The sequence below is a fragment of the Ursus americanus genome, chromosome 6 (genome assembly GCF_024610735.1).
Source record: "Ursus americanus isolate L20-20 chromosome 6, mUrsAme1.1.p, whole genome shotgun sequence".
Lineage (NCBI taxonomy): Eukaryota > Metazoa > Chordata > Mammalia > Carnivora > Ursidae > Ursus > Ursus americanus.
The window spans coordinates 85,145,629-85,216,563 of NC_142132.1; positions in this window are offsets into that span (position 1 = coordinate 85,145,629).

Below are 70,935 nucleotides of genomic sequence, written 5' to 3' on the forward strand. Positions count from 1 at the left end.
AAGTTACTGTTTTCCTATTCTTTGGGTAAATACGAGTAGTGTGATTGTTGGATCGTAGGGTAGTTCTATATTTAACTTTTTGAGGAACCTTCATACTGTTTTCCACGGTGGCCACCACAGTTTGCATTCCCACCCACAGTTCGCGAGGATTCCCCTTTATCCACATCCTCCCAACTCCTGCTCTTTGTTGTGCTTTTGATGTTAGCCATTCTGACAGGTTTGAGGTAATACCTCATTGTCCTTTGGATTTACATTTTCCTGATGATGGGTGATGGTGAACATCTTTTCACGGGTCTGTTGGCCATTTCTATTTCTTCTTTGGAGAAATGTCTGTCCATGTCTTCTGCCTATTTTTTAACTGGATTATTTGTTTTTTGGGGGTCGAGTAGTATCAGTTGTATATGTTTTGGACACTATCCCTTTATTGCATATGATCTTTGCAAATATCTTCTCCCTTTGAGTAGGTTGTCTTATTATTTTTACGTTTTCATTGTTCTTCTGCCGTGTGGAAACTTTTCATTTTGCTGTATTCCCAATAGTTTAGTTTTGCTTTCATTTCCTTTGCCTCAGGACACAGTCTAGAAAAACGTTGGTATGGTCCATGTCAAGAAGTTACTGTCTTCCATCCTGTAGGATATTTATGGATTCAGGTCTCATATTGTGGTCTTGAAACTGTTTTGTGTTTGTCTTTATTGTGTAAGAAAGCAGTCTAATTTCATTCTTTTGTGCATAGCTGTCTAGTTTTTCCAACACCATTTGTTGTAGAGACTGTCCTTTTCCCTTTTGATATCGTTGCTTGCTTTGTGGAAGATTCATGGACCACATAATTGTGGGTTTCTGTCTGAACTTGTATCCTGTTCCTTTGGTCGCTGTGTCTATTTTTGTGCCGTACTGTCTTGTTAGGATGACTGCAGCCTTGTAGTATAACATGAAATCTGAAATTGTGAGTCCTCCAGCTTTGTTTTTCTTTTCCACATTGCACTGGCTGTTCGGAATCTTTAGTGGTTCCATACAAATGTTTAGGATTGTTTATTCGAGGTCTTTTGTTCTTTAATTGAAATTCAGTTAGCCAACTTACAGTACATCATTAGTTTCAGATGTAGTCTTCAATAAATTTTCAGTCGTGTGTAACACCCAGTGCTCATTGTATCATGTGACCTCCTTAATGCTATTCACCCAGTTGCCCCCCCCCACTTCTCCTCCAACAATCATCAGATTCTTGCGATTGTTAAGAGTCCATCATGGGTTTTCTCCCTCTCTGATGACTTCCCATTCTATTTTCCCTCCCTTCCCTGTGGTCTTCTTCCTTGTTTCTGATATTCCACATAGGAGTGAAAGCATATGATCATTGTCTTTCTTTCATTGACTTATTCCACTCAGCATAATACCCTCCTGCTCCACCCAGGTCGGTGTGATGGTAAGTATTCATCCTTTCTGATGGCTGAGTAATATTCCATTATATATATATATATATATATATATATATATATATATATATATATATATATATATATATATATATTCCACATCTTCTTTATCCATTCATCTATCCATGGTCATCTACACTCCTTCCACAGTTTGTCTATTATGGATATTGCTGCTATGAACACTGGGGTGCATGTGTCCCATCTTCACTACCTCTGTCTCTTTGGGGAAATACCCAGTAGTACAATTGCTGGGACATAGGGTAGCTTTATTTATAACTTCTTGAGGAAACTCCGTACCGTTTTCAAGAGTGGCTGTACCGGACTGCATTCGTACAGGGGTGTAAGAGTGTTCCCATTTCTCCACATCCTCTCCAACATGTATAGTTTCATGTCTTCTTATTTTTAGATATTCGGCCTCGTGTGATATGGCATCTATTGGGGTTTAGATTTGCATTTCCCTGAAGCCAAGTGATACGAAGCATTTATGCATGTATCTTTTGGTCACCAGTACGTCGTCATCAGTAAAATAACTTCCCATTTTAATCCATCTCAAGACCTAAAGCTGGGTAAGGCACTGAAGCTGGATGATGCCATCGGTTGGAAGTGTGGAGAATTTCAAAAGATCTCCATGGAGAGCAAGTTTAAAGGTCAGTGTGAAGCTACTAATTGGTTCTGGGGAGATCTCTGAAAGTGGGAGTTGCCTGGGATGGGTTGAGCGGGGCCCTCCGATTTTCCTATGAATCCTTGCTGCAGCCCCAAATGGACAGTTTCCTGCTGTGGGGCAGGGTGAGTCCTCTAGTCGTGCAGAGGTGAGCCCAATGCCTGCTGCCTTGGAGGCAGGCAAATGTGGAGGGACCCTCAGCAGAAGACCCAGTGTTAGGTTAGGCCTCAAGAGACAGCAGGTCCGAACTGCCCAGTGCTCAGAGAACTCCTAGGCTGAGTGAGATGAGGGCACAAGGGCGGGTGAGTGTGAGCCTTGGGGTTTCATCTGGAAGGGCCCAGAAAGGTCGGGGTTCATCAGAAGGGGCTCTCAGGGGTGCCCCAATTCCCTTGCCCTGAATGCTGTGTTGTGCCCCAAAATGGTACAGTACTGTGGGCTGCAGGCTGAATCCTACGTTGGGGCTTGGGTGTTCCCAATCCCCTAGAGTGGGGTGCCAGGACCCTGGGGACGGACCCTTCTGTGGCCAACCTAGGGTAAGTGTTAGGGTCCAGAAGCCTGGCAGGGACAATCGCAGGCTGTGCAGCGAGCTCTGTGGAGGGCTGAGAGGAGGCCATGGGGGAGGGTGAGCATGGGCCTCAGGGTTGGGGCATGGGGGCTGCCAAAAGTGGGGATGGGCTCCGGGGGCCTCCCCAAGTTCTCATGCCCTGTAGGCTCCGTAGAGCCCCAAGGGGCACGGTTTCCTGTTGGGTGGCAAGCTGAGTCTGCGGTGGGGCACAGGTATCCCAATTCCCCGGGGCTGTGGTGTAAGGCTCCTGGGGAGGTCCCACACCTGCGGCCGACCTAGGGCTAGGGTTAGGCCCCAGGAGCCCCGCAGGCCCAATCTGCTGGCTGTATGGCGAGCTACACAGGCTGAGGGGAGGGTGTGGGGAGGGTGAGCGTAGGCCTCAGGGTTGGGGTGCAGGAGGCCACCGAAGTTCGCTGGTGGCTCAGGAGGCTCCTCCTGGTTCTCCCGCCCTGAATGCTCTATGGCCTCCCAAGGTGCACGGTTTCCTGCGGGATGGCAGACTGAGTCCTGCTGTGGGGCTCAGGTGTCCCGAATCCCTGCAGCTGCGGCTCCAGGCTCCTGGGGAGGGGCCCCTCCACAGATGAACTAGGGTTAGTGTTGGGGCCCAGGAACCCCGCAGGCCAGATCTGCCCACTATGTGGCGAGCTCCGCCACAGGCTGAGGTCAGGGTGCGGGGTGGGGTTTGCATGGGCTTTAAGGTTGGGTTTAGGGATCACCGACGTTCGCTGGGGGCTCTGGGGGCCTTCCAGGTTCTCCCACGCTGAATGCTCTACAGCCTCCCAAGGGGCACGGTTTCCTGCAGGCTGGCAGGCTTTTTCCTGCAGTGGGGCTCAGGTGTCCCCAGTCCCTGGGGCTGCGGCTCCGGGCCCCAGTGGAGGGGCCCTACCCAGCCGACCTAGGGTCAGGTCTAGGCCCCAGGAACCCGGCAGGCCTGATCTGCCGGCTCTGCGACTTGCTCGGTGGCAAGCTGAAGGGAAGGCGTGGGGCGGGATGAGCGTGGGCCTCAGGGTTGGGGTGTAGGGGGCCGCCGAGGAACGCTGGGGCTCAGGGGGTCCCTACCAGTTCTCCTGCACGGGATGCTCTGTGACGCCCCAAGGGGCATGGTTTCCTGAGGGGTGGCAGGCTGAGTCCCGTGGTTGGGCAAATGTGTACCCAATCCCTGGGGTTAGGTTACGGATTAGGGTATGGGTTAAGGTTAGGGTATGGGTTACAGTTAGGGTATGGGTGAGGGTAAGGGTTAGGGTTAGGGTAAGGAGAAGGTACAGGGTAGGGTTGGGTTTAGGGGTTACAGGTTAGAGGTTATGGGTTAGGGTACAGATTAGGGTTTAGGGTACGGGTTAGGGTTTAGGGTTTGGGTTTAGGGTTAGAGTTAGGGTTGGAGTACGGGTTATGTTTAGGGTACGGGTTAGGGTTAGGGTACGGGTTAGGGTGCGCATTAGGGTACGGTTTAGGGTACGGGTTAGGGTACAGTTTAGGGTAAGTGTTGGTGTACGGACATGGGTATGGTTTAGGGTACAGGTTAGGGTTAGTGTACGGGTTAGGGTTAGGGTACAGTTGTGGTTATGGTACAGGTTAGGTTACGGTTTAGGATTAGGGTGAGGGTACGGGTTAGGGATCGGGTTAGGGATAGGTATAGGGTATGGTTTATGGTTAGGGTATGGGTTAGGGTACGGGTTAGGGTACAGGTTAGGGTTAGGTATGGGTTAGGGTATGGGTTAGGGTACGGGTTAGGGTATGGGTTAGGGTACGGGTTAGGGTATGGGTTAAGGTTAAGGTAAGGGTACTGTTAAGGGGTAGGTTACGGGTTACAGTTTAGGGTTTAGGTTTACGGTTAGGGTACGGGTTAGGGTTAGGATACGGGTAGTTTTGGGTATGGGTCATGGTATGAGTTATGGTATGGGTTAGGGTCAGGGTTTAGGGTCTAGGGTTAAGGTTATAGTACGGGTTAGGGTACTTGTTAGTGTTACGGTTAGGTTTAGGATACGGTTTAAGGTACGGGTTAAGGTACAGTTTAAGGTTACGGTTACGGTACGGGTTAGGGTACGGGTTAGAGTACCTGTTAGGGTTACGGTTAGGGTTAGGGTACAGGTTAGGGTTAGGGTTAGGGTACGGGTTAGAGTTAGGGTTAGAGTACAGGTTAGGGTACGGGTTAGGGTTAGGTTTAGGGATATGTTACGGGTTAGGGGTAGGGTTAGCTGAAGGGGTAGGGTTAGGTGTAGGGTTAGGGGTATGGTAGGGGTTGGGGTACGGTTAGGGTTTAGGGTTATGGTTTGGGGTTTGGGGTTAGTGGTTAAGGTTAGCGTTTAGTGTTCAGGGTTTCAGGATTAGGGTTAGGGGTTAGGGTTTAGGGTTTAGTGTTAATGTAAGTGTTTAGGGTTTAAGGATATGGTTTTAGGGTTAGGTTTAGGGTAGGGTTAGGGTTAGGATTAGGGGTTAAGGTTTAGGGTTTAAGGTTAGGGGTTAGGGTTAGGGTTAGGGTTAGACCCCAGTAAGCCAGCAGGACCGATGCGCCGGCTGTGCGGCGAGCGCAGGAGGGGGCCGATGTGAGGGTGCTGGGGAGCAGGATTATGGTATCCAGCGTTTTGGCGCACGGGGCCTTTGAATGTCGCTAGAGACTCGGAGGGCCCTGCCCGTTCTCCTGCTCTGAATGACCGGCGGCACCCCTAGCGGCCCGGGTGGTGGCGGAGTGGCAGTGTGAGTCTGGCACTGTGGTTTGGGGGTCCCCAATGCCATGCGTTGCAGTGCAAGGCCCCTTGGGTGGGGCCCCTCTGGGGCCGTCCTAGGGTTATTGTTAGCACCCAGGAGTCCATCAGGCATGATCTGCCAGCTGTGCGGTAGCGGAGGGCCAGGCCGAGGTGAGGGCGCCTGCAATCTGGAGCTTGGGCCCAAGCATTTTGACGTGGGTGCCTTGGAAGGTCGCTGGGGTTTGGAGGGCCCTGCCTGTTCTCCCTCCCTGAATGGCCAGCGGTGCCCCTAGCGGCCCGGGGGGTGGCAGGGCGGCATGGTGAGTAAGGCGCTGGGGCTCGGGGGTCCCCAATCCCTGGCGTTGCTGCACCAGGCCCCTTGGGAGGTTGCCCTCGGGGGCCAACCTAGGGTTAGGGTTAGCCCCCAGGAGGCTGGCAGGCCCGATCTGCTGGCTGTGTGAGGAGCGGTGTTGCGGGCCGAGTTGAGGGCGATGGCGAGTGGGAGCTTGGTCCCCAGCACTTTGGCGCCCTGGGCCTTCTAATGTTGCCATGGCTCATAGTGCCCTGCCCATTCTCCTGCCCTGAATAAGCAGCTGCGACCCTAGCGGATCCGTTGGTGGTGGGGTGGCAGGGTGAGTCCCACACTGTGGCTCCAGGATCCCCAATCCCCAGTGTTGTGGCGCCAAGCCCCTTGGAAGGGGATCCTCCTGGGTTGACCTAGGGTTAGAGTTAGCCCCCAGGAGGCCGGCAGGCCCAATCCTCTGGCTGGGCAGCGAGAGGTGGGAAGGCCGAGGTAAAGGCCCTGGCAAGCGGGAGCGTGGGCCCCTGCATTTTGGCACGGTAGGCTTCAAATTTGGCAGGTTTCTCCAGGGCCCTGACTGTTCTACCACCCTGAATCACCGGCAGCGCCCCTAGTGGCCTGGGTGGCGACAGTGTGGCAGGGTGAGTTTGGCTCTAGGCCTCTGAGTCACCAATCCCAAGCGTTGCAGAGCCAGGCCCCTTGGGATGTGCCCCACAGGGTCGAACTAGGGTTTAGGTTAGACCCCAGGAGCCTGGCAGGCACTATCCACTGGCTCCAGCAAGCGGAGGGGCGGGCCGAGGTGAGGGCGCTGGCAAGCAGGAGCGTGGGAGCCAACTTTTTTGAGCGGGGGGCCTTCGAAGGTCGCAGGGGAAATGGAAGGCCCTGCCAGTTCTCCCACCTGAATGACCCGTGGCGCCCCTAGCGGCCAGGGTGGCGGCAGGGCGGCAGGTGAGTCCGGCGCTGGGGCTCGGGGGTCCCCATTCCCCCGCGTTGCTGCACCAGGCCCCTTGGGAGGGTGCCCTCGGGGGCTGACCTAGGGTTAGGGTCAGACCCCAGGACGCCGGAAGGCTCAATCTGCCAGCTGTGCGGCGAAAGAAGTAGTGGGTCGAGGTGAGGTCTCTGTGGAGCGGGAGCGTGGGCCCAAGTGTTTTGGCGCGGGGGCCTTCTAATGTCTTCGTGGACTTGGCGGGCCCTACCCATTCTCCTCCCTGAATGACCGGCGGCGCACCTAGCTGCCCTGGTGGTGGCGGGGCGGGAGGGTGAGTCAGGCGCTTTGGCTCTGGTATCTCCTATCCCCAGCGTTGCCGCGCCCGGCCCCTTGGGAGCGGCCCCTTGGGTGCCAACCTAGGGTTAGGTTTAGCCCCTAGGAGGATGGCAGGCCCTATTCACCAGCTGTGTGGATAGTTGAGTGGCGGACTGAGTTGAGGACGCTGGTGAGCAGGAGCTTGGGCCCAGGCGCTTTGGCGCTGGGGGCCTTTAAAGGTCACCGTGTCTCGGAGGGCCCTGCCCTTTCTCCCTCCCTGAATAATGGCAGCACCCCAAGACCCCGGGTGTCAGCTGGGCGGCAAGGTGAGTCCGGCACTGGGGCTCAGGGGTCCCAATCCCCGGCGTTGCAGCGCCAGGCCCATTGGGGGGGGCCGCTCCGGGTCAATCTAGGGTTGCGGTTGGCCCCCAGAAGGCCAGTGGAACCGATCAGTGGCTGTGCAACAAGCGGAGTGTTGCCCTGAGTTGAGGGCGCTGGCGAGCCTGAGCATGACCCCAAGCATTTTAGCGCAGGGGGCCTTCGAAGGTCAGTGGGGGCTCGGAGGGCCCTGCCGTTTCCCCTACCCTGAATGAATGGCGGCGCCCCTAGCAGCCCGTGTTGGGCGGGGCGGCAGGGTGCATATGGCACTGGGGCTTGGGGTCCCAAATCCCCGGTGTTGCAGCACCAGGCCCCTTAGGAAGGGACTCTCAGGGGCCGACCTAGGGTTAGGGTTAGTGCCCAAGAGGCCGGCAGGCCCGATCCGCCAGCTGTGCAAGGAGTGGAGGTATGCGCTGAGTTGAGGGCAATGGCGAGCGGGAGCATGGTCCCCAGCGTTTTGGCGCGCTGGGCCTTGGAATGTTGCCATGGCTTGGAGGGCCTTGCCCCTTCTCCTGCCCTGAATAAACAGCGGCGCCCAAGCAGCTCCGTTGGCGGTGGGGCTGGAGGGTGAGTCCCGCGCTGTGGCTCGTGGTCCCCATCCCCAGTGTTGCGACGCCAGGCCCCTTGGGAGGGGCCCCTCGGGGGCAAACCTAGGGTTAGGTTTAGCACACAGGAGGCTGGCAGGCCCTATTCGTAACCTGTGTGGAGTGAAGTGGCGGACCGAGGGAGGGCGCTGGTGATTGGGAGCGTGGGCCTGGGCATTTTGGCGTGGGGGGCCTTCGAAGGTCACCGTGTCTTGGAGGGCCCTGCCCATTCTCCTGCCCTAAATGAACGGCAGCACCCAAGCCCCTGGGTGGCGGCTGGGCAGCAGGGTGAGTCAGGTGCTGAGGCTCGGGGTCCCCAATCCCCGGAGTTGCGGCACCAGGCCCCTTGGGAGGGGCCCTTGGGGGTCTATCTAGGGTTACGGTTAGCCCCCAGTAAGCTGGTGGACCCGATTAGCGGCTGTGCAGCACGCAGAGGGTTGGGTCGAGGTGAGGGCGCTGGCGAGACTGAGCATGAGCCCAAGTGTTTTAGTGCGGGGGGTCTTCGAAGGTCGGTGGGGGCTTGGAAGGACCTGCCCGTTCTCCCGCTCTGAATGACCGGTGGGGCCCCTAGAGGCTCCGGGGCCTGAAGGGCAGCAGGTTGAGACCGGCACTTGGGTTGGGGTCCCCATTCCCGGCATTGTGGCGCCAGGCCACTTGGGAAGGGCCCCTCCATGGCCGACCTACAGTTAGGGTTAGCCCCCAGGAGGACAGCAGGCCCGATACACCGCCTGTGCATCGAGCGTAGAGTTGGGCCGAGGTGAGGGTGCTGGTGAACATGAGCCTGGGCCCAAGGGTTTTGGTTCAGGGTGCTTTCGAAGGTCGGTGGGCGTTCCAAGGGCCCTGCCCGTTCTCCCACCCTGAATGAATGGTGGCGCCCCTAGCGGCACGTGTGGGGCGGGGCGGCAGGGTGCATCCAGCGCTGGGGCTTGGGGGTTCCCAATCCCTGGCGTTGTGGCGCCAGGCCCCTTAGGAAAGGACCCTCAGGGGCCATCCTAGGGTTAGGATTAGCTCCCAGGACCGGCAGGCCCGATCCACCAGCTGTGCGAGGAGTGGAGATGCAGGCCCAGTTGAGGCCAATGGCAAGCAGGAGCATGGTCCCCAGCGTTTTGGCGTCCTGGGCCTTCGAATGTTGCCATGGGTCAGAGTGTCGTGCCCGTTCTCCTGCCCTGAATAACCAGCGACGCCCCTAGTGGCTCCATTGGCGGAGGGGAGACAGGATGAATCCCACGCTGCGGCTCAGGGATCCCCAATCCCCAGTGTTGCAGTGCCAGGCCCCTTGGGAGGGGCTCCTCGTGGGCCGACCTAGGGTTAGAATTAGCCCCCATGAAGCCGGCAGGCCCGATCATCTGGCTGGGCAGCGAGAGGTGGGCGGGCCGAGGTAAAGGCGCTGGGGAGTGGGATTGTGGGCCCCTGCATTTTGGTGCAGGAGCCTTCAAATGTCGCTGGTTTCTCCAGGGCCCTGTCAGTTCTCCTGCCCTGAATGACCGGCGGTGCCCCTAGCGGGAAGGGTGGAAGGGTGAGTCTGGCTCTGGGGCTTGGGGTCCCAGATCCCCAGGGTAGTGGCACCAGGACCCTTGAGAGGGGCCCCTGGGGGACGACCTAGGGTTAGGGTTAGCCCCAAGGAGACCATCAGGCCCAATCCGCACGCTGTGCTGCGAGCGGAGGTGTGGGCCGAGGTGAGGGCACTGGGGAGCGGGAGCGTGGGCACCAGCGTTTTGGCGCGGGGAACCTTTGAAGGTCACCGGTGGCTTCGAAGGCCCTGCCCTTCTCTTGCCCTCTATGACCAGCGGCGCCCCTAGCGGCCCGGGTGGGGACAGTGCGGCAGGGTGAGTCTGGCTCTGGGGCTCTGAGTCACCAATCCCCAGCGTTGCAGAGCCAGGCCGCTTGGGATGTCCCCACAGGGCCGACCTAGGGTTTTGGTTAGCTGCCAGGAGCCCGGCAGGCCCTATCCACCGGCTCTGAAGCAAGTGGAGGGGCGGGCCGAGGTGAGGGCGCTGGCGAGCAGGATCCTGGGAGCCAACGTTTTTGCGCGGAGAGACTTCAAAGGTCAGCGTGGGCTCGGAGGACCTTGCCCAATCTCCTGCCCTGATTGACCGGCGGGGCCTCTAGCGGCTCGGGTGGCTGAAGGGCAGCAGGGTGAGTCTGGCACATGGGCTCGGGGTCCCCATCCCCAGCGTTGCGACGCCAGGCCCCTTGGGAAGGTCCCCTCGGAGGCCGACCTATGGTTAGGGTTAGCCTCCAGAAGCCCCGCACGCCCGATACACCACCTGTGCGTCGAGCGGAGAGTTGGGCCAAGGTGAGGGTGCTGGTGAACATGAGCCTGGGCCCAAGCATTTTGGTTCAGTTTGCCTTCGAATGTTGGCAGGGGTTCAGAGGGCCCTCCAGTTCTCCCACCCTGAATGAATGGTGGCGCCCCTAGCGGCACGTGTGGGGCGGGGCGACAGCGTGCATCCGGCGCTGGGGCTTGAGGGGCCGCAATCCCTGGCGTTGCGGCGCCAAGCCCCTTAGGAAATGACCCTCAGGGGCCGTCCTAGGGTTAGGATTAGCTCCCAGGAGGCCGGCAGGCTGGATCCGCCAGCTGTGAGAGGAGTGGAGATGCGGGCCCAGTTGAGGCCAATGGCAAGCGGGAGCATGGTCCCCAGCGTTTTGGCATCCTGGGCCTTCGAATGTTGCCATGGGTCGGAGGGCCGTGCCCGTTCTCCTGCCCTGAATAACCAGCGACGCCCCTAGCGGCTCCGTTGGTGGAGGGGAGGCAGGGTGAATCCCACGCTGCAGCTCGGGGATCCCCAATCCCCGGCGTTGCGGTGCCAGGACGCTTGGGAGCGGCCCCTCTGTTTCCGACTTAGGGTTAGGGTTAGCTCCCAGGAGGCTGGCAGGCCCGATCCGCCGCCTGTGCAGAGAGCGGATGGGCTGTTTGAGGTGAGGGCGCTGGCGAGCAGGAGCATGGGTCAAGCGTTTTGACGTGGGGGGCCTTCAAATGTCGCCTGGTGCTCGGAGGTCCCTGCACATTCTCCCGCCATGAATGACCGGTGGTGCCCCTAGCAGCCCGGGTGGTGGCGGGGCGGCAGGTTGAGTCTGGCGAAGGGCCTCGGGGGTCCCCAATCCCGTCGTGGTGGCGATAGGCACCTTGGGAGGGGCCCTTCGGGGGCCGACCTTGGTTTAGGGTTAGCCCCCAGGAGGCCGAAAGGCACGATCCGCTGGCTGTGAGGCGAGCGGAGGTGCGGGCCGAGGTGAGGGTGCTGGCGATTGGGAGCGTGGGCTCAAGTGTTTTGGCACAGGTGGCCTTTGACAGTCGCCAGGGGGTCGGAGGGCCCTGCCCGTTCTCACGCCCTGAATGACCGGCAGCGCCCCTAGCAGCCCAAGTTGAAGCGGGGCGGCAGGGTGAGTCCGGAGCTGGTGCTCAGGGGTCCCGAATCCCCGGCATGGTGGCGCCAGGCCCCTTGGGAGGGGTCCCTTGGGGACCGACCTAGGGTTAGGGATAGGCCAAAGGAGGCCAGCAGGCCCAATCACCGGGCTGTGCGGTGAACAGAAGGGCAGGCCAGGGGAGGGCGCTGGCGAGCGGGAGTGCGGGCCCAAGCGTTTTGGCAAGGCGGGCCTTAGAATGTCGCCAAGGGCTCAGAAGGCCCTGTCCTTTCTCCTGCCCTGAATGACCAGCAGCGACCCTAGCGGCCCTGGTGGCGGCGGGGCGGCAGGGTGTGTCTGTCACTGGTTTTCAGGGTTCCCCATGCCCCGGTGTGGCGGCTCCAGGCCCCTTGGGAGTGGCCCTGAACGGGCCGACCTAGGGTTAGAGTTAGCCCCCAGGAGGCCAGCAGGTCCGATCTGCCAGCTGTGCCGTGAGCTGTGGGGCAGGCCGAAGTGAGGGGGCTGGAGATCGGGAGCATGGGCCCAAGCGTTTTGGCGCGGGGGGCCTTCGAATGTCCCCGGGGCCTCAGAGGGCCCTGCCTGTTCTACTGCCCTGAATGATCGGAGGCACCACTAGCGGCCCGGTGGGGGCGGGTTGGAAGGGTGAGGCTGGCACTGGGGCTCGGGGTTCCCCAATCCCCGGCATTGCAGCAATAGGCCCCTTGGGAAGGGCCCCTCGGGGGCCGACCTTCGAATAGGGTTAGCCCCCAGTTGGCCGGCAGGCCCTATCCGCCTGCTGTGCAGGGAGCGGAGGGGCGGGCCCAGATGAGGGCGCTGGAGAACTGGAACGTGAGCCCAAGTGTTTTGGCGCGAGGGGCCTTCGAATGTCCCCGGGGCTCGGAGGGCCCTGCCCGTTCTCCCGAGTTGAATTACCGGCGGCACCCCTAGCCGCCCGGGTGGCAGCGGGGCGGCAGGGTAATTCCAGCACTGGGGCTCAAGGGTCCCCAGTCCCCGGCGTGGCGGCGCCAGGTCCCTTAGGAAGGGCCCCTCTGGGGCTGACCTAGGTTTAGGGTTAGCCCCCAGGAGGCCAGCAGGCCCAATCAGCAGGCGGTGCTGGGAGCGGAGGGGCAGGCCAATGTGAATGCGCTGGAGAGCAGAGGCGTGGGCCCAAGCATTTTGTCTCAGGGGGCCTTCGAATATCGCCGGGGGCTCGGAGGGCCATGCACGTTCTCCCGTCCTGAATGACCGGCGACACCCCTATTGGGCTGGGTCTTGGTGGGGCGGCAGGGTGAGCCCGGATCTGGGGCTCGGGGGACCCAAATCCCCAGCGTGGCGGCGCCAGGAACCTTGGGAGGGGCCCCTCGGAGGCTGACCTAGGGTTATGGTTAGCCCAAAGGAGGCCAGCAGGCCGATCCGCCAGCTGTGCGGCGAGCAGAGGGGCGGGCCGAGGTGAGAGGGCTGGTGACCGGAAGCGTGGCCCACGTGTTTTGGCGCGGCAGTCCTTCGAAGGTCCCCGGGGGCTCTGAGGGCCCTGCCCATTCTCCCGCCCAGAATGAGGACAGCGCCCCTAGTGGGCCGGGTCATTGCGGGGCGGCAGGGTGAGTTTGGCGCTGGTGCTCAGGGGTCCCCAATCCCCGGCCCGGCGGCCCCAGGCCCCTTCGGAGGGGCCCGTCGTGAGCCGACCTAGGGATAGGGTTAGACCACAGGAGGCCAGCAGGCCGGATCTGCCGGCTGTGCAGAGAGCAGAGGGGCGGGCTGAGGTGAGCGCACTGGCACGCAGGAGCCTGGCCCAAGCGTTTTGGCGCAGGAGGCCTTCGAAGGTCGCTTGGGGCTTGGAGTCCCTGCCCCTTCTCCCGCCCTGAATGACCCGCGGTGCCCTAGTGGCCCGGGTGGCGGCGGGGTGGCAGGGTAAGTCCAGCGCTGGGGCTCGGGGGTCCCCAATCCCTGCCGTGGCAGCACCAGTCCCCTTGGGAGGGACTCCTCGGGGACAGACCCTGGGTTAGGGTTAGCTCCCAGGAGGCCAGCAGGCCCGATCAGCCGGCTGTGAGGCGAGCTGAGGGGCAGGCCAAGATGAGGGCGCTGGCGAGAGGGAGTTGGGCCCAAGCGTTTTGGGGCTGGGGGCCTTCAAAGTTACCGGGGGCTCGGAGGGCCCAGCAAGTTCTCCTGCACTGAATGACAGGTGGCGCCCTTGCGGCCCGGGTGGCAGCGGGGTCGCAGGGTGAGTCTGGAGCTGGGTCTCGGGGGTCCCCAATCCCGGGCGTTGTGGAGCCAGGCCCGTTGGGAGGGGCAGCTCCGGGCCCGTCCTAGGGTAAGTGTTAGCCCCAAGGAGGCCGGCAGGTCTGATCCAGCAGCTGTGCGGTAAGTGGAGGGTCGGGCCAAGGTGAGGGCGCTGGCGAGCGGGAGCGTGGGCCAAAGGGTTTTGGCGCAGGGGGCCTTCGAAGGTCGCTGGGGCCTTGGAGGGCCCTGCCCGTTCTCCCGCCCTGAATGACCGGCGGAGCCCCTAGCGGCTCGGGTGGCAGTTGAGCCGCAGGGTGAGTCCAGCGCTGGGGCTCGGGGGTCCGAATCCCTGGCGTTGCGGGCCAGGCCCCTTGGGAAGGGCCCCTCGTGGGCCGACCTATGGTTAGGTTTAGCCACCAGAAGGCCGGTGGGCCTGATCCACCAGCTATCCGGTGAGCGGAGGGGCGGGCCAAAGTGAGGGCCCTGGCGTGCGTGAGCCTGGGCTCAAGCGTTTTGGCTCAGGGTCCCTTTGAAGGTCACCGGGGGCTTGAAGGTCCCTGCCCGTTTTCCAGCCTTGAATATCCGGCGGCATCCCTAGTGGCCCAGGTGGCGGCGGTGTGGCAGGGTGAGTCCGGCGCTGAGGCACGGGGGTCCTCAATCCCCTGCGTAGTGGCACCAGGCCCCTTGGGAGGGGCCCTTTGGGGACCGAACTAGGGTTAGGGTTAGCCCCCGGGAGGCTGGCATTCCCTATCCGCCAGCTGTGCATCGAGGGAGGGGCGGGCCGAGGTGAGGGCTCTGGCGAGCGGGAGCGAGGGCCCAAGCGTTTTGGCATGGGGGGACTTCGATGGTAGCCGGGAGCTCAGAGGGCCTTGCCCATTCTGTCACCGTGAATGACCAGCGGCACCCCTACAGGCCTGGGTGGCAGCAGGGCAGTAGGGTGAGTCCGGCGCTGGGGATCGGGGGTTCCCAATCGCCAGCATTGCTGCGCCGGGCCCCTTGGGAAGGGCCCCTAGTGGGCTGAACTAGGGATAGGGATAGTCCCCAGGAGGCCCGCAGGCCCAATCCGCCGGCTGTGCGTCTAGCGGAGGGGTGGGCCGAGGTGAGAGCGCTGGCAGGCGGGAGCATGGGCCCAAGCGTTTTGGCACAAGTGGCCTTCGAAGGTCGCCAGGGGATAAGAGGGCCCTGCCCGTTCTCCCTCCCTGAATGACCGGCGGCGCCGGTTGGTGGCGGGGCAGCAAGGTGAGTCCGGTGCTGGAGCTCAGGGGTCCACAATCCCCGGCGTTGCAGCACCAGGTGCCTTGGGAGGGGCCCCTCATGGGCCAATCTAGGGTTAGGGTTAGCCCCCAGGAGGCCGTCAGGCCCGATCGGCCAGCTTTGCGGTGAGTGGAGGGGCGGGCCGAGGTGAGGGCGCTGACAAGCGGGAGTGTGGGCACAAGCGTTTTGATGTGGGGTGCCTTCGAAGGTCGCCCATGGCTCGGAGGGCCCTGCCTGTTCTCATGCCCTGAATGACCAGCGGTGCAGCTAGTGGCCCGGTTGGCGGTGGGGCGGCACAGTGAGTCCGGCGCTGGGGCTCAGGGGTCAGCAATCCCAGGCATTGTGGCGCCAGGCCTCATCGGACGGGCCCCTCAGGGGCTGACCTTGGGTTAGCTTTAGCCCCCAGGAGGCCGGCAGGCCCTATCCGCCAGCTGTGCGGTGAGTGGAGGGGTGAGCCGAGGTAAGGGCTCTGGCAAGCGGGAGCATGGGCCGAAGCGTTTTGTCGCAGGGAACCTTCAAAGGTCTCCAGGGGCTCAGAGGGCCCTACCTGTTCTCCCGCACTGAATGACCGGTGGCTCCCCTAGCGGCCCGGGTGGTGGCAGAGCGGCAGGGTGACTCTGGCACTGGGGCTCAGTAGTCCCCAATCCCCGGCGTTGCGGTGCCAGGCCCCTTGGGATGGGCCCCTAGGGGGCCTACCTAGGGTTAGGGTTAGCCACCAGGAGGCTGGGAGGCCAGATCCGCCGGCTGTGCAGCGAGCGGAGGGGCAGGCCTAGGTAAGGGCGATGGCGAGTGGGAGCGTGGTCCCAAGCGCTTTGGCACAGGGGGCCTTCGAAAGTCGCTGGTGGCTCGGAGGGCCCTGCCCATTCTCCCGCCCTGAATGACAGGTGGTGCCCCTTGTGGCCCAGTTGGCGTTGGGGGGCATGGTGAGTCTGGCGCTGGGGCTCAGGAGTCCCCAATCCTCGTCATTGCGGCGCCAGGCCCCTTGGGAGGGGCCACGAGGGGGTCGACCTAGGGTTCGGGTTAGCCCCCAGAAGGCCCACAGGCCCAATCCGCCAGCTGTGCGGTGAGCGGAGGGGAGGGCCAAGGTAAGGGCGCTGGTGAGTGGGAGCTTGGGCCCAAGCGTTGTGGTGCGGGGGGCCTTCGAAGGTCGCCGGTGGCTTGGAGGGCCCTGCCCCTTCTCCCTCCCTGAATGACCGGTGGCGCCCCTAGCGGCCCAGGTGGTGGTAGGGAGGGAGGGTGAGTCCAGTGCTGGGGCTCGGGAGTCCCAAATTCCCAGTGTTGCGGCAATAGGAACCTGGGATGGGCCCCTCAGGGGCCCACCAAAGGTTAGGGTAACAGCAAGGAGGCTGGTAGTCCCGATCCACAAGCTGTGCTGCGAGCCGAGGGGCGGACCGAGGTGAGGGCGTAGGTGAGCGGGAGCATGGACCCAAGCATTTTGGCGTGGGGGCTTTCGAATGTCGACAGGAGCTTGGAGGGATCTGCCCCTTCTCCCTCCCTGAATGACGACAGTGCTCCTAGGGGCAGGGGTGGTGGCAGGGCGCCACGGTGAGTCCGGCGTTGGGGCTTGGGTGTCCCCAGTCCTTGGCACTGCGGTGCCAGGCCCCTTCGGACGGGCCCCTCAGGGGCCAACCTAGGGTTATGGGTAGCCTCCACGAGGAGGGCAGGCCTCATCCGCTGGCTCTGCAGCAAGTGGAGGGGCAGGCCAAGGTGAGGGCGCTGAGGAGCGGGAGCATGGGCTCAAGCGTTTTGGATGGGTGGGCCTTCGAAGGTCGCCATGGGCTCAGAGGGACCTGCCCGTTCTCCCACCCTGAATGACCAGCGGCACCCCTAGCGGCCCAGGTGGCGGTGGGGCGGCAGGGTGAGTCCGGCGCTGGGACTCGGGGGTCCCTAATACCCGGCGTTGCAGCACCAGGCCCCTTGGGCGGGCCCCTCAGGGGCCGACCTAGGGTTAGGGTTAGCTCCCAGGAGGCTGGCAGGCTTGCTCCACCCATGTGCGGTGAATGGAGGTGTGGGTCGAGGTCAGGAAGCTGGCGAGTGGGAGTATGGGCCAGAGCATTTTGGCTTTGGCTAGGGGTGCCATCAAAGGTTGCAGGTGGCTTGGAGGGTCCTGCCGTTCTGTTGCCCTGTAGGACTGGCGACGTCCCTAGCGCCCCATGTGGCGGTGGGGCGGCAGGGTGCATTCGGCGCTGGGACTTGGGGGTCCCCAATCCCTGGCATGTGGCGCCAGGCCACTTGGGAGGGGCCCCTTGAGGGTGACCTAGGGATAGGGTTAGCCCCCAGGAAGCCAGCAGGCCCAATCCGCCAGCTCTGCAGCGAGCTTATGGGTGGGCCGAGGTTGGGGCCCTGGGGTGCAGGAGCGTGGGAGCCAGAGTTTTAGCACAGGGGCCTTCGAAGGTCGCAGGGGGATCGGAGGGCCCTGCCCGTTCTCCCGTCCTGAATGAATGTCCACGCCCCTAGCGCCCTGGGTGCTTGCAGGGTGGCAGAGTGAGTCCAGCACTGGGGCTCGGGGGTCCCAAATCCCCGGCATTGCGGTGCCAGGCTCCTTGGGAGGGGCCCCTCGGGGGCCGACCTAGGGTCAGTGTTAGCCCCCAGGAATCCAGCAGGCCCCTTCCCCCAGCTCTGCTGCAGGCGGAGGGGCAGGCCGAGGTGAGGGTGTAGGGAAGAGGGAGTGTGGGCCCAAGCCTTTTGGCGCGGGGGGCCTTCGAAGGTCACCGGGGGCTTGGAGGGCCCTGCCGATCTCTCGCCCTGAAAGACTGGCGGCGCCCCTAGCAGTCTGGGTTGCTGCGGGGCGGCAGGGTGCATCCGGCGCTGGGACTTGGGGGTCCCCAATCCCTGGCATGCGGAGCCAGGCCCCTTGGGAGGGGCCCCTCGGGGGCCGACCTAGGCTTAGGGTTCGTCCCCAGGAGGCCGGCAAGCCCGGCGCTAAGTGGTTCTGGCAATGTAACAAAAATGTCATACACTTATCTGTAAGAAATAACAGTGTACAGGAACCCTCTTAGCGCTAACATCATCCTTTCTGAATATGGAAGCCAGCCCCAAGGTGGTCGTGGAAGTCTGACAAAAGGGCTAAGCACTTTTCTCTGAGTCACCACACTATACAGGGAAAGACCAATGTACATCATCTTTCACAAGTAGGAAGCATTAATGAAAAGGTTCTGGAATTTTGAGGACTCTGACCCATGCTTATAGGTAATAAACCACCGTGTACAGGAAAACAACTTCAACTCTCATCAGCCTCCTCAATCCTGATTCCGATTCAACTTTGGGTGTGTAGGACTAGGGAAATGTCCACATCTTATGGCTAAGAAAGAATGATGTCAGGGTAATGCCCTTCAAGTCACATCAGCCTGCCTGAAGACGGCAGCAGGAATCAAGGTGGTTATGTTACCATGAGGTAAGGAAGATGAGCATATATGTGAGAAACAACAGTGGGCAGGACCTCTCTTCCAACGAACAGTATCTTTGCTTCATGTTGAACCCCTATGGTAAGTGGTTGTGGGCATTTTTGAGGTGAAAATCTTAAGTGTTTTGTAAAACCTCTTGGTCATTCACAGTTGAGACTAAGGTAGTTGGGGACTCCTAGGCAGTGATTTGTCCACTGTCAAAAATATGAAAAGATAAAAGAGACTGATGAAGTCTCCTCAGGCATTGTCCTTTATCCTCATCCTCCGTGAGGATGGCCATCTCTGGACAGCTCAGTGGCAGGGTCTCATTCACAGTGGGGGCATCTGTTCCTCACAGACATCAAGCAGTGAAATGGATTTGGTTCTCTGTGCCAGCCCAGCCACAGCTGAGTGTCACATCACCCTCTCGTGGGCTCATAAGAGTTTCACTGTCACCAGGCAGGTCATTGTATTTGATAAACCACTGTGAGAGTTTGCAATTGCCTTCATCTGCAACCTCCTAGTAGCAAATGCTGGTCTCTGGTACCATGTGAAGTCATGTGAAGGCATGGTGAGAAAGTGTCCTTTTGCTTAAGAAAACATAGCTGGGGCTCCTGGCTGGCTCAGCCAGTTAAGCATGTGCCTTTGGCTCAGGTTATGATCCCAGGGTTCTGGGATCAAGCGCGGGCTCCCTGCTCAGCAGGAAAGGAGGTAGGGAAATAGCTTAGAACCCACAGAGAATGTGAATAAAGGGGAGTGAAATGGAACTTGGTCTGTGTTTTGCTTTAGGGATTGGAAGTTAGTTTTTTCTCAATTGTGATTGTTCTTGAAACAGAAAAGCTGTATTCGTTTCTTTTTACCTTTAATTTTTTTCTAATATTAATTTTTTTATTATGATATGTTAGTCACTATACAGTATTTCCTTAGTTTTTGATGTAGTGTTCCGTGATTCATTATTTGCATATAACACCCAGTGCTCCATGCAATATGTACCTTCCTTAATACCAATCACTGGCCCATCCCAATCCGCCACCCCTCTCCCCTCTGAAGCCCTCAGTTTGTTTCCCAGAGTCCATAGTCTCTCATGGTTCATTCCCCCTTCTGTTTAGGGTCCATTGTCTAAAGGGACAGACAGTGGAAGTTCACCAAATATAAGATCGAAATTTCATTGTTCATTATAGATGCCGCCAAGTAGTTCCCAGACATTTCATTCTACTGTAGTAATTCATTATACCTGTGCAGGTGCACGTGGAAGACAATTGATGCATGCATAGTGGTAATAAAACACGCCCCTCAGTAGTAGAATAATAGAGGATGCATATGTGTAAAATTATTCGACTACAGCTTCCATGCTTTCCCTTTGGTTCCTTATTATCTATGAAATTGGACAATTTTTGTTCTCTAGGCTTAAAACTCATTGTCAGTATTTAGAGTTTTTCAATGCTGATCTTCTCCTGTATAAGTTACCAAAAGCTAAAATATGTATGAACTTTAAAAAACGCTATATTGAAAATGACAGCAGGGAAATTCCATTTTGTAAATATTGTGTCAATGGATCTCTATTTTGACATCAGTGTTCGTTAGAAATGATGACATTTCATGTGAGTATAAATATCAATGTGAAAAAGAAAAGGTAGGAAGAACCTTGAATGTTTAAGTAATTGGTGAAATGACAGGTGTGTGTGTGTGTGTGTGTGTGTGTGTGTGTGTGTGTGTGTGTGTAATTGATTTTCAGTGAATGGTTCAGCTCCTTGTAGGGCCTCCGAGAGAGCCCAGGTGAACCTTTCAATGAGTTGGTATCTGTTTTCAGAACATGGGAATCTCTTAGTCCAATAGTCAATCAGGCAAGCTTTGAGGTCTTGAAGAGTTTTGGTCCGCAGAGATGGTGTTGCAGACCCTTGTGAGCAAACCCTAGGATACCCTCATTAGCAGGTACCAACGTGTGACGATTTCAGACAGCATTTCCCAAAGAAGTACCTCTTGATTCTCTGTCCTTGTCAGTACCCTACACTTCCTTACACTAGTTATGTGATCAGTGTGTTTCAGGATAATCCCCACATGTGATTTTTGCTATTTCCTACTAGTCCTGTTTCTCATCTTCTTCTTTAATGGTAGGGGTTGTGAGGCATCCTGTGTGGTGTAGGAAGGGGTGTGGTAGTTGTCTGCCTTCAGAGGACCGAATGATGCCTAGAAATTGTACTGTAGTTTGAGGTCAATTATCCATCCTCTGAGTGTCAGGAATTCCATCACTTTACTTTGATGCTAGTCTGTTCTTCAAGCTGTCCTCAGAAATAAGGACGTCATCCATCTAGGGAATACTGGTTTGTGTGTATGTTTTCATTTTAGGAAAGGCCTTGCCGTTCCTGAAAATAATACTGTAGAGCACCCTTTCCTGTTCTTATTGGCCATCAGTCAATCTTTTGTGAAGTATTCGTTTATAAATAGACTTTTTATGGTTGATGAGCAGGAATTCTTTATTGACAAGTCTTTATCAGTGTGTGTATTGCAAATCTTTACTTCCCAGCCTGCGGTTCACTTTTTCATTTTCTTATGGTCATAAGATAAGGAGAAATGTCACATTTTTATGAAGTCCCACTGAATTCTTTTAAATGGTTAGTGCACCCTATGTCCTACCCCAAGATTGACAGGTTCTACGTTTTCTTTCAGAAACTGTCCAATGGGAAGCTACAATCCATCTCAAATTTATAAATTGCATTTTTAATTCTAATAGGGTATTTATCGACTGTTTTGGGTTTTCTATGTACACAATCGTATTATCTGTGAATAGTCACAATTATCCCCTCAAATCTTATACTTTTTGTTTGTCTTGCCTTCTAACACTGGTAGATTCTCCAATGCCACGTTGAATAGAGCAGCATTGTTTGAAGATTTTAATATACCTTTCTCAATATCTGACTGAAAAACAGACAAAACATTGGTAACAAATGTGACCTAATTGACATATAGGGAACATTCCATAATAAGTGCAGAATACATTATTTTCAAGTGGTCATAGACTCTTTACCCAAATAGATGATAGGTGGGGCCACGAATCAAGTCTACAAATGTTAAACCCTGAAATTAACTAGATTCTATTCTTAGACCACAGGGGAATTGAGCCACAGTCATAGGGAAAAGAAAACCAGGAAGTCCTTCAATGTTTAAAATTAAATGGAACTTTGCTACATATCCTAATGGTCAGAGAAGGAATCTCAATGGAAATTCTGAACCTTTTCTACATGAGGGCTCACACACAATGGCACTTTCTTTGTGAAGAGCATTATAATAACCTAGACAGGAGTTGAGCCTTAAGTCAGAGTTCTGCCTGACCCAGCCACACCTGGCAGCCTTGGCCTGTGGTCCCCCTCAGCTGCCCTTTCTGGTGGCCCTGAGCTAAGGGGGTCAACATGGACGTATTGAAATTAGAAGCTCCCCACTCTTAGTGATGACGTTGCTATCCTATCGTCCTCACCAGTCCAACAACATGATTTCTGAGTGAAATATGACACAAGAGCGACTTCTTGGCCTTCCTTCAGGTTTGAAAATCATCTGGTGAGTCATCTATTTGAAATATGGATTCAGCATGTGTTCTTTCTTCTGGAAAAAAAAAATAGACCCAATAGCAATTATGGCTTCCTGAGCACCTGTTCTTAAGAGACATCATACTGGCTCTTTGTAGCATTCTGCCTCTTAAACTTCTCAGCTGGGGTGTAGATATTTTTAGGCACATTTTCAGGTGGTTAGACAGGGACTCAGAATTGAGTCACAGAGGATTTTAGTGTCAGAAACCTAAGTGGGATCCCCAAATTGACTCCAAATCCATTGTTGTTCCATACAGGGTACTATTTCCCTCTTATCTCTGGTCTTCTCGATCTGGAAGCCTATCAAGTATCAGGGTTTTCTTGTCATGTGGACAACTGGAACGAATTCAGCGGGCCTTTTCACCTCTGCCAATGGTGATCATTAAGATCATTATCTCAGTGGAGGACCTGTGGGTAAGATACTCAAGGATCCTTAGGAATACAAACAGTATAATATTTTTCTGGTCTTAAAGTTACTGAAACCAACTAACTTTTTTAGTCCATTCAGGCTCTGGTATGTTCAGAGGGTGCTGTAAAACAGGTCTGAAGTAGTATTTAAAAACACTCAGCTCAGCCTCCTCTAAAAAGTGAGCCAATACTTATAAACATGGCTAAAATATTCCCTTACCTACGATGACTTTCCAGCCATCCTAGTGTTTAAATGGTATGACTGTGACTTACATTAGTCAACATTTGCAGAGAAAGAACTTAGTGCATCCAGGCTGCACTTCATGTTGAAATTAGATTGTGACAACGAGCTACTGTGTTTTATTCTGCAGTCCAAGGGAATGGTGCCAGATATCTCTAAGGTATCTAGCAGTTCTACAATTCTGATTTTAAGTGGTCTGTGTGCTTCAGAGATTTGGGCAGGAGAAGGGCAGGAGTCCAGAGACTGTGAACACTTCTGTTACCTATGGTGACCATGGAGCAGGTAGTCTTCTGTGGGCATCATTTTGTTTTCTTGGTACTCTTGTGAAAGGTACTTTTCTCTCAAATTCCTCCATTTAGTAGTAATTATAATGACGAAAGTAATTTTTATCTTATATCATTTGTGTGCCCTGAACCTGGGCTCCAAGTGAAGCTATCCTTTAATATTTTACCCAGCTCAAAATGACTGGGCAAAAATTCAAAGCATGGGCCCTGTTTCTGCCCCAAGCACATGTTGTACATCTGCTTCGAGAAGAAAACAATAACCAAAAATACCAACATAAAGATAAGAAAAAATAAAGAACCTCTTTGGCTCCCATAAGATTAAAGTCATACTGACATGTACATACTGAAAACATAAGAAAGAGTCTGTCACTTTCTGGAATCTAAGACGATCCTCATTGTGGTGTGTAACTCTGTCCGTAAAACAAAGCAGAAAAAAAATATATAAGCCTGCCCCAAATGTTCCTTCCCCAGAGCACTCCCTTCTTGGTGAAGATCGTGTCTCCCAGGCAGCTGTCCTGATTTGGGTTTGAATAAAGTTCTCTTCCTTTCTCTCTAAAATGTTTTTAAAAGTTCATTCACGCAATGTCGACAATAACAGTGTTTTCTATTTAAGTGAGAAATAAATGTTCCACTCTAGTTGCATTGGGAATAGATGAATTGAGGGTTTCTTTAGAAGAGTAAGTCGGCTATCCAGAAAAGGCAAGGTCATTGGTCTATTCAGAATGAAGATAATTACTGCTAAACAACAAGTATGTGTTGCCCCTTTGCCCAGAAACCAAAGCAGGTGTGCAGGCTTTAGGTCAGAAGTGCCTTCTTCTCCCCAGCTGACAGCACTTCTTTGCTCTGGCTCCAAGACACCCGAGGTTTTGAACATCAGCATCAGAGTCAGCTAGGCAGCTTGTGAGAGGACGCCAGTGTTCAGAGAAAGCACAGGTATGTTTGGCAAAATGTCCTATCTATGTCAGGGCTGGAGGTAAAACCTCTCATTATCCCAAAACATCCTGGGCTTTTCTCTTTTCTCTAGGTGAGCCACAAAGTAAAATTGAAGTAGCTGTCAGCATTCTAGGTTTGGTGCAAGAATTCCTTAGTTTCCCTGCAGGTAGAACTTTGCAGGGGATCACAATTTCTCTGTCCATTTATTGCTTCCAAATATATTTTGACCATCTGTTTCCTAGGAACCCTCTTTTATTAGAAAGGGAAGGTGAGATTCACTCTGTGCCTGTTTGTAACATCTAATTTGTTCCTTCATCTAACAGTGTTTATTCAATTGGGCCTAAGATATGGTTGAGTGGCCAGCATCTAGAGTTAGGTGGCTTTATTCATCTGATACAGACTTGGATGATGTCATTGACAAAGGTGATGTTTAATCATGGATTAGTTTATTCATCAGAAGAGTTAAATTTAGGGTGGAGGGAAAATTAAAAAATTATCCAAAGCGGCCTGTTCCTGTTTAAAAGTTGAGCTTGACTTTCTAGTTTTACTAAATGTATTATCTCGATATTTTGAGGTGCCATATTCTCTCTGTAGTTTCTTTGGTGGTGGAGTCAGAAGGAGAGTCTGGGAATTCTTTTGGATAGTGGCATGCTGGCTTCAAGGGGCTTGGCGTCAGTAGCCTTGGGGTGAAGTCTGCAACTGCTTGCCTGACCCTGGTTGCATCTCCTACAGGTTTTATTTCCTCTTATGAAATTGCCAACAGATAATGTTCTGCATAAAGGGAAACCCTCCCATCCTGTTGGTGGGTATGCAAAGTGGTCCAGCCAGTCTGGGAAACAGTGTGGGGCTTCCTTAAAAAGTTAAACATAGAACAACCACATGATCCAGCAATTACTCTCCTAGGTATTACCCAAAGGATACAAAAATGCAGATCCAAAGGGGTACATGCACCATGATGTTTATAGCAGCAATGTCCACCGTAGCCAAACTATGGAGAGAATCCCAATGTCCATACACTGATGAATGGATAAAGCAGATGTGGGATACATATATATAATGGAATATGACCCAGCTTCAAAAAGAATGGAATCTTACCATTTGCAAGGTTGTGGATGGTTCTAGAGTGTATTAAGCTAAGGAAAATGAGTGAGGAAAGAGAATTATCCTATGCTCTCACGCTTGTGGAACTTCAGAAAGAAAACAGATGAACAGAGTGGAGGAGTGATGAGAGAGGCAAACAAGGAAATAGACTCAACCTTGGAGAACAAACTGAGTGTTGCTGCAGGACAGGGGCATGGGGGGAAGAGTTAAATGGGTGAGAGGTATTAAGGAGGGCACTTGTGATGAGCACCGGGTACTGTATGCAGGTGAGGAATCACTAAATCCTACCCCTGAAGCGAATATTCCATGGCATGTGAACTAACTGGAATTTAAGTAGAGAAGAAAGGAAAAAGTGTTCTGCTTCATGAAGAGTGAGGTAAAATTGTAGTGGTTTGGGCTGTACTATTCTATAGATGAGAGTTGTAAAACACCCTGTTGTAGGATACACTTGTTTCTTAAAATAAGGAGTTCTCAGAAAGCTGCAATGAAACATTCAGATCTCACAGCATGTTCATATTCCACTGATACAGTTTGTACAGGTAGGAAAGAAGGTGGAGAAAAAGGCAACAGAAGGGGAAAGTAGGTGTGAACTTTTCATTAGTTAGTGTTATAGCTTTCTCATGAAAGCCTTGCGCCAGTGTGATTTTGGAAGAAGAGGAGGAATCCGGGAGCTTTGCAGGAGACGGGGGAGTTCCAGGTCTGGGTAAAGCTGACAGGGGTCCCAGAGGAGAGCTGAATTCATTCTGCAGCAGGGTGTGTTCAGGGTGGGCTCCAGGAGTGGCTGTGGGTCTCCTGGGTGAGAGTTTTGACAGGTGAGGGCTGCGTGCAAGTTCCTGGCTGAGGACAAGTGAGGCACAGGCGGAAAGCTGGCAGAGAATCTTCTTCTGGGCCACCAGCCGCATCCAACACACACAGCCTCATCCTCTATCCCCATCACTCCAATTCAGACTTCTCCGAAGGTGAGTAAGAACACATCAAGAGCATTCTGAACAGAAGGGAAAGCATGTGCAAAGGCTCTGGGGCAGGCGAATTCCAGGTATGCCCAGGAGCAGAAAGAAGGCCCTGTGGCCACAGGAGACAAGTTAGGACATGAGCTCAGAGTGGTGACAGGGGGTGACAGAAAGCCATTCCAGGGCTATAACCCCATGAGACCCTGTTTCACTGGGCCATCCTGGCTACAGTGTTGAGAACAGATAACAGAGGGTTGAAGATGGCAAGGCAGGTCAATGACGAAGCTTTTCCAGGAACTCAGGCACTGTGGACCAGACAGGTGGCCTTGGATGGAGTGGTTAGACCTATTCTGGGTCCATTTTGAACATGGAGCTCACAGGATTTGCTGATGGGTTAGCTATTAGGAGCAGGAGAATGGAGGAATTGGGGTAACTCCCAGCTGTTGTGGGTTGTCTCGATCGAGGGGAAGGAGAGGGTTTCTCGGGGGTAGGATGTAGTCTGTGTTCTGCATGCTGAGGAAGGTGCCTTTCTGGTGGATCTGCTGAGGTTTGTGTCTGGGAGAACCTTTCACATCTCCTCCCTCAGCAATGCTCAAGTACAAGTATCCCCCACTTTTTAAACGTTCACAGTAAGACAATGGGCTTTCTTGAAAGAACTATGTTATTGCACACCTTCAGTAAGAAGAAGAGTCCTGAAGAGGATTTCCCTCTTATGAAAAAAGGTGAACAGTGAGAATCGCGTTCAGCATCTGTTTTGGGGAGAAGCACGACAGAGGCGGCGTGCACCCCAACCAGATCCTTCCGCTGGGAACCGCTCTCCGCATCCAGCCGCCAGCACTTTGAGTTGTGTTTGTGAGCCTCTGCTGTGCTTTATCTTCATTTATGCTGGGCCTCCGTTAGAAACTTGTGTCCTGAGGCCTAAGAAAAGCCAAAGAGAAGGAATTTTGGAGACTGAGTACACTAATTGTTCCGTGTAAATTAATGGCCATTCCTTCTTGACACCATTTCTGCTGTGCAAGGTTTCTCAGAAGCCCATACTTTCAAAGAGCAGGGAAACCTATACCCCATGCTGCGGGGTTAGTTTTAGTCTCCGTGCTGAACAGAACATTTCATGACTGTCGGATTTTCTCACTCAAACATTGAGAGTTTGAACACCTTCACCCGTTTCTACCACCCCATCCCCGAATCTGGCACCTACCAATCTGCTCTGAGTATCTATGCATTCAGTATTTGTTTATTCCATGTGGAATGTACATGACAGCATCTGGTATTGGTCTTTCTGTGTCTGAGTTACTTGGCATAAAGCCCGCAAGGTCTGTGTTTCCATGCCTGGTTATTGTGAATAATGCTGCAGTGGACGTGGGAGTGCATCTGTCTTTTTGAGGCAGTATTTTTGTGTTCTCCGAATCAATACTCAGTAGAGCCATTACTGGGTCATGTGGTAGTTGAATTTATTTTTTCAGGAACCTCCATACCGTTTGTCACAGTGGCTGCACCAATTTCCATTCCCACCAACAGTGCACAGTGTCTCCTCGTCTGCACACCTGTGACCCCCCCTGGTGTCTGTCTCTGGACAATTGGTGTTCCAACAGTTGTGAGGGGATAGCCGATTGTGGGTTTGACTGATGTTTCCCTAATGATATTTAGTGATGTCGAACACTTTTTCTGTCTGTTGGCAAGTGTGTGCCATCTTTGAAAAGTATCTATTCACATATTCCCCCCATTTTTTTATACAGTTATTTTTCTTTCTTTTGATTTGTATGAGTGTCGTGTGTATTTTGGATATTAGCCTCTTCTCACACATATGATTCGCAGATATTTTTTTCTTATTGGGTCAGTGGCCTTTTAAGTTTTTGCTGGTGTCTTTTGCCGTGTGGAAGATTTCACTTTGATGTTGTTCCACTTGTTTATTTTTGCTTTTGTTGCCTTTGCATTTGGTGTCCGATCTGAAGACTCTTTGCCAAAACTAATGTCGAGAGACTTAGTACCTGTGTCTTCGTGGAGGTTTATTAATTCAGGTCTTATGTTCAAATCATTCATCCATTAAAAATTTTGTGTGTGGTGTAAGAAAGTGGCCCAGTTATATTCTTCTGCATTTAGTGTCCAGTTTGCCTGTTACCGCTCACTGAAGAGACAGTCCTTCCCTCATGGCATATCTTCTGCTGCTGTGTCGTAAGTTAAGAGCATCTCCGTGTGGGTAAGTTTCTGAGCTTTCTGTTCTGTTCCACTGACCCGGTGTCTGTGTTTATGCCAGTACCATCCTGTTTTGATGACAACAGCTTTGTAATCTAGCTTGAAATCCAGGAGTGTGTTGACTGCACCTCTTTCTCCAGGTTGCTTTGGGTATTTCGGGTCTTTTGTCATTCCATACAAGTTTGAGGACTGTTTTCTATTTCCTCGAATAATGCCACTGGAATTCAGATAGGGATTTCATCACATCTGTCGATTGCTTTGGGTATGATGGACATGTTCACATATTTAACTCTTCCAGTTAAGGAGCATGGCGTATGCTTCCATTTGTTTGTGTTGCCTTCCAAATCTTTGACCCATACATTCTCCCCCCTTGACACACATGTTTTTCATTTCTTTTCTGCCATGTGTTGAGTGTACTATGTCTTTCTCATTCTTTGTTAGTTTTATTCCTAGATTTTTTTTGATGCAATTGTAAATGGCATTGCTTTTTTAATTTCTCTTTGCGAAAGTGTGTCATCAGTATACAGAAATGCAAGAAGTTGGGTCATCTGGGTGGCCCCATAGGTGAAGTGTCTGACTTCACCTCAGGTCATGAACCCAGAGTTCTGGCATTGAGCCCTGTGTTGGGCTCCCTGCTTAGCGAGGGTCTGCTTCTCCCTCTTTCTGACACTCCCCCTGCTCGTGCTTTTTCTCTTCCTCTCAAATAAATAAATAAATAAAATCTGAAATAAAATAAAGACAACAGGTCTCTGTATATTGACTTTATATCCTGCAGCGTTCTTGAATTTGTTTATTCTAACAGTTTTTTTTTTTGTGTGTGTGTGTGTGTGGAATTTTTCGTGATTTCATGTCAGTTGCAAATAGTGACAGTTTTCCTGTATGGATTTCATATCTTTCTCTTTTTTTAAAATGATGTTAGTCACCCTACGGTACTTCCTTTGTTTTTGATGTAGTGTTCCATGATTCATTGTTTGCATATAACACCTAGTGCTCATTATGACACGTGCCCTCCTTTTTTTTAAAAAAAGAATGTATTTATTTATTCGACAGATACAGAGACAGCCAGCGAGAGAGGGAACACAAGCAGGGGGAGTGGGAGAGGACGAAGCAGGCTCACAGCGGAGGAGCCTGTTGTGGGACTCGATCCCATAATGCTGGGATCACGCCCTGAGCCGAAGGCATACGCTTAACCTCTCTGCCACCCAGGTGCCCCAACACGTGCCCTCCTTAATACCCATCACCAGGATAACCCATTCCCCTTCCCCTCCCTTTCTGCAAACTTCAGTTTGTTTCCCAGTGTCTGTAGTCTTTCATGGTTCATCTCCCCCTTTCATTTCCCCCCTTCACTTTTCCCTTCCTTCTTCTAATATCCTCCATGCTATTCCTTCCATTCCACATAGGAGTCAAACAATATGAAAATTGTCTTTCTCTGCTTGACTTAATTTCACTTAGCATAATCCCCTCCTGGTCCATCCACGTTGGTGCAAATGGTGGGTATTCATCCTTTCTGATGACTGAGTAATATTCCATTGTATAGATGAAGCACATCTTCTTTGTCCATTCATCTGCTGAAGGACATCTTGGCCCCTTCCACAGTTTGGCTATTATGGACATTGCTGCTATGAACATTGGGATACAGGTGCCCCTTCTTTTCATTACTCTGTGTCTATGGGGTAAATACCCAGTAGTGCAATTGGTGGGTCGTAGGATAGCTCTGTGTTTAACGTCTTGAGGAAACTCCATATTGTTTTCAAAAGTGGCTGTACCAGCTTGAATTCTCACGAGTAGTGTAAGAGGGCTCCCCTTTCTCCACATCCTCTCTGATGTTTTTTTATTTCTGTCTTGTTAATTTATTTTCAAGATTTTATTTATTTATTCCACAGAGATAGAGACAGCCAGCGAGAGAGGGAACACAAGCAGGGGGAGTGGGAGAGGAAGAAGCAGGCTCATAGCGGAGGAGCCTGATGTGGTGCTCGATCCCATAATGCCAGGATCACGCCCTAAGCCGAAGTCAGACGATTAACCACTGTGCCACCCAGGTTCCCCCTCTTTCTTGTTAATTTTAACCATTCTAACTGGTGTAAGGTGGTATCTCATTGTCGTTCTGATTTGTATTTGCCTGATGGCAAGTGATGTGGAGTATTTTTTCATGTGTCTGTTGGCCATTTGTATGTCTTCTCTGGAGAAGTATCTCTTTGTGTCTTCTGTTCATTTTTTTGGTGTCGAGTTTGAGGAGTTCTTTATAGATCTTGGATACCAGCCCTTTATCTGTAATATCATTTGCAGATATATTCTTCAATTCCATAGGTTGCCTTTTTGTTTTGTTGATCATTTGCTTTGCCGTGCAGAAGCTTTTTATCTTGATGCAGTGCCAATAGTTCATTTTTCCTTTTATTTCCTTTGCCTTTAGAGATGTGGCTTGCAAGAAGTTGTTGTGTCCAAGTTTGAAGAGTTCTTTTGATTTTGATATGATACAGGGATCCATTATCTTATTTTCCTGATTGTATTCGAGTCCTCTGTCTTTCATAGTGAGTATAGCTAAGTTTGTCAGGTTTGTTTATCTTTCCAAAAAAGGCCACTCTCATTTTCATTTTTTTTTTGTCTTTTTAGTCTCCGTTGGATTTATTTATGCATTCCTTTTTGTTATTTCCTTATTTCTACTAATTTGGGGCTTTGTTGTTTTTTTTTTCTACTTCTTTACCACATAAATCAGGTTATTGGAGAGCATTCTCATGGATTGATGAAGACTTGAGTTTCTATGAATGTCCCCATAAAGCTACTTTTGCTGCATCCCATAAGTTTTTGTCAGTTGTCTTTTTCATCATTGTCAAGGTACTTCTAAAATTTTTTTTGATTTCTTCTTTGACTGTTGGTTGTTCAGTAGCATGTTGTTAAATCTCCACATAATTTTTAAGATTATTTAAGTATCTGACAGAGAGCGAGACAGCTAGAGAGTGAACACAAGCAGTGGGGTGGAAGAGGGAGAAGCATGCTTCCCACTGAGCAAGGAGCCTGATATGGGGCTAGATCCCAGAATCCTGGGATCAAGACCTGAGCTGAAAGCAGATCCTTAATGATTGAGCCACCCAGGCCCCAAAAATCTCCACCTATTTTTGACTGTCCCATTTTTTTCTTGAGACTGATTTCTAGTTTCATATCATTGTAGTTGGACAAGATTTGAAGCAGAAGGAGAAGACAGCATTCAGATGAAAGGTTTTGTTTCCTGGAGGGTTTTCTGAGGGCAGACCATGAGTTCCATGGGGATGGAGGAAGGTTTTGTGAGACGGGGTGTGGGGATAACCCTTGTTAGAATTACTGACTACTACCATGAAAGCTGTGTGCTACCATTCACACCATAGTCCTGATGGACTTGTACTTCATTAGAAATATTTTCAAGGAGGTGTAGGCATAGCCTTCACTTAAAGAAAGCTGCCATGTGGGTTCATGGCATGACCCCAGGTCAGCAACCAGGATGTATGGTATTGTGGGGGATCAGAACCAGGCTTTCTGTGGGAAGTGACAGAAATAGGGTATGGTGAGCTCCATGACCATAGGTGAGGCCCCGAGTGACCCACTGGGTGTTGGGTTCTGTGGATCTGTCTCATCAGGTGCTGTGGAATTCAGGGACACCCTCCTGTCTGTGGATTTGTGTGGAGACAGGTAGACATCAGTGTCTGGCCAGGCACGATGGTCGCAATGGACCACCACCAGAGGTGCAGGGTGTGGGGGAGCCACTGCTTGGTTTCCACAAAAGCTGACCAAGGTCTGTGACCATAATTCCTAGCAGCTGAAAGGGGAGAGGAGGCCGGGGGTGGTGCACACTACCTAGACTTGTGATCAGGACTAGTCTGGAGCCCACTGAAGTCAGCCACACCTAGCACAGAAGGCACCCAGTCAGTGTAGCTGTGGGCACTGCTGCCATGGTATTTTCGGGCCGGCTCCATGCTGCCACCTCCTGCTTTTCATCATCATCTTCAAGGTCATGTGCCTCTGCTCTTGCCCCATGGCCTCCGGGGTATTGTCGTCCTCCATCTGGCCCTCGTCCCCGGTGCCCTGTGCAGACCAATGCCAGGGTAGCCTTCTCGAGAGAACCATCTGGCCCTGATGGAACACATCCATGGATCTCGTGTGATGCTAGGATGATGCCCTGCCCTGGAAGGGGGCTGCAGGTCCCCAATCAGGAGAGCCATGTCTCCCTTTTCAGCATGGCCTGCCCTCCCCTCAGTCTTCTTCAGGGAAACTCTCCCCACTTCCTGAGATGACAGCTCTGAACTAAATTTGAATGTTATTTTACATATATCTATGCCTTAGTTCATCCATGGCATGTCTTTCAAACCCGTTAGTGGGTTTTTTTGAGCAGCTCTGAAGGGCTGTCTGCTCAAAGAGGGGACGACCTGGGTGGGGCAGCTTTCCTTCTCATCTCCCTCAGCATGTCTCTGAGCCCTGGGGCCAGCTGTCCCACTAAGGATTGAGGGACCCGAGCCAGCCCATCCTGAGCCCAGGCTGTGTCAGATGTGTCGACTGATGCATGTCGGAGCGGTGCGCAGCTGGCATGGGCCAGGGGCAGGCAATGTCTCCTTCTCATTCCTTCCCTCCCTCCCAGTGTTAGCTCAGAGCAGCCTTCAACCCCTGCATCTCCAGATCCCTTGACCTGTGCCTCCTGTGTTCAGCTGGTGACCGTGGAGTTTTGCGTGAATTCTCCCACCCGTACCCTCTCCTGTAGCAGTTCCTGGATCAGGGGAGGGGTCGGACCCTTGTCTGATTTTGGTCTTCTTCCTGTCCCGCACCAAGCCCACACACCTTTGCATCTTCCATGTATGTGCTTGGAAGTAAGCCCATCCACAGGGAACCTATTAGCCAAATGGATCCAGGCAATGAACATTGAAGTAGAGATCCTGGATCTATAATAAACCTGCTCTGAAACCTGTCCCAAAGTCTGTGACTCTCTCACACTGAAACAGAAACAATAATACCTTTCTGGACTGTGAAGTGACATGTGTCTCTACTTCCAATCTTGAATGCATAGGTGCTGAGCCTGGACAGAAAAGGACCATGGCTCCCGTGGGCTGGAATCCACGGTAAGAACTCAGTGAAATATGAATTTGAGGCATGAAATGAATAATTATTGTAGAGTGAATCCTCCCAAGTAGGGCTTATGCACAGTGCACAGGAAAAGTTTTTTCAAGGAGGTTCCTGAAATAAAAATCTTTTTTTAAAATTTATTTTAATTCAAGTAGAGCTAACATACAGTGTTACATTCGTTTCAGGTGTTTAATAGAGAGATTCAGTAGTTCTATATATTACTCAGTGGTCATCAAGAAAAGCGTCCTCTTAATCCCCTTCATCTATTTCACTCATCCCTCTATCCACCTCCTCTCTGGTAACTATCCGTTTGTTCTCTATTGTTAAGAGTTTGTATTTTGATGTGTCTCCTTTTTCCCTTTTAGTTATTTATTTTTGTTTGTTTTTTAAATTCCCATTAGAGTGACATCGTATGGGATTTGTCTTTCTCTGACTGACTGATTTTAGTTAGGATAATACTCTCTAGCTCCATCCATGTGGCTTCAAATGGCAAGGTTTCATTCTTTTTCAAGCCGAGTAATACTCCATTGTGTGTGTGTGTGTGTGTGTGTGTGTGTGTGTGTGTGTGTGTGAATACACACATCTATCATCTCATTTGTCAATTTTTCTACAGACACTTGGGTTGCTTCCAATTGTGATATTGTAAATAATGGTGCAAGAAACATAGGGGTGCACGTATCCTTTTAAGTTACTGTTTTCCTATTCTTTGGGTAAATATGAGTAGTGTGATTGTTGGATCATAGGGTAGTTCTATATTTAATTTTTTGAAGAACATTCATACTGTTTTCCACAGTGGCCACCACAGTTTGCATTCATACCCACAGTTCGCGAGGATTCCCCTTTATCCACATCCTCCCAACACCTGCTCTTTGTTGTGCTTTTGATGTTAGCCATTCTCACAGGTTTGAGGTATTACCTCATTGTCCTTTGGATTTACATTTTCCTGATGATGGTTGATGGTGAACATCTTCTCACGGGACTGTTGGCCATTTGTATTTCTTCTTTGGAGAAATGTCTGTCCATGTCTTCTGCCTATTTTTTAACTGGATTATTTGTTTTTTGGGGGTCGAGTAGTATCAGTTCTATATGTTTTGTACACTATCCCTTTATTGCATATGATCTTTGCAAATATCTTCTCCCTTTGAGTAGGTTGTCTTATTATTTTTACGTTTTCATTGTTCTTCTGCCGTGTGGAAACTTTTTATTTTGCTGTATTCCCAATAGTTTAGTTTTGCTTTCATTTCCTTTGCCTCAGGACACAGTCTAGAGAAACGTTGGTATGGTCCATGTCAAGAAGTTACTGTCTTCCCTCCTGTAGCATTTTTATGGATTCAGGTCTCATATTGAGGTCTTGAAACTGTTTTCTGTTTGTCTTTATTGTGTAAGAAAACATTCTAATTTCATTCTTTTGTGCATAGCTGTCTAGTGTTTCCAACACCATTTGTTGTAGAGACTGTCCTTTTCCCTTTTGATATTGTTGCTTGCTTTGTGGAAGATTCATGGACCACATAATTGTGGGTTTCTGTCTGAACTTGTATCCTGTTCCTTTGGTCGCTGTGTCTATTTTTGTGCCATACTGTCTTGTTAGGATGACTGCAGCTTTGTAGTATAACATGAAATCTGAAATTGTGAGTCCTCCAGCTTTGTTTTTCTTTTCCACATTGCACTGGCTGTTCGGAATCTTTAGTGGTTCCATACAAATGTTTAGGATTGTTTATTCGAGGTCTTTTGTTCTTTAATTTAAATTCAATTAGCCAACTTACAGTACATCATTAGTTTCAGATGTAGTCTTCAATAAATTTTCAGTCGTGTGTAACACCCAGTGCTCATTGTATCGTGTGGCCTCCTTAATGCTACTCACCCAGTTACCCCCCCCCCAACTTCTCCTCCAACAATCATCAGTTTCTTGCGATAGTTAAGAGTCCATTATGGGTTTTCTCCCTCTCTGATGACTTCCCATTCTATTTTCCCTTCCTTCCCCTATGGTCTTCTTCCTTGTTTCTGATATTCCACATAGGAGTGAAAGCATATGATCATTGTCTTTCTTTCATTGACTTATTCCACTCAGCATAATATCCTCCAGCTCCACCCAGGTCGGTGTGATGGTAAGTATTCATCCTTTCTGATGGCTGAGTAATATTCCATTATATATATGATCCACATCTTCTTTATCCATTCATCTGTCCATGATCATCTGCACTCCTTCCACAGCTTGTCTATTATGGATATTGCTGCTATGAACACTGGGGTGCATGTGTCCCGTCTTCACTACCTCTGTCTCTTTAGGGTAAATACCCAGTAGTGCAATTGCTGGGACATAGGGTAGCTTTATTTCTAACTTCTTAAGGAAACTCCGTACCATTTTCAAGAGTGGCTGTACCGGACTGCATTCATACAGGGGTGTAAGAGGGTTCCCGTTTCTCCACATCCTCTCCAACATGTATAGTTTCATGTCTTCTTATTTTTAGATATTCGGCCTCATGTGATATGGCATCTATAGGGTTTTAGATTTACATTTCCCTGAAGCCAAGTGATATGAAGCATTTATGCATGTATCTTTTGGTCACCATTACGTCGTCATCAGTGAAATGACTTCCCATATTAATCCATCTCAAGACCTAAACCTGGGTAAGTCTCTGAAGCTGGATGATGCCATCGGTTGGAAGTGTGGAGAATTTCAAAAGATCTCCATGGAGAGCAAGTTTAAAGGTCAGTGTGAAGCTACTAATTGGATCCGGGGAGATCTCTGAAAGTGGGGATTGCCTGGGATGGGCTGAGGGAGGCCCTCCGATTTTCCTATGAATCCTTGCTGCAGCCCTAAATGGACAGTTTCCTGCTGTGTGGAAGGCTGAGTCCTCTAGTCGTACAGAGGTGAGCCCAATGCCTGCTGCCTTGGAGGCAGGCAAACGGGGAGGGACCCTCAGCAGAAGACCCAGGGTTAGGTTAGGCCTCAAGAGACATCACGTCCAAACTTCCCAGTGCTCAGAGAACTCCCAGGCCGAGTGAGATGAGGGCACAAGGGCGGGTGAGTGTGAGCCGTGGGGTTTCATCCAGAAGGGCCCACAAAGGTCGGGGTTCACCAGAAGGGGCTCTCAGGGGATGCCGCAATTCTCTTACCCTGAATGCTCTGTTGTGCCCCAAAATGGTACAGTTTACTGAGTCCTTCGGTGGGGCTTGGGTGTCCCCAATCCTCCGGTGTGGGGTGCCAGGACCCTGGGGAGGGGCCCCTCTGTGGCCCACCTAGGTTAAGGGTTAGGCTCCAGGAGCCCGGCAGGGACAATCTGCAAGCTGTGCGGCGAGCTCTGTGGAGGGCTGACAGGAGGCCATGGGGGAGGGTGAGCATGGGGTCAGGGTTGGGGCATGGGGGGCTGCCAAAGGATGGGGATGGGCTCCGGGGTCCTCCCCATGTTCTCGTGCCCTGTAGGCTCCGTAGAGCCCCAAGGGTCACGGTATCCTGTCAGGTGGCAAGCTGAGTCCTGAGGTAGGGCACAGGTATCCCAATTCCGCGGGGCTGTGGTGTAAGGCTCCTGGGCGGTCCCCACACCCACAGCCGACCTAGGGCTAGGGTTAGGCCCAGGAAACCCGCAGGCCCGATCTGCTGGCTGTATGGCTAGTTACAGGGGCTGAGGTAAGGGTGTGGGGAGGGTGAGCATGGGCCTCAGGGTTGGAGTGCGGAGGCTGCCGAAGTTCGCTGGTGGCTCAGGACGGTCCTCCTGGTTCTCCTGCCCTGAATGCTCTATGGCCTCCCAAGGCGCAAGGTTTCCTCCAGGGTGGCAGACTGAGTCCTGCTGTGGGGCTCAGGTGTCCCGAATCCCCGCAGCTGCGGCTCCAGGCTCCTGGGGATGGGCCCCTCCACAGATGAACTAGGGTTAGGGTTGGGGCCCAGGAACCCCGCAGGCCAGATCTGCCCACTATGTGGCGAGCTTCGCCACGGGCTGAAGTGAGGGTGTGGGGTGGGGTGAGCATGGGCTTCAAGGTTGGGTTTAGGTATCGCCGAAGTTCGCCGGGGGCTCTGGGGGCCCTCCAGGTTCTCCCGCCCTGAATGCTCTACAGCCTCCCAAGGGGCACGGTTTCCTGCGGGCTGACAGGCTTTGTCCTGCAGTGGGGTCAGGTGTCCCCAGTCCCTGGGGCTGCGGCACCGGGCCCCAGGGGAGGGGCCCTACCCAGCCGACCTAGGGTTAGGTCTAGGCCTCAGGAACTCGGCAGGCCTGATCTGCCGGCTCTGCGACAAGCTCCGTGGCAAGCTGAAGGGAAGGCGTGGGACGGGATGAGCGTGGGCCTCAGGGTTGGGGTGTAGGGGTCCGTCGAGGGTCGCTGGGGGCTCAGGGGGGCCCTACCAGTTATCCTGCATGGGATGCTCTGCGGCGCCCCAAGGGGCATGGTTTCCTGAGGGGTGGCAGGCTGAATCCCGTGGTGGGGCTCAGGTGTACCCAATCCCCAGGGTTAGGGTACGGATTAAGGTATGGGTTAAGGTTAGGGTATGGGTTACGGTTAGGGTATGGGTGAGGGTAGGGGTTAGGGTTAGGGTAAGGAGAGGGTACGGGTTAGGGTTGGGTTTAGGGGTTACAGGTTAGAGGTTATGGGTTAGGGTACAGATTAGGGTTTAGGGTACAGGTTAGGGTTTAGGGTTTGGGTTTAGGGTTAGGGTTAGGGTTGGAGTACGGGTTAGATTTAGGGTATGGGTTAGGTTAGGGTATGGGTTAGGGTACGCATTAGGGTACGGTTTAGGGTACGGGTTAGGATACGGTTTAGGGTAAGTGTTGGCATACGGATTTGGGTACGGCTTAGGGTACGGGTTAGGATTAGGGTACGGGTTAGGGAACGGGTTAGGGTACAGTTTAGGGTTAGGTATGGGTTAGGGTATGGGTTAGGTTCCGGGATAGAGATAGGGTACGGGTTAGGGTATGGGTTAGGGTACGGGTTAGGGTATGGGTTAAGGTTAAGGTAAGGGTACTGGTTAGGGTTAGGGTACGGGTTACGGTTTAGGGTTTAGGGTTATGGTTAGGGTATGGGTAGGGTTAGGGTACGGGTTATGGTACGAGTTAGGGTATGGGTTAGGGTCAGGGTTTAGGGCTTAGGGTTAAAGTTAGGGTATGGGTTAGGGTACTTGGTAGGGTTACGGTTAGGTTTATGGTACGGTTTAAGTTACGGGTTAGGGTACAGTTTAGGGTTAGGGTTAGGGTACAGGTTAGGGTACGGGTTAGGGTATGGGTTAGAGTACATGTTAGGGTTATGGTTAGGGTTAGGGTACAGGTTAGGGTTAGGGTTAGGGTACGGGTAGAGTTAGGGTTAGGGTACGGGTTAGGGTTAGGTTTAGGGTTAGGTTACGGGTTAGGGGTAGGGTTAGCTGAAGGGGTAGGTTTAGGGGTAGGGTTAGCGGTATGGTAGGGGTCAGGGTAGGGTTAGGGTTTAGGGTTAGGGTTTGGGGTTTGGGTTAGGGTTAGGGTTAGGGTTTAGGGTTTTGTGTTAATGTAATGTTTTAGGGTTTAAGGATTAGGGTTTAGTGTTAGGTTTAAGGTAGGGTTATTTTTAAGGTAAGGGTTAGGGGTTAAGGTTAGGGTTAGGATTAGGGGTTAAGGGGCGCCTGGGTGGCACAGCAGTTAAGCGCCTGCCTTCAGCTGAGGGCATGATCCCAGCGTTCTGGGATCGAGCCCCACATCAGGCTCCTCCACTATGAGCCTGCTTCTTCCTCTCCCACTCCCCCTGCTTGTGTTCCCTCTCTCGCTGGCTATCTTGTTAAATAAATAAATAAATAAATCTTTTTTTTAAAAAAAGGATTAGGGGTTAAGATTTAGGGTTTAAGGTTAGGGGTTAGGGTTTAGGGTTAGGGTTAGATCCCAGTAGGCCATCAGGACCAATATGCCGCCTGTGTGGCGAGCGGAGGAGAGGGACGAGGTGAGGGCGCTGGCGAGCAGGAGTATGGTATCCAGCGTTTTGGCGCAGGGGGCCTTTGAACGTCGCTAGAGGCTTGGAGGCCCTGCCCGTTCTCCCGCCCTGAATGACCGGCGGCGCGCCTAGCGGCCCGGGTGGTGGCAGGGTGGCGGTGTGAGTCTGGCACTGTGGTTTGGGGGTCCCCAATGACATGCGTTGCAGTACAAGGCCCCTTGGGAGGGGCCCCTCTGGGGCCGTCCTGCTGTTACTGTTAGTACCCAGGAGTCCAGTAGACATGATCCGCCACCTGTGCGGTAGCGGAGGGCCAGGCCGAGGTGAGGGCGCTGGCGAGCTTGAGTGTTGTCCCAAGTATTTTGGCGCGGGGGGCCTTGGAAGGTCGCCTGGAGATTGGAGGGCCCTGCCTGTTCTCCCACCCTGAATGGCCAGCTGCGCCCCTAATGGCCCCAGTGATGGTGGGGCGGCACAGTGAGTATGGCGCTGGGGCTCGGGGGTCTGCAATCCCTGGCGTTGCTGCACAAGGCCCCTTGGGAGTTTCCCCTTGGGGGCCAACCTAAGGTTAGGGGTAGCCCCCAGGAGGCTGGCAGGCCCGATCCGCTGGCTTTCCGGCGAGCAGAGGGGCGGGTCAAGGTGAGGGCGCTGGTGAGCGGGAGCATGGGCCCAAGCATTTTGGTGCGTGGGCCCTCAGATGTTCACCAGGACTCGGAGGCCCCTGCCCATTCTCCTGCCCTGAATGAGGACAGCGCCCCTAGCGGGCCTGGTCGCGGCAGGGAGGTAGGGTGAGTCTGGCGATGGGGTTCGGGGGTGTCCAACCCCGGCGAGGTGGCGCCAGGCACCTTGGGAGGGGCCCCTAGGGGGCCTACCTAGGGTTAGTGTTAGCCCCCAGGAGGCTGGCAGCCCTGATCCGCTGGCTGTGTGGCAAGTGGAGGGGCGGGCCGAGGTGAGGGCACTAGTGAATGAAGTGTTGGCTGAAGCGTTTTGCCTGGGGGGGGGTTTCGAAGGTCGCCAGGAGCTCAGAGGGCCCTGCCCTTTCTCCCGCCTTAAAGGGCCATAGGGGCCCCTAGCGGCCCAGGTGGCGGTGGAGCAGCAAAGTGAGTCTGGCGCTGCGGCTCTGGGGTCAACAATCCCCAGCGTTGCAGCCCCAGGCCCCTTGAGAGGGCCCCCTCGGGTGCCAACCTAGGGTTAGGGTTACCCCCAGGAGGCCAGTAGGCCCGATCTGTCAGCTGTGCGGTGAGCGGAGGGGTGGGTTGAGATGAGGGCGTGGGCGAGCGGGAACCTGGGCCTAAAGTTTTGGAGCGAGGGGCCTTCGAGGGTCACCAGGGGCTCAGAGGGTCCTGCCCGTTCTCCCGCCCTGAATGACTGGGGATGCCCCTTGTGGCCCGGGTGGCGGTGAAGGGCATGGTGAGTCCAGCGCTGGGGCTCAGGAGTCCCCAATCCCCGTCGTTGCGGTGCCAGGCCCCTTGGGAGGGGCCACTGGGGGGCCAACCTAGGGTTTGGGTTAGCCCCCAGAAGGCCCGCAGGCGAGCGGAGGGGAGGGCCGAGGTAAGGGTGCTGGTCAGCGGGAGCGTGGGCCCAAGCATTTTGGTGCCGGGGGCCTTCCAATGTCCCTGGTGGCTCAGAGGGCCCTGCCCGTTTTCCCTCCCTGAATGACCGGCGGTGGCCCTAGGTGCCCAGGTGGCAGTAGGGCAGGAGGGTGAGTTGGATGATGGAGCTCGGGAGTCCCCAATCCCCAGTGTTGTGGCAATAGGAACCTGGGGTGGGCCCCTCGGGGGCCCACCAAAGGTTAGGGTAACACCCAGGAGACTGGCAGTCCTAATCCACCCGCTGTGCAGTGAGCGGAGGGGCGGACCAAGGTGAGGGCGCAGGCGAGCAGGAGCATGGGCCCAAGCGTTTTGGCGCGGGGGGCCTTTGAAGGTCGCCAGGGGCTCGGAGGGATCTGCCCTTTTTCCCTCCTTGAATGACCGATGGTGTTCCTAGCGGCCTGGTGGTGGCGGGTCAACACAGTGAGTCCTGCGCTGGGGCTCAGGGGTCCCCAATCCCAGGCATTGTGGTGCCAGGCCCCTTCAGAGGGGCCCCTCAGGGGCCAACCTAGGGTTATGGGTAGCCCCAGGAGGAGGGCAGGCCTCATCCACCAGCTCTGCAGCGAGTGGAGGGGAGGGCCGAGGTGAGGGCGCTGAGGAGAGGGAGCATGCACTCAAGCGTTTTGGATGTGGGAGCCTTCGAAAGTCGCCATGGGCTTGGAGGGCCCTGCCCGTTCTCCCACACTGAATGACCAGTGGCACCCCTAGTGGCCTGGGTGGCGGCGGGGAGGCAGGGTGATTCCGGCGCTGGGGCTCGGGGGTCCCTAATACCCGGCGTTGCGGTGCAAGGCCCCTTGGGACAGGCCCCTCGGGGGCTGACCTAGGATTAGGGTCAGCCCCCAGGAGACTGGCAGGCTCGTTCTGCCCATGTGCAGTGAATGGAGGTGTGGGTCGAGGTGAGGTAGCTGGCGAGCGGGAGTGTGGGCCAGAGCATTTGGCTTTGGCTCAGAGTGCCTTCGAAGGTCACAGGGGGCTCGGAGGGTCCTGCCCGTTCTGTCACCCTGAAGGACTGGCGATGCCCCTAGCACCCCATATGGCAGTGGGGCGGCAGGGTGCGTCCGGCGCTGGGACTTGGGGTCCCCAATCCCTGGCATGCGGCGCCAGGCCACTTGGGAGGGGCCCCTTGGGGGCGCCCTAGGGATAGTGTTAGCCCCCAGGAAGCCAGCAGGCCCGATCAGCCAGCTCTGCAGCGAGTGGAGGGGTGGGTCAAAGTTAGGGTGCTGGCGAGCAGGAGCATGGGACCCATAGTTTTTGCGCGGGGGGCCTTTGAAGGTCGCAGGGAAATCGGAGGGCCCAGCCCGTTCTCCCTTCCTGAATGAATGCCCACGCCCCTAGCGCCCTGGGTGCTTGCGGGGTGGCAGAGTGAGTCCAGCACTAGGGCTCGGGGGTCCCAAATCCCCGGCATTGCGGTCCCAGGCTCCTTGGGAGGGGCCCCTCGGGGGCCGAACTAGGGTAAGTGTTAGCCCGCAGGAGTCCAGCAGGCCCCTTCTGCCAGCTCTGCGGCTGGCAGAGGGGCAGGCTGAGGTGAGGGCACTGGCGAGAGGGAATGTGGGCCCAAGCGTTTTGGAGTGGGGGGGGCCTTCGAAAGTCACCGGGGGCTTGGAGGGCCCTGCCCGTTCTCTCGACCTGAAAGACTGGCGGCGCCCCTAGCAGCCCAGGTTGCTGCGGGCCGGCAGGGTGACTCCGGCGGTGGGCTCGGGTGTCCCCAATCCCTGGCATTGTGGTGCCAGAACCCTTGGGAGGGGCCCCTCGGGGGCCGACCTAGGGTTAGGGTTCGTCCCAGGAGGCCGGCAAGCGCGGCTCTAAGTGGTTCTGGCAATGTAACAAAAATGCCATACACTTATCTGTAAGAAATAACAGTGTACAGGAACCCTCTTAGCCCTAACATCATCCTTTGTGAATATGGAAGCCAGCCCCAACGTGGTCGTGGAAGTCTGACGAAAGGGTTAAGCACTTTTCTCTGAGTCACCACACTATACAGGGAAAGACCAATGTACATCATCTTTCACGAGTAGGAAGCATTAATGAAAAGGTTCTGGAATTTTGAGGACTCTGACCCATCCTTATTGGTAATAAACCACCGTGTACAAGAAAACACCTTCAACTCTCATCAGCCTCCTCAATCCTGATTCTGATTCAACTTTGGGTGTGTAGGACTAGGGAAATGTCCACATCTTATTGCTAAGAGAGAACGATGTCAGGGTAATGCCCTTCAAGTCACATCAGCCTTCCTGAAGACGGAAGCAGGAATCAAGGTGGTTATGTTACCATGAGGTAAGGAAGATGAGCATATAAGTGAGAAACAACAGTGGGCAGTACTCTTACAATGAACAGTATCTTTGCTTAATGTTGAATCCCTATGGTAAGTGGTTGTGGGCATTTGTGAGGTCAAAATCTAAAGTGTTTTGTATAACCTCTTGGCCATTCACAGATGAGACTAAGGTAGTTGGGGACTCCTAGGCAGTGATTTGTCCACTGTCAAAAATATGAAAAGATAAAAGAGACAGATGAGGTCTCCTCAGGCATTGTTCTTTATCCTCATCCTCCGTGAGGATGGCCATCTCTGGACAGCTCAGTGGCAGGGTCTCATTCACAGTGGGGGCATCTGTTCCTCACAGACATTAGGCAGGGAAATGGATTTGGTTCTCTGTGCCAGCCCAGCCACAGCTGAGTGTCACAGCACCCTCTCGTGGGCTCATAAGAGTTTCACTGTCACCAGGCAGGCCATTGTATTTGATAAACCACTGTGAGAGTTTGCAATCGCCTTCATGTGCAACCTCCTAGTAGCAAATGCAGGTGTCTGGTACCATGTGAAGTCATGTGAAGGCATCGTGAGAAAGTGTCCTTTTGCTTAAGAAAAACATGGCTGGGACTCCTGGCTGGCTCAGCCAGTTAAGCATGTGCCTTTGGCTCAGGTTATGATCCCAGCGTTCTGGGATCGAGCCCGGGCTCCCTGCTCAGCAGGAAAGGAGTTAGGGAAATAGCTTAGAACCCACAGAGAATGTGAATAAAGGGGAGTGAAATGGAACTTGGTCTGTGTTTTGCTTTAGGGATTGGAAGTTAGTTTTTTCTCAGTTGTGATTGTTCTTGAAACAGAAAAGCTGTATTGGTTTTTTTTTTTACCTTTAATTTTTTTTCTAATAATAACTTTTTATTATGATATGTTAGTCACTATACAGTATTTCCTTAGTTTTTGATGTAGTGTTCCGTGATTCACTATTTGCATATAACACCCAGTGCTCCATGCAATATGTACCTTCCTTAATACCCATCACTGGCCCATCCCAATCCCCCACCCCTCTCCCCTCTGAAGCCCTCAGTTTGTTTCCCAGAGTCCATAGTCTCTCGTGGTTCATTCCCCCTTCTGTTTAGGGTCCATTGTCTAAAGGGACAGACAGTGGAAGTTCACCAAATATAAGATCGAAATTTCATTGTTCATTATAGATGCCGCCAAGTAGTTCCCAGACATTTCATTCTACTCTAGTAATTCATTATACCTGTGCAGGTGCACGTGGGAGATAATTGATGCATGTATAGTGGTAATAAAACACGCCACTCAGTAGTAGAATAATAGAGGATGCATATGTGTAAAATTATTTGACTACAGCTTCCATGCTTTCCCTTTGGTTTCTTATTATCTATGAAATTGGACAATTTTTGTTCTCTAGGCTTAAAACTCATTGTCAGTATTTAGAGTTTTTCAATGCTGATCTTCTCCTGTATAAGTTACCAAAAACCTAAAATATGTATGAAATTTAAAAAACGCTATATTGAAAATTACAGCAGGGAAGTTCCATTTTGTGAATATTGTGTCAATGGATCTCTATTTTGAGATGAGTGTTCATTAGAAATGATGACATTTCATGTGAGTATAAATATCATTGTGAAAAAGAAAAGGTTAGAAGAACCTTGAATGTTTAAGTAATTGCTGAAATGACAGGTGTGTGTGTGTGTGTGTGTGTGTGTGTGTGTGTGTGTGTGTGTGTAATTGATTTTCAGTGAATGGTTCAGCTTCTTGTAGGGCCTCCGAGAGAGCCCAAGTGAACCTTTCAATGAGTTGGTATCTGTTTTCAGAACATGGGAATCTCTTAGTCCAATAGTCAATCAGGCAAGCTTTGAGGTCTTGAAGAGTTTCAGTCCTCAGCGATGGTGTTGCAGACCCTTGTGAGCAAACCCTAGGGTATGCTCAGAGCCCTCATTAACTGGTACCAACGTGTGACGATTTCAGACAGCATTTCCCAAAGAAGTACCTCTTGAGTCTCTGTCCTTGTCAGTACCCTACACTTCCTTAACTAGTTATGTGATCAGTGTGTTTCAGGATAATCCCCACATGTGATTTTTGCTATTTCCTACTAGTTCAATCTGTTTCTCATCTTCTTCTTTTATGGTAGGGGTTGGGAAGCAACCTGTGTGGTGTAGGAAGGGGTGTGGTAGTTGTTTGCCTCCAGAGGACCGAATGATGCCTAGAAATTGTACTGTAGTTTGAGGTCAATTGTCCATCCTCTGAGTGTCAGGAATTCCATCACTTTACTTTGATGCTAGTCTGTTCTTCAAGCTGTCCTCAGAAATAAGGACGTCATCCATCTAGGGAATACTGGTTTGTGTGTATGTTTTCATTTTAGGAAAGGCCTTGCTGTGCCTGAAAATAATACTGTAGAGCACCCTTTCCTGTTCTTATTGGCCATCAGTCAATCTTTTGTGAAGTATTCGTTTATAAATAGACTTTTTATGGTTGATGAGCAGGAATTCTTTATGGACAAGTCTTTGTCAGTGTGTGTATTGCAAATCTTTACTTCCCAGCCTGCGGTTCACTTTTTCATTTTCTTATGGTCATAAGATAAGGAGAAATGTCACATTTTTATGAAGTCCCACTGAATTCTTTTAAATGGTTAGTGCACCCTATGTCCTACCCCAAGATTGACAGGTTCTAACTTTTCTGTCAGAAACTGTCCAATGGGAAGCTACAATCCATCTCAAATTTATAAATTGCATTTTGAATTCTAATAGGGTATTTATAGACTGTTTTGGATTTTCTATGTACACAATCGTATTATCTGTGAATAGCCACAATTATCCCCTCAATTCTTATACTTTTTGTTTGTCTTGCCTTCTAACACTGGTAGATTCTCCAATGCCACGTTGAATAGAGCAGCATTGTTTGAAGATTTTAATATACCTTTCTCAAAATCTGACAGAAAAAGCAGACAAAACATTGGTAACAAATGTGACCTAATTGACATAAAGGGAACATTCCATAATAAGTGCAGAATACATTATTTTCAAGTGGTCATAGACTCTTTACCCAAATAGATGATAGGTGGGGCCACGAATCAAGTCTACAACTGTTAAACCCTGAAATTAACTAGATTCTATTCTTAGAGCACAGGGGAATTGAGCCACAGTCATAGCGAAAAGAAAACCAGGAAGCCCTTCAATGTTTAAAAATTAAATGGAACTTTGCTACATATCCTAAAGGTAAGAGAGGGAATCTCAATGGAAATTCCGAAACTTTTCTGCATGAGGGCTCACACACAATGGCACTTTCTTTGTGAAGAGCATTATAATAACCTAGACAGGAGTTGAGCCTTAAGTCAGAGTTCTGCCTGCCCCAGCCACACCTGGCAGCCTTGGCCTGTGGTCCCCCTCAGCTGTCCTTTCTGGTGGCCCTGAGCTAAGGGGGTCAACATGGCCATATGGAAATGGGAAGCTCCCCAATCATAGTGATGGCAGTGCCCGCTCCCCAGCTGCCCTTTCTGGTTGCTCTGAGCTAAGGGGTTCAACATGGCCGTATGGAAATTAGAAGCTCCCCACTCTTAGTGATGACATTGCTATCGTATCATCCTCACCAGTCCAACAACATGATTTCTGAGTGAAATATGACACAAGAGCGACTTCTTGGCCTTCCTTCAGGTTTGAAAATCATCTGGTGAGTCATCTATTCGAAATATGGATTCAACATGTGTTCTTTCTTCTGGAAAAGAAATAGACCCAATAGCAATTATGGCTTCCTGAGCACCTGTTCTTGAGAGATATCATACTGGCTCTTTGTAGCATTCTGCCTCTTAAACTTCTCAACTAGTGTGTAGATATTTTTAGGCACATTTTCAGGTGGTTATACAGGGACTCAGACGATATGAGTCACAGAGGATTTTAGTGTCAGAAACCTAAGTGGGATCCCCAAATTGACTCCAAATCCCTTGTTGTTCCATACAGGGTACTATTTCCCTCTTATCTCTGGTCTTCTCGATCTGGAAACCTATCAAGTATTAGGATTTTCTTGTCATGTGGACAACTGGAATGAATTCAGTGGTCCATTTCACCTCTGCCCATCATGAGCATTAAGATCATTATCTTAGTGGAGGACCTCTGGGTAAGATACTCAAAGATCCTTAGGAATAGAGACAGTATAACACTTTTCTGGTATTAAAGTTACTGAAACCAACTATCTTTTTTAGTCCATTCAGGCTCTGGTATGTTCAGAGGGTGCTGTAAAACAGGTCTGAAATAGTATTTAAAAACACTCAGCTCAGCCTCTTCTACAACGTGAGCCAATGCTTATAAACATGGCTAAAATATTCCCTTACCTATGATGACTTCCCAGCCATCGTAGTGTTTATATGGTATGACTGTGACTTACTTTAGTCAACATTTGCAGAGGAAGAACTTAGTGCATCCAGGGGGCACTTCATGTTGAAATTAGTTTGTGACAACGAGCTACTGTGTTTTCTTCTGCAGTCCAAGGGAATGGTGCCAGACATCTCTAAGGTGTCTAGCAGTTCTACAATTCTGATTTTAAGTGGTCTGTGTGCTTCAGAGATTTGGGCAGGAGAAGGGCAGGAGTCCAGAGACTGTGAACACTTCTGTTACTTGTGCTGACCATGGAGCAGGTAGCCTTCTGTGGGTATCACTTTGATTTCTTGATACTCTTGTGAAAGGTGCTTTTGTCTCAAATTCCTCCATTTTAGGAGTAATTATAATGATAAAAGTAATTTTTATCTTATATCATCTGTGGGCCTTGATCCTGGGATCCCAGAGAAGCTATCCTTTAACATATTACCAGGCTCAAAATGACCGGGCAAAACCTCAAAGCATGGGACTTGTTTCTGCCCCAAGCACGTTGTACATCTGCTTCAAGAAGAAAACAATAACCAAAAATGCCAACATAAAGATAAGAAAAAATAAACAACATCTTTGGCTCCCATGAGATTAAAGTCATACTGACATGTACATACTGAAAACATAAGAATGAGTCTGTCACTTTCTGGAATCTAAGAAGGTCCTCATAATGGTGTGTAACTTTGTAGGTAACACAAAACAGATAAAAATATATAAGCCTGCCCCAAATGTTCCTTCAACGGAGCACTCCCTTCTTGGTGAAGATTGTGTCTCCCAGGCAGTTGTCCTGACTTGGGTTTGAATAAAGGTCTCTTCCTTTCTCTCTAAAATGTTTTTAAAAGTTCATTCACGCAATGTCAACAATAACAGTGTTTTCTATTTAAGTGAGAAATAAATGTTCCATTCTAGTTGCATTGGGAATAGACGAATTGAGGGTTTCTTTAGAAAAGTAAGTCTCCTATCCAGAAAAGGCAAGGTCATTGGTCTATTGAGAATGAAGATAATTACTGCTAAACAACAAGTATGTGTTGGCCCTTCACCCAGAAACCGAAGCAGGTGTGCAGGCTTTAGGTCAGAGGTGCCTTCTTCTCCCCAGCTGACAGCACTTCTCTGCTCTGGCTCCAAGAAACCCGAGGTTTTGAATGTCATAATCTGAGTCAGCGAGGCAGCTTGTCACAGGACACCAGTGTTCAGAGAAAGCACAGGTATGTTTGGCAAAATGTCCTAACTATGTCAGGGCTGGAGGTAAAACTTCTCATTATCCCAAAACCTCCTGGGATTTTCTCTTTTCTCTAATTGAGCCACAAAGTAAAATTGAAGTAGCTGTCAGCATTCTGGGTTTGGTGCAAGAATTACTTAGTTTCCCTGCAGGTAGAACTTTGCAAGGGATCACAATTTCTCTGCCCATTTATTGTTTACAAATGTATTTTGACCATCTGTTTCCTAGGAACCCTCTTTTATTAGAAAGGGAAGGTGAGATTCACTCTGTGCCTGTTTGTAACATCTAATTTGTTCCTTCATCTAACAGTGTTTATTCAATTGGGGCTAAGATATGGTTGAGTGGACAGCATCTAGAGTTAGGTGGCTTTTTTTCATCTGATATTGACTTGGATGATGTCATTTGACAAAGGTGATGTTTCATCATTGATTAGTTTATTCATCAGAAGAGTTAAAATTAGGGTGGAGGGAAAATTGAAAATTATCCAAAGCGGCCTGTTCCTGTTTAAAAGTTGAGCTTGACTTTCTAGTTTTACTAAAAGTATTATCTCGATATTTTGAGGTGCCATATTCTCTCTGTAGTTTCTTCGGTGGTGGAGTCAGAAGGAGAGTCTGGGAATTCTTTGGGGTAGTGGCATGCTGGTGGTTTCAAGGGGCTTGGCGTCAGGAGCCTTGGGGTGAATTCTGCAACTGCTTGCCTGACCCTGGGTGCATCTGCCAGAGCTTTTGTTTCCTCTTATGAAATTGCCGGCAGATAATGTTCTGCTTGAAGCGGAACCCTCCCATCCTGTTGGTGGCAATGCAAAGTGGTGCAGCCAGTCTGGGAAACAGTGTGGGGGTTCCTCAAAAAGTTAAACATTGAACAACCACATGATCCAGCAATTGCTGTCTTAGGTATTTACCCAAAGGATACAAAAATGCAGATTCAAAGGGGGGACATGCACCATGATGTTTATAGCAGCAATGTCCACAGTAGCCAAACTATGGAGAGAATCCCAAAGTCCATGCACTGATGAATGGATAAAGCAGATGTGGGATACATATATATAACGGAATATGACCCAGCTTCAAAAAGAATGAAATCATACCATTTGCAAGGATGTGGATGGATCTAGAGTGTATTAAGCTAAGCAAAATCAGTGAGGAAAGACAAATATCCTATGCTCTCATGCTTGTGGAATTTCAGAAAGAAAACAGAGGAACAGAGTGGAGGGGTGGTGAGAGAGGCAAACAAGGAAATAGACTCAACCTTGGAGAACAAACTGAGTGTTGCTGCAGGACAGGGGCGTGGGGGGGAGGGTTAAATGGGTGAGGGGTATTAAGGAGGGCACTTGAGATGAGCACTGGGAACTCGATGCAGGTGAGGAATCACTAAATCCTACCCCTGAAGCGAATATTCCATGGCAGGTGAACTAACTGGAATATAAGTAAAAGAAGAAAGGAAAAAGTGTTCTGCTTCATGAAGAGTGAGGTAAAATTGTAGTGATTTTGGGTGTACTATTCTATAGATGATAGTTGTAAAACACCCTGTTGTAGGATACAGTAGTTTCTTACCACATAAGGAGTCCTCAGAAAGCTGCAATGAAAGATTCAGATCTCAGAGCATGTTCGTGTTCCACTGATATGTTACAGTTTGCACAGGTAGGAAAGAAGGTGGCTAGAAAGGCAACAGAAGGGGAAAGTAGCTGTGAACCTTTCATTAGTTAGCGTTATAGCTCTCTCATGAAAGCCTTGCGCCAGTGTGATTTTGGAAGAAGAGGAAGAATCTGGGAGCTTTGCAGTAGACGGGGGAGTTCCAGGTCTGGGTAAAGCTGACAGGGGTCACAGAGGAGAGCTGAATGCATTCTGCAGCAGGGTGTGGGCAGGGGGGCTCCAGGGATGGCTGTGGGTCTCCTGGGTGGGAGTTGTGACAGGTGAGGGCTGTGTGCAAGTTCCTGGCTGAGGACAAGTGAGGCACAGGCGGAGAGCTGGCAGAGAACCTTCTTTGGGCCACCAGCCTCACCCAACACACACAGCCTCATCTTCTGTTCCTGTCACTCCAATTCAGACTTCTCAGAAGGTGAGTGAGAACACATCAAGAGTATTCGAAACAGAAGGAAAAGCATGTGCAAAGGCTCTGGGGCAGGAGAATTCCAGGTATGTCCAGGGGAAGCAAGAAGGCCCTGTGGCCACAGGAGACAGCTTAGGATATGAGCTCAAAGAGGTGACAGAGGGTGACAGAAAGCCTTTCCAGAGCTATAACCCCATGAGACCCTGTTTCACTGGGCCATCCTGGCTACAGTGTTGAGAACAGATGACAGAGGGTTGAAGAGGCAAGGCAGGTCAATGACGAACCTTTTCCAGGAACTCAGGCACTGTGGACTAGACAGGTGGCCTTGGATGGTGTTGTTAGACCTATTCTGGGTCCATTTTGATGATGGAGCTCACAGGATTTGCTGATGGGTTAGCTATTAGGAGCAGGAGAATGGAGGATTGGGGTAACCCCCAGCTGTTGTGGGTTGGCCTGATCGAGGGGTAGGAGAGGGTTTCTGGGGGTAGGAGGCAGTCCGTGTTCCGCATGCTGAGAATGGTGCCTTTCCCGGTGGATCTGCTGAGTTTTGTGTCTGGGAGAACCTTTCACATCTCCTCCCTCAGCAATGTTCAAGTCCAAGTATCCCCCACATTTTAAACGTTCACAGTAAGACACTGGGCTTTCTTGAAAGAACTACGTTATTACCCAGCTTCAGGAAGAGGAAAAGACCTGAAGAGGATTTCCGTCTTACGAAAAAAGGTGAACAGTGAGAATCGCGTTCAGCATCTGTTTTGGGGAGAAGCACAACAGAGGCGGCGTGCACCGCACCCAGCTCCTTCCACTGGGAACCGCTCTCAGCATCCAGGCACCAGCACTTTGAATTGTGTCTGTGAGCCTCTGCTGTGCTTTATCTTCATTTATGCTCGGCAGCCCTCAGAAACTTGTGTGCTGAGGCCTAAGAGAAGCCAAAGAGAAGGAATTTTGGAGTCTGAGCACACTGTCTAATTGTTCCGTGTAAATTAATGGCCATTTCTTCTTTACACCATTTCTGCAGTGCAAGATTTTCAGAAGCCCTGTACTTTCAAATAGCACGGAAACCTATACCCCATGCTGCGGGATTAGTTTTAGTCTGCATGCTGGACAGAACATTTCATGACAGTCGGATTTTCTCACTCATACATTGAGAGTTTGAACACCTTCACCCGTTTCTACCACCCCATCCCCGAATCTGGCACCTACCAATCTGCTCTCAGTATCTATGCATTCAGTATTTGTTTATTCCACGTGGAATGTACATGAGAGCATCTGGTATTGTTCTTTCTGTGTCTGAGTTACTTGGCATAAGGCCCCCAAGGTCTGTGTTTCCATGCCTGGTTATTGTGAATAATGCTGCAGTGAACGTGGGAGTGCATCTGTCTTTTTGAGGCAGTATTTTTGTGTTCTCTGAATCAATACTCAGTAGAGCCATTACTGGGTCATGTCGTAGTTGCTTTTATTTTTTCAGGAACCTCCATACTGTTTGTCACAGTGGCTGCACCAATTTCCATTCCCACCAACAGTGCACAGTGTCTGCTCGTCTGCACACCCTTGACCCCACCTGGTGTCTGTCCCTGGGACAATTGCTCTTCCAACAGTTGTGAGGGGATAGCCGATTGTGGGTTTGACTGATGTTGCCCTGACGATGATGAGTGATGTCAAACAACTTTTTCTGTCTGTTGACACCTGTGTGCCATCTTCGGATAGTATCTATTCACATATTCCCCCCATTTTTTTACAGTTTTTTTTTTATTTGTATGAGTGTTGTGTGTATTTTGGATATTAGCCTCTTCTCACACATATGATTCACAGATATTTTTTTCTTATTGGGTCAGTGGCCTTTTAAGTTTTTGCTGGTTTCTTTTGCCATGTGGAAGATTTCAGTTTGATGTTGTTCCACTTGTTTATTTTTGCTTTTGTTGCCTTTGCATTTGGTGTCCGATCTGAAGACTCTTTGCCAAAACCAATGTCGAGAGACTTAGTACCTGTGTCTTCTTGGAGGTTTATGGATTCAGGTCTTATGTTCAAATCATTCATCCATTAAAAATTTTGTGTGTGGTGTAAGAAAGTGGCCCAGTTATATTCTTCTGCATTTAGTGTCCAGGTTGCCTGTTACCGCTCACTGAAGAGACAGTCCTTCCCTCATGGCATATCTTCTGCTGCTGTGTGGTAAGTTAGGATCATCTACGTATGGGTAAGTTTCTGAGCTTTCTGTTCTGTTCCACTGACCTGGTGTCTGTGTTTATGCCAGTACCATCCTGTTTTGATGACAACAGTTTTGTAATCTACCTTGAAATCCAGGAGTGTGTTGACTGCACCTTTCTTTCTCCAGGTTCCTTTGGGTATTTGGGGTCTTTTTTAATTCCATAAAGTTTGTGGACTGTTTTCTATTTGCTCGAAGAATGCCACCTGAATTCAGATAGGGATTTCATCAGATCTGTCGATTGCTTTGGGTACAATGGACATGTTCACATAATTAACTCTTCCAGTTAAGGAGCATGGCGTATGCTTCCATTTGTTTGTGTTGCCTTCTAAATCTTTGACCCATACATTCTGCCCCCCTCGGCACACATGTTTTTCATTTCTTTTCTGCCATGTGTTTAGTGTACTATGTTTTTCTCATTCTTGGTTACTTGTATTCCTAGATTTTTTTTTGATGCAATTGTAAATGGCATTGCTTTTTTAATTTCTCTTTGCGAAAGTGTGTCGTCAGTATACAGAAATGCAAGAAGTTGGGTCATCTGGGTGGCCCCATAGGTGAAGCGTCTGCCTTCAGCTCAGGTCATGATCCCAGAGTTCTGGGACCGAGCCCCGTGTTGGGCTCCCCACTTAGCGAGGGTCTACTTTACCATCTTTCTGACACTCCCCCTGCTTGTGCTTTTTCTCTTCCTGTCAAATAAATAAATAAAATCTAAAAAAAAAATAAAGACAACAGGTCTCTGTATATTGACTTTATATCCTGCAGCTTTCTTGAAGTTGTTTAAACTAACAGTTTTTTTGTGGAATCTTTCGGGACTTCATGTCCTTTGCAAATAGAGACAGTTTTCCTGTATGGATTTCATATCTCTCTCTTTTTTTTAAATTATGTTAGTCACCCTATGGTACTTCTTTTGTTTTTGATGTAGTGTTCTATGATTCATTGTTTGCATATAACCCCTACTGCTCATTATGACACGTGCCCTCCTTAATACCCGTCACCAGGATAACCCATTCCCCTACCCTCCCTTTCTGCAACCTTCAGTTTGTTTCCCAGTGTCAATAGTCTCTCATGGTTCATCTCTCCCTCTCATTCCCCCCCTTCACTTTTCCCTTTCTTCTTCTAATGTCCTCCATTCTATTCCTTCCATTCCACATAGGAGTCAAACAATATGAAAATTGTCTTTCTCTGCTTCACTTAATTTCACTTAGCATAATCCCCTCCACGTCCATCCACGTTGGTGCAAATGGTGGGTATTCATCCTTTCTGATGACTGAGTAATATTCCATTGTATAGATGAAGCACATCTTCTTTGTCCATTCATCTGCTGAAGGACATCTTGGCTCCTTCCACAGTTTGGCTATAATGGACATTGCTTCTATGAACATTGGGATACAGGTGCCCCTTTTTTCATTACTCTGTGTCTATGGGGTAAATACCCAGTAGTGCAATTGGTGGGTCGTAGGATAGCTCTGTGTTTAATGTCTTGAGGAACCTCCATATTGTTTTCAAAAGCGGCTGTACCAGCTTGAATTCTCACGAGTAGTGTAAGAGGGTTCCCATTTCTCCACATCCTCTCTGACTTTTTTTAATTTCCTGTCGTGTTAATTTCTTTTGAAGATTTTATTTATTTATTCCACAGAGGTAGAGACAGCCAGCAAGAGAGGGAACACAAGCAGGGGGATTGGGAGAGGAAGAAGCAGGCTCATAACGGAGGAGCCTGATGAGGGCTCAATCCCATAATGCTGGGATCACTCCCGGAGCCGAAGGCAGATGCTTAACTGCTGTGCCACCCAGGCACCCCCTCTTTTTGTCTTCTGCCCATTTTTTGGGTGTCGAATTTGAGGAGTTCTTTATAGATTTTGGATACCAGCCGTTTATGTGTAATACTATTTGCAGATATCTTCTTCGATTCCATAGGTTGCCTTTTTGTTTTGTTGATCATTTGCTTTGCCGAGCAGAAGCTTCTTATCTTGATGAAGTGCCAATAGTTCATTTTTGCTTTTATTTCCTTTGCCTTTAGAGACGTGGCTTGCAAGAAGTTGTTGTGTGCAAGGTTGAAGAGTTCTTTTGATTTTGATATGAGACAGGAATCCATTATCTTCCTTTCCTGATTGTATTGGAGTCCTCTGTCTTTCTTGGTGAGTCTAGCTAAGTTTGTCAGTTTTGTTTATCTTTTCAAAAAAGGCATCTCTCATTTTTATTGTTTTTTTTTTTGTCTTTTTAGTCTCCCTTGGATTTATTTATGTATTCCTTTTTGTTATTTCCTTATTTCTACTAATTTGGGGCTTTGTTTGTTGTTTTATTTTCTACTTCTTTACCACATAAATCAGGTTGTTTATTGGAGACCATTCTCATGGATTGATGAAGACTTTTATTTCTATGAAGGTCCTCCGTAGAGCTACTTCTGCTGCGTCCCATAAGTTTTTGTAAGTTGTCTTTTTCATCAGTGTCAAGGTACTTCTATTATTTTTTTTGATTTCTTCTTTGACTGTTGTTTGTTCAGTAGCATGTTGTTAAATCTCCACATATTTTTTTAAGATTATTTAAGTATCTGACAGAGAATGAGACAGTGAGAGAGGGAACGCAAGCAGGGGGGTTGGAGTGGGAGAAGCGGTCTTCCCGCTGAGCAAGGAGCCTGATTCCAGGCTAAATCCCAGGATCCTGGGATCAGGACCTGAGCTGAAGGCAGATCCTTAACAACTGAGTCACCCAGGAACCAAAAATCTCCACCTTTTTTGCCTGTCCCATTTTTTTCTTGAGAGTGATTTCTAGTTTCATATCATTGTGGTTGGACAAGATTTGAAGCAGAAGGTGAAGAGAGCATTCAGATGAAAGGTTTGTTTCCTGGAGGGCTTTCTGAGGGCACACCATGATTTCCGTGAGACAGAGGAAGGTTTTGTGAGACGGGGGGTGGGGTTAACCCTTGTTAGAATTACTGACTACTACCATGCAGGCTGTGTGCTACTGTTCACACCATAGTCCTGATGGACTTGTACTTCATTAGAAATATTTTCTAGGATGTGTAGGCATAGCCTTCTCTTAAAGAAAGGTGCCATGTGGGTTCATGACATGACCCCAGATCAGCAACCAGGATGTATGGTACTGTGGGGGATCAGAAACAGGCTTTCTGTGGGAAGTGACAGAAATAGGGTATGGTGAATTCCATGACCATAGGTGAGGTCCCGAGTGACCCACTGGGTGTTGGGTTCTGTGGATCTGTCTCATCAGGTGCTGTGGAATTCAGGGACACCCTCCACATTTGTGTGGAGACAGGTAGACATCAGTGTCTGGCCAGGCATGCGGGTCACAGTGGACCACCACCAGAGGTGCAGCATGCGGGGGAGCCACTGCTTGGTTTCCACAAAAGCTGACCAGGGTCTGTGACCGTGATTCCTAGCAGCTGAAAGGGGAGAGGAGGCCGGGGGTGGTGCACACTTCCTAGACTTGTGGTCAGGACTAGTCTGGAGCCCACTGAAGTCAGCCACACCGGGCACAGAAGGCACCCAGTCAGTGTAGCTGTGGGCACTGCTCCCATGGCACTTTTGGGCTGGCTCCATGCTGCCACCTCCTGCTTTTCATCATCATTTTCAAGGTCATGTGCCTCTGCTCTTGCCCCATGGCCTCCGGGGTATTGTCCGTCCTCCATCTGGCCCTCGTCCCTGGTGCCCTGTGCAGTCCGATACCACGGTAGTCTTCTTGATACAAACATCTGGCCCTGGTGGAACACTTCCATGGATCTTGTGTGATGCGAGGATGATGCCCTGCCCTGGAAGGGGGCTGCAGGTCCCCAATCAGGAGAGCCATGTCTCCCTTTTCAGCATGGCCTGCCCTCCCCTCAGTCTTCTTCAGGGAAGCTCTCCACACTTCCTGAGATGACAGATCTGAACTTAAAAATGAATGTTATTTTACATATCTCTATGCCTTAGTTCATCCATGGCATGTCTTTCAACCCCGTTAGTGGGTTTTTTTTTTTTTAGCAGTTCTGAAGGGCTGTCTGCTCAGGGAGGGGATGACCTGTGTGGGGCAGGTTTCCCTCTCATCTACCTCAGCATGTCTCTGAGCCCTGGGGCCAGCTGAGGATTGAGGGACGCGAGCCAGCCCATCCTGAGCCCAGGCTGTGTCAGCTGTGTAGACTGATGCATGTCGGAGCGGTGGGCAGCTGGCATGGGCCAGGGGAAGGCAGTGTCTCCTCATTCCTTCCCTCCCTTCCTCCCAGAGGAAGCTCAGAGCAGCCTTCAACCCCTGCATCTCCAGATCCCTTTACCTATGCCTCCTGTGTTCAGCTGGTGACCTTGGAGTTTCGCATGGATTCTACCTCCCGTACCCTCTCCTGTAGCAGTTCCTGGATCAGGGGAGGGGTCGGACTCTTGTCTGCTTTTGGTCTTCTTCCTGTCCTGCACCAAGCCCACCCACCTTTGCATCTTCCATGTATGTGCTTGGTAGCACGCCCATCCACAGGGATCCTATTATCCAAATGGATCCAGGCAATGAACATTGAAGTAGAGATCCAGGATCCATAATAAACCTGCTCTGAAACCTGTCCCAAATTCTGTGATTCTCTCACACTGAAACAGAAACAATAATACCTTTCTGGACTGTGAAGTGACATGTGTCTCTACTTCCAATCTTGAATGCATAGGTTCTGATCCTGGACAGAAAAGGACCATGGCTCCCGTGGGCTGGGATCCACATAAAGAACTCAGGGAAATCTGTATTCAAGGCATAGAGTGAATAATTATTGTAGAGTGAATCCTCCCAAGTAGGGCTTATGAACATTGCACAGGAAAAGGTTTTTCAAATAGGTTCCTGAAACAAAAATCTTTTCTAAAAATTTATTTTAATTCCACTAGAGCTAACATACAGTGTTACATTCATTTCAGGTGTACAATAGAGTGATTCAGTAATTCTATACATTACTCAGTGGTCATCAAGAAAAGTGTCCTCTTAATCCGCTTCATCTATTTGACTCATCCCTCTACCACCTCCTCTCTGGTAACCATCCGTTTGTTCTCTATTATTAAGAGTTTGTATTTTGCTGCACCCATACTCAGGAAACCCTGGTTGGGAAGAGTTGCCCTGTCACCTGTGAGGTGGGATGGGTGTGGGCACGCTGTGAGCCAGTATTTCCAGGCTTTTGTTCGCTGGCGGCTTTCTCTGGTTGTCTGCTGTGCCTCTTCTGAGAGTCATAGCAGCAGAGGCTTAATTGTCACAGAACAGAGGGATTGCGGCCTGTTCTCCACGGATGTTCTGGCCACTTTAACTCCGTTACTGTTGGTGCTGTTCAACCCCATAGAGTCCCTGGATGTTCGCCCCACACCCAGTGTCCCTGCCCTCACTTCCAGGGCAGGGGCATCTCTGTCCTTTGTGTTTCTAAGGCCTCCAGCCACCAGCCTCCATCCGCCCCCGCGAGCTCCCAGATCTTCAGGTCTTAGTCTGGATCCTGTGAGCACACCAGGATTGAGGAGTTTCCTGAGAAGCCTGGTGGCATGCGCACCTCCTTCATGGTCTCAGTCTGCTGTTTCCCAGGTGCCAACCGCGACTCCGCCCGCTCCCCCATGCATGTGGACCACCAGCCTCCAGCCGCCCCACTTGCTCCCAGGTCTCTGGGTCTGTCTATGCCCGGTGAGCACACTGGGATACTGGAGTTCTGTGAGAAGCCTGGTGGCGGGCGCACCTGGTTCAGGGTCTCAGTCTGCTGTTTCCCGGGTTCTGACAGCGAATCTGTCCGCTCCCCTGTGCAGGTGGCCTGCCAGCCTCCAGGGGACCCGCAGGCACTCCAGGAGCTCCCAATCTCATTCTGGATCCCATGAGCACACTGGGATTCCTGTGTTCCGCGAGATGCCTGGTGGTGTGCTCTCTGGGCTCACCGGTCTCAGTCATGTCTCTTGGGGTGCCTTCCATGAGTCCATGAGCTCCCCTGTGCAGGTGGCTGCTACTTCCTGGCGCCCGAACGCGGCGGCTCCCTCCCCCTTCCTTTTATCTTCCAATATCTGTGCCAGGTTTCAGGACTCCCTGCTTCCTACCTCAATACTCAGCGCTGGAGATGTTCATTTGTAGCGATCCAGATATATCTTCCTGCCTCTCAGGCTGATTCCGTGGTTGTTTAGGCTGCTCTGGTACCTATCCAGCTGGACTCAGGGGACCTGCTGAAAAAGGGGTCCCCTACTCCTCAGCCATCTTGACTCCTCTCTTGTACCTGAAATAGTATTTAAAAACACTCAGCTCAGCCTCTTCTACAAAGTGAGCCAATGCTTATAAACATGGCTAAAATATTGCCTTACCTACAATGACTTCCCAGCCATCCTAGTGTTTAAATGGTATGACTGTGACTTACATTAGTCAACATTTGAAGAGAAAGAACTTAGTGCATCCAGGGGGCACTTCATGTTGAAATTAGTTTGTGACAACGAGCTACTGTGTTTTATTCTGCAGTCCAAGGGAATGGTACCAGACATCTCTAAGGTGTCTAGCAGTTCTACAATTCTGATTTTAAGTGGTCTGTGTGCTTCAGAGATTTGGGCAGGAGAAGGGCAGGAGTCCAGAGACTGTGAACACTTCTGTTACCTGTGCTGACCATGGGGCAGGTAGTCTTCTGTGGGCATCATTTTGATTTCTTGGTACTCTTGTGAAAGGTGCTTTTGTCTCAAATTCCTCCATTTAGTAGTAATTATAATGACGAAAGTAATTTTTATCTTATATCATCTGTGGGCCCTGATCCTGGGCTCCCAGGGAAGCTATCCTTTAACATTTTACCCGGCTCAAAATGATTGGGCAAAAACTCAAAGCATGAGCCCTATTTCTGTCCCAAGCACATGTTGTACATCTGCTTCGAGAAGAAAACAATAACCAAAAATGACAACATGAAAATAAGAAAAAATAAAGAACCTATTTGGCTCCCATAAGATAACAGTCATACTGACATGTACATACTGAAAATGCATGAAATTATTGCATTTCCTAAAGCCCAAGCCTTGGATGGTCTGAGAGCCACTGACCTTGCCCAGAACCAGGCACACCCCAGCAGGGAGGGCTGGTGCAGAAAGGGAAGGGGCAGGACTCTGAGGGTGGTCTGCAGCTACAGGGGTCCCTGGAAGTGGCCAGGTGTGTGGGGGGAGCCCGGCCCAGGACCCCACCCATGCCTGTGCTGGGTGTTGGGTAGAGGAGGCGCCTCTTGGACCCCCTGCACTTTCAGGGTTCCAGGGGCTTGAGGGCTGGTTGCCTGACATCCCAGGGGCTGGGGAACCACCCTCCCTGACCAATCACCGCTTGGGGGTGGAGCTACATCTCTGTGGGCTGTTCCAGAGTTGCAGTGGGGTGCAGACCTGAGCATAAGAAAGGGCACTGGAGAGAGAGAGAGTTGCCCTGTGGAGGTCCTGGCTGGTGAGTGAGCAGCATGCACCAGGGGCGGGGGGGTCCGGGGGTAGTGTGCACTCCAGGTGGGAGGCAGGGTTCTGGAAGGGCACTTGGAGAGGGTTCATTGTGGGGACTCAGGTGAGTTTTCTTTTCCCCTTTAAACTCTCTTCTGCCCCATGTCCTCAACTGGCCTTATTCCCCATACCTGTGAACTTCAGGGTGCCCACTCACCTGAGCTTTTGTGCGATGGGTTGCAGAATTTCAGGGTTTCCCCTGTTCCCTGGGAAGAGTGTGGGTAAGGACCTCACAGAGTCCCCACCTTCAGTGATGTGTCCCCCGGTTCTCTGACACAGTGCAGGTGATGCATCTTGAGCAGTACCCCGAGTTCATCAGGGTGTGCCCTGGTCCCCCAGGCACAGGTGTGGCAGTAGCAATCCCCAGAGCCGTCCCCCAACTTCAGCATTATGCCCCCTGTGCCCCCGGGTTAGTGGTAATTGGCTATTAGAATCATGCAGGAAAATCCTCCAGGTGGGGGCCTGGAGGCGGGCATAAACCAGACCCCACTCTAGTTGTATTGGGAATAGATGAATTGAGGGTTTCTTTAGAAGAGTAAGTCTGCTTTCCAGAAAAGGCAAGGTCATTGGTCTATTGAGAATGAAGATAATTACTGCTAAACAACAAGTATGTGTTGCCCCTTCGCCCAGAAACCGAAGCAGGTGTGCAGGCTTTAGGTCAGAGGTGCCTTCTTCTCCACAGCTGACAGTACTTCTCTGCTCTGGCTCCAAGACACCGGAGGTTTTGAACGTCAGCATCGGAGTCAGCGAGGCAGCTTGTCACAGGACGCCAGTGTTCAGAGAAAGCACAGGTATGTTTGGCAGAATGTCCTAACTATGTCACGGCTGGAGGTAAAACCTCTCATTATCCCAAAACCTCCTGGGGTTTTCTCTTTTCTCTAATTGAGCCACAAAGTAAAATTGAAGTAGCTGTCAGCATTCAGGGTTTGGTGCTAGAATTACTTAGTTTCCCTGCAGGTAGAACTTTGCAGGGGATCACAATTTCTCTGTCCATTTATTGCTTACAAATGTATTTTGACCATCTGTTTCCTAGGAACCCTCTTTTATTAAAAAGGGAAGGTGAGATTCACTCTGTGCCTGTTTGTAACATCTAATTTGTTCCTGCATCTAACAGTGTTTATTCAATTGGGCCTAAGGTATGGTTGAGTGGCCAGCATCTAGAGTTAGGTGGCTTTATTCATCTGATACAGACTTGGATGATGTCATTTGACAAAGGTGATGTTTCATCATTGATTAGTTTATTCATCAGAAGAGTTAAAATTAGGGTGGAGGGAAAATTGAAAATTATCCAAAGCGGCCTGTTCCTGTTTAAAAGTTCAGCTTGACTTTCTAGTTTTACTAAATGTATTATCTCGATATTTTGAGGTGCCATATTCTGTCTGTAGTTTCTTTGGTGGTGGAGACAGAAGGAGAGTCTGGGAATTCATTGGATAGTGGCATGCTGGTGGCTTCAAGGGGTTTGGCATCAGGAGCCTTGGGGTGAAGTCTGCAACTGCTTGCCTGACCCTGGGTGCATCTCACAGAGGTTTTGTTTCCTCTTATGAAATTGCCGGCAGATAAGGTTCTGCTTAAAGGGGAACCCTCCCATCTTGTTGGTGGGAATGCAAAGTGGTCCAGCCAGTCTGGGAAACAGTGTGGGGGTTCCACAAACAGTTAAATATTGATCAACCACATGATCCAGCAATTGCTGTCCTAGGTATTTAACCAAAGGATACAAAAATGCGGATTCAAAGTGCGTACATGCACCATAATGTTTATAGCAGCAATGTCCACAGTAGCCAAACTATGGAGAGAATCCCAAAGTCCATGCACTGATGAATGGATAAAGGATGTGGGATACATATATATACTGGAATATGACCCAGCTGCAAAAAGAATGAAATCATACCATTTGCAAGGATGGGATGGACCTATAGTGTATTAAGCTAAACAAAATCATTGAGGAAAGACAAATATCCTATGCTCTCACGCTTGTGGAATTTCAGAAAGAAAACAGATGAACAGAGTTGAGGAGTGTTGGAGAGGCAAACAAGGAAATAGACTCAACCTTGGAGAACAAACTGAGTGTTGCTGCAGGACAGGGCATGGGAGAAAGAGTTAAATGGGTGAGGGGTATTAAGGAGTGCACTTGTGATGAGCACCAGGTACTCCATGTAGGTAAGGAATCACTAAATCCTACCCCTGAAGAGAATATTCCATGGCATGTGAACTAAGTGGAATTTAAATAAAAGAAGAAAGGAAAAAGTGTTCTGTTTCATGAAGAGTGAGGTAAAATTGTAGTGATTTGGGCTGTACTATTCTATAGATGAGAGTTGTAAAACACCCTGTTGTAAGATACACTAGTTTCTTATCACATAAAGAGTCCTCAGAAAGCTGCAATGAAAGATTCAGATCTCAGAGCATGTTCATGTTCCACTGATATCTTACAGTTTGCACAGTTAGGAAAGAAGGTGGAGAGAAAGGCAACAGAAGGGGAAAGTAGGTGTGAACCTTTCATTAGTTAGCATTATAGCTTTCTCATGAAAGCCTTGCGCCAGTGTGATTTTGGAAGCAGAGGGGGAATCCGGGAGCTTTGCAGGAGACGGGGGAGTTCCAGGTCTGGGTAAAGCTGACAGGGGTCCCAGAGGAGAGCTGAATGCATTCTGCAGCAGGGTGTGTTCAGGGTGGGCTCCAGGGGTGGCTGTGGGTCTCCTGGGTGAGAGTTGTAACAGGTGAGGGCTGTGTGCAAGTTCCTGGCTGAGGACAAGTGAGGCACAGGTGGAGAGCTGTCAGAGAACCTTCTTCTGGGCCACCAGCCTCACCCAACACACATCCTCATCTTCTGTCCCTGTCACTCTAATTCAGACTTTTCCGAAGGTGAGTGAGAACACATCAAGAGCATTCGAAACAGAAGGGAAAGCATGTGCAATTGCTCTGGGGCTGGAGAATTTCAGGTATGTCCAGGAGTAGCAAGATGGCCCTGTGGTCACAGGAGACAGCTTAGGCCATGACCTCAGAGAAGTGACAGAAAGCCATTTCAGGGCTATAACCCCATGAGACCATGTTTCACTGGACCATCCTTGCTACAGTGTTGAGAACAGATGACAGAGGGTTGAAGATGGCAAGGCAGGTCAATGACGAAGCTTTTCGAGGAACTCAGGCACTGTGGACCAGACAGGTGGCCTTGGATGGAGTGGTTAGACGTATTCTGGGTCCATTTTGAAGATGGAGCTCAAGGATTTGCTGATGGTTAAGCTATTAGGAGCAGGAGAATGGAGGAATTGGGGTAACTCCAAGCTGTTGTGGGTTGTCCTGATCGAGGGGAAGGAGAGGGTTTCTGGGGGTAGGAGGTAGTCCGTGTTCCGCATGCTGAGGAAGGTGCGTTTCCTGGTGGATCTGCTGAGGTTTGTGTCTGGGAGAACCTTTCACATCTCCTCCCTCAGCAATGCTCAAGTACAAGTATCCCCCACTTTTTAAACGTTCACAGTAAGACACTGGGCTTTCTTGAAAGAACTACGTTATTACCCAGCTTCAGTAAGAGGAAGAGATCTGAAGAGGATTTCCCTCTTATGAAAAAAGGTGAACGGTGAGAATCACGTTCAGCATCTGTTTTGGAGAGAAGCACGACAGAGGCGGCGTGCACCCCAACCAGATCCTTCCGCTGGGAACCGCTCTCTGCATCCAGCCACCAGCACTTTGAATTGTGTCTGTGAGCCTCTGCTGTGCTTTATCTTCATTTATGCTGGGCCTCCGTTAGAAAATTGTGTCCTGAGGCCTAAGAAAAGCCAAACAGAAGGAATTTTAGAGTCTGAGGACACTACCTAACTGTTCCGTGTAAATTAATGGCCATTCCTTCTTGACACCATTTCTGCTGTGCAAGGTTTCTCAGAAGTCCTGTACTTTCAAAGAGCAGGGAAACCTATTCCCCATGCTGCGGGGTTAGTTTTAGTCTCCATGCTGGACAGAACATTTCATGACTGTCGGTTTTTCTCACTCAAACATTGAGACTTTGACCACCTTCACCCGTTTCTACCACCCCATCCCGAATCTGGCACCTACCAATCTGCTCTCAGTATCTATGCATTCAGTATTTGTTTATTCCACGTGGAATGTACATGAGAGCATCTGGTATTGGTCTTTCTGTGTCTGAGTTACTTGGCATAAGGCCTCCAAAGTCTGTGTTTCCATGTCTGGTTCTTGTGAATAATGCTGCAGTGAACGTGGGAGTGCATCTGTCTTTTTGAGGCAGTATTTTTGTGTTCTCTGAATCAATACTCAGTAGAGCTATTACTGGGTCATGTGGAGTTGAATTTATTTTTTCAGGAACCTCCATACCGTTTGTCACAGTGGCTGCACCAATTTCCATTCCCACCAACAGTGCACAGTGTCTCCTTGTCTGCACACCCTTGACCCCACCTGGTGTCTGTCTCTGGGGAAATTGCTGTTCCAACAGTTGTGAGGGGATAGCCGATTGTGGGTTTGACTGATGTTTCCCTGACGATGTTGAGTGATGTCGAACAACTTTTTCTGTCTGTTGGCACCAGTGTGCCATCTTTAGAAAGTATCTATTCCCATATTCCCCACATTTTTTATAGTTTTTTTTTTTTTTGTGAGTGTTGTGTGTATTTTGGATATTAGCCTCTTCTCACACATATGATTCACAGATATTTTTTTCTTTTGGGTCTGTGGCCTTTTAAGATTTTGATGGTTTCTTTTGCCATGTGGAAGATTTCAGTTTGAAGCTGTTCCACTTGTTTATTTTTGCTTTTGTTGCCTTTGCATTTGGTGTCCGATCTGAAGACTCTTTGCCAAAAGCAATGTCGAGAGACTTAGTACCTGTGTCTTCTTGGAGGTTTATGGATTCAGGTCTTATGTTCAAAACATTCATCCATTAAAAATTTTGTGTGTGGTGTAAGAAAGTGGCCCAGTTATATTCTTCTGCATTTAGTGTCCAAGTTGCCTGTTACCGCTCACTGAAGAGACAATCCTTCCCTCATGGCATATCTTCTGCTGCTGTGTCATAATTTAGGATCATCTACGTGTGGGTAAGTTTCTGAGCTTTCTGTTCTGTTCCACTGACCTGGTGTCTGTGTTTATGCCAGTACCATCCTGTTTTGATGACAACAGCTTTGCAATCTAGCTTGAAATCCAGGAGTGTGTTGACTGTACCTTTCTTTCTCCAGGTTGCTTTGGGTATTTGGGGTCTTTTGTGATTCCATACAAGTTTGTGGACTGTTTTCTATTTGCTCGAATAATGCCGCCTGAATTCAGATAGGGATTTCATCACATCTGTCGATTGCTTTGGGTACGATGTACAAGTTCACATAATTAACTCTTCCAGTAAGGAGCATGGCGTAAGCTTCCATTTGTTTGTGTTGCCTTCGAAATCTTTGACCATTACATCCTGCCCCCCTCGACACACATGTTTTTCATTTCTTTTCTACCATGTGTTGAGTGTACTATGTCTTTCTCATTTTTGGTTCCTTTTATTCCTAGATTTTTTTTGATGCAATTGTAAATGGCATTGCTTTTTTAATTTCTCTTTTTGAAAGTGTGTCATCAGTATACAGAAATGCAAGAAGTTGGGTCATCTGGGTGGCCCCATAGGTGAAGTGTCTGCCTTCACCTCAGGTCATGAACCCAGAGTTCTGGGATTGAGCCCCGTGTTGGGCTCCCCGCTTAGCGAGGGTCTGCTTCTCCCTCTTTCTGACACTCCCCCTGCTCGTGCTTTTTCACTTCCTGTCAAATAAATAAATAAAATCTGAAAAAAAAAGAGAACAGGTCTCTGTATATTGACTTTATATCCTGCAGCGTTCTTGAATTTGTTTATTCTAACAGTTTTTTTTTTTTTTTTTTTTTGTGGAATCTTTCGGGATTTCACGTCATTTGCAAATAGTGACGGTTTTCCTGTATGGATTTCCTATCTTTCTCTTTTTTTTAAAATGATGTTAGTCACCCTACAGTATTTCATTTATTTTTGATGTAGTGTTCCATGTTTCATTGTTTGCATATAACACCTAGTGCTCATTATGACACGTGCCCTGCTTTTTTTTAAAAGAATTTATTTATTTATTTGACAGATATAGAGACAGCCAGCGAGAGAGGGAACACAAGCAGGGGGAGTGGGAGAGGAAGAAGCAGGCTCACAGCGGAGGAGCCTGTTGTGGGGCTCGATCCCATAATGCTGGGATCATGCCCTGAGCCGAAGGCAGACTCTTAAATGCTGTGCCACCCAGGGGCCCCAACACGTGCCCTCCTTAATACCCATCACCAGGATAACCCATTCCCCTTCCCCTCCCTTTCTGAAACCTTCAGTTTGTTTCCCAGTGTCAGTAGTCTCTCATGGTTCATCTCCCCCTCTCATTCCCCCCCTTCACTTTTCCCTTCCTTCTTCTAATGTCGCCCATGCTATTCCTTCCATTCCACATAGGAGTGAAACCATATAATTGTCTTTCTCTGCTTGACTTAATTTCACTTAGCATAATCCCCTCCACGTCCATCCACGTTGGTGCAAATGGTGGGTATTCATCCTTTCTGATGACTGAGTAATATTCCATTGTATAGATGAACCACATCTTCTTTGTCCATTCATCTGCTGAAGGACATCTTGGCTCCTTCCACAGTTTGGCTATTATGGACATTGCTGCTATGAACATTGGGATAGTGGTGCCCCTTCTTTTCATTACTCTGTGTCTATGGGGTAAATACCCAGTAGTGCAATTGGTGGGTCATAGGATAGCTCTGTGTTTAACGTCTTGAGGAACCTCCATATTGTTTTCAAAAGTGGCTGTACCAGCATGAATTCTCACAAGTAGTGTAAGAGGGCTCCCCTTTCTTCACATCCTCTCTGACTTTTTTTTTTATTTCTGTCTTGTTAAATTTTTTTCAAGATTTTATTTATTTATTCCACAGAGATAGAGACAGCCAGTGAGAGAGGGAACACAAGCAGGGGGTGTGGGAGAGGAAGAAGCAGGCTGATAGTGGAGGAGCCTGATGTGGGGCTCGATTCACTAATGCCAGGATCACACCCTGAGCTGAAGGCAGACGGTTAACCGCTGTGCCACCCAGGTGCCCCCTGCCTTGTTAATTTTAACCATTCTAACTGGTGTAAGGTGGTATCTCATTGTCATTTTGATTTGTATTTGCCTGATGGCAAGTGATGTGAAGCATTTTTTCATGTGTCTGTTGGCCATTTGTATGTCTTCTCTGGAGAAGCATCTCTTTGTGTCTTCTGCCCATTTTTTGGGTGTCGAGTTTGAGGAGTTCTTTATAGATCTTGGAAACCAGCCCTTTATATGTAATATCATTTGCAGATATCTTCTTTGATTCCATAGGTTGCCTTTTTGCTTTTGATCATTTGCTTTGCCAAGCAGAAGCTTTTTATCCTGATGAAGTGCCAATAGTTCATTTTTGCTTTTATTTCCTTTGCCTTTAGAGACGTGGCTTGCAAGAAGTTGTTGTGTCCAAGGTTGAAGAGTTCTTTTGATTTTGATATGAGACTGGAATCCATTATCTTATTTTCCTGATTGTATTCGAGTCCTCTGTCTTTCTTGGTGAGTCTAGCTAAGTTTGTCAGTTTTGTTTATCTTTCCAAAAAAGGCAGCTCTCATTTTCATTGTTTTGTTTTTTTGGTCTTTTTAGTCTCTGTTGGATTTATTTATGCATTCCTTTTTGTTATTTCCTTATTTCTACTAATTTGGGGCTTTGTTTGTTGTTTTTTTTTTCTACTTCTTTACCACATAAATCAGGTTGTTTATTGGAGAACATTCTCATGGACTGATGAAGACTTGAAATTCTATGAATGTCCCCAATAAAGCTACTTTTGCTGCATCCCATAAGTTTTTGTAGGTTGTCTTTTTCATCAGTGTCAAGGTACTTCTAAATTTTTTTTTTATTTCTTCTTTGACTGTTGGTTGTTCAGTAGCATGTTGTTAAATCTCCACATATTTTTTTAGGATTATTTAAGTATCTGACAGAGAGTGAGACAGTGAGAGAGTGAACGCAAGCAGGGGGGTGGGAGAGGGAGAAGCGGGCTTCCCACTGAGCAAGGAGCCTGATATGGGGCTAGATCCCTGGATCCTGGGATCAATACCTGAGCTGAAAGCAGATCCTTAACGACTGAGCCAACCAGGCCCCAAAAATTTCCACCTATTTTTCACTGTCCCATTTTTTTCTTGAGAGTGATTTCTAGTTTTATATCATTGTGGTTGGACAAGATTTGAAGCAGAAGGTGAAGAGAGCATTCAGATGAAAGGTTTGTTTCCTGGAGGGTTTTCTGAGGGCAGACCATGAGTCCAGTGGGGATGGAGGAAGGTTTTGTGAGACGTGGTGTGGGGTTAACCCTTGTTAGAATTACTGACTACTACCATGAAAGCTGTGTGCTACCATTCACACCATAGTCCTGATGGACTTGTACTTCATTAGAAATATTTTCTAGGAGGTGTAGGCATAGTCTTCACTTAAAGAAAGGTGTCATGTGGGTTCATGGCATGACCCCAGGTCAGCAACCAGGATGTATGGTATTGTGGGGGGTCAGAACCAGGCTTTCTGTGGGAAGTGACAGAAATAGGGTATGGTGAGCTCCATGACAATAGGTGAGGTCCCGAGTGACCCACTGGGTGTTGGGTTCTGTGGATCTGTCTCATCAAGTGCTGTGGAATTCAGGGACACCCTCCTGTCTGTGGATTTGTGTGGAGACAGGTAGACATCAGTGTCTGGCCAGGCACGAGGGTCGCACTTGACCACCACCAGAGGTGCAGCGTGCGGGGGAGCCACTGCTTGGTTTCCATGAAAGCTGACCAGGGTCTGTGACTGTGATTCCTAGCAGCTGGAAGGGGAGAGGAGGCCGGGGGTTGTGCACACTTCCTAGAGTTGTGGTCAGGACTAGTCTGGAGCCCACTGAAGTCAGCCACACCGGGCACAGAAGGCACCCAGTCAGTGTTGCTGTGGGCACTGCTCCCATGGCCCTTTCGGGCCGGCTCCATGCGGCCACCTCCTGCTTTTCATCATCATCTTCAAGGTCATGTGCCTCTGTTCTTGCCCCATGGCCTCCGGGGTATTTTCCATCCTCCATCTGGCCCTTGTTCCTGGTACCCTGTGCAGTCCGATGCCAGGGTAGCCTTCTCAAGACAAATATCTGGTCTGATGGAACACTTCCATGGATCTCGTGTGATGCGAGGATGATGCCCTGCCCTGGAAGGGTGCTGCAGGTCCCCAATCAGGAGAGCCATGTCTCCCTTTTCAGCATGGCCTGCCCTCCCCTCAGTCTTCTTCATGGAAGCTCTCCCCCCTTCCTGAGATGACAGATCTGAACTTAAAAATGAATGTTCTTTTACATATCTCTATGCCTTAGTTCATCCATGGCATGTCTTTCAACCCCGTTAGTGTTTTTTTTTTAGCAGTTTTGAAGGGCTGTCCGCTCAAGGAGGGGATGACCTGGGTGGGGCAGCTTTCCCTCTCATCTCCCTCAGCATGTCTCTGAGCCCTGGGGCCAGCTGTCCCAATGAGGAATGAGGGACGCGAGCCAGCCCAACCTGAGCCCAGGCTGTGTCAGCTGTGTCGACTGATGCGTGTTGGTGCGGTGGGCAGTTGCAATGGGCCATGGTCGGCAGTGTCTCCTTCTCATTCTTTCCCTCCCTTCCTCCCAGAGGTAGCTCAGAGCAGCCTTCAACCCCTGAATCTCCAGATCCCTTGACCTGTGCCTCCTGTGTTCAGCTGGTGACCTTGGAGTTTCGCATGAATTCTCCCACCGGTACCCTCTCCCGTAGCAGTTCCTGGATCAGGGGAGGGGTCGGACCCTTGTCTGTTTTTGGTCTTCTTCCTGTCCCGCACCAAGCCCACACACCTTTGCATCTTCCATGTATGTGCTTGGAAGTAAGCCCATCCACAGGGAACCTATTAGCCAAATGGATCCAGGCAATGAACATTGAAGTAGAGATCCAGGATCCATAATAAACCTGCTCTGAAACCTGTCCCAAAGTCTGTGACTCTCTCACACTGAAACAGAAAGAATAATACCTTTCTGGACTGTGCAGTGACATGTGTCTCTACTTCCAATCTTGAACGCATAGGTGCTAAGCCTGGACAGAAAAGGACCATGGCTCCCATGGGCCTGAATCCGCGGTAAGAACTCAGTGAAATATGAATTTGAGGCATGAAGTGAATAATTATTGTAGAGTGAATCCTCCCAAGTAGGGCTTATGCAGAGTGCACAGGAAAAGCTTTTTCAAAGAGCTTCCTGAAATAAAAATCTTTTTTTAAAAATTTATTTTAATTCCAGTGGAGCTAACATACAGTGTTACATTCGTTTCAGGTGTAGAATAGAGTGATTCAGTAATTCTATATATTACTCAGTGATCATCAAGAAAAGCGTCCTCTTAATCCCCTTCATCTATTTCACTCATCCCTCTATCCACCTCCTCTCTGGTAACCATCCATTTGTTCTCTATTGTTAAGAGTTTGTATTTTGGTGTGTCTCCTTTTTCTCTTTTAGTTATTTATTTTTGTTTGTTTTTTAAATTCCCCATTACAGTGACATTGTATGGGATTTGTCTTTCTCTGACTGACTGATTTTAGTTAGGATAATACTCTCTAGGTCCATCCATGTGGCTGCAATGGCAAGGTTTCATTCTTTTTCAAGCTGAGTAATACTCCATTGTGTGTGTGTGTGTGTGTGTGTGTGTGTGTGTGTGTGTGTGTGAATACACACATCTATCATCTCATTTGTCAATTTTTCTACAGATACTTGGGTTGCTTCCATATTGTGATATTGTAAATAATGGTGCAAGAAACATAGGGGTGCATGTATCCTTTTACGTTACTGTTTTCCTAATCTTTGGGTAAATACGAGTAGTGTGATTGTTGGATCGTAGGGTAGTTCTATATTTAATTTTTTGAGGAACCTTCATACTGTTTTCCACGGTGGCCACCACAGTTTGCATTCCCACCCACAGTTCGCGAGGATTCCCCTTTATCCACATCCTCCCAACACCTGCTCTTTGTTGTGCTTTTGATGTTAGCCATTCTGACAGGTTTGAGGTATTACCTCATTGTCCTTTGGATTTACATTTTCCTGATGATGGGTGATGGTGAACATCCTTTCACGGGACTGTTGGCCATTTGTATTTCTTCTTTGGAGAAATGTCTGTCCATGTCTTCTGCCTATTTTT